The sequence below is a fragment of the Medicago sativa genome, chromosome 6 (assembly GCF_051527215.1).
Source record: "Medicago sativa cultivar Bolivia chromosome 6, Bolivia_mono, whole genome shotgun sequence".
Lineage (NCBI taxonomy): Eukaryota > Viridiplantae > Streptophyta > Magnoliopsida > Fabales > Fabaceae > Medicago > Medicago sativa.
In genome coordinates, this window is record NC_140754.1 from 53,100,451 (window position 1) to 53,166,147 (window position 65,697).

The 65,697-nt window shown below is 36.4% G+C and overlaps 4 protein-coding genes and 2 long non-coding RNA genes across 21 annotated transcripts in view; 1 reads left to right on the top strand and 5 right to left on the bottom strand.

The window, feature by feature from the left end:
• Positions 1 to 1,890, bottom strand: part of LOC146915630 (uncharacterized) — a 2,447-nt gene extending 557 nt beyond the window's left edge. Inside the window, exons 1-2 of the mRNA XM_085721401.1 lie at positions 1,828 to 1,890; positions 1 to 811 (exon numbers count right to left, since the gene is read on the bottom strand). The exon at positions 1 to 811 is cut by the window's left edge and continues 557 nt beyond it. Coding sequence (XP_085577527.1) covers positions 1 to 811; positions 1,828 to 1,890 — 874 coding nt within the window. The remainder of the gene's footprint in view (positions 812 to 1,827) is intronic.
• A 9,719-nt stretch (positions 1,891 to 11,609) lies between these two features.
• Positions 11,610 to 12,348, bottom strand: LOC146915631 (chaperone protein ClpB1-like). The gene is made up of 3 exons (XM_085721402.1): positions 12,252 to 12,348; positions 11,757 to 12,189; positions 11,610 to 11,637 (listed from the first exon to the last, which is right to left on the bottom strand). Exons 1-3 carry the CDS (start codon positions 12,346 to 12,348, stop codon positions 11,610 to 11,612), a joined length of 558 nt encoding a protein of 185 aa, XP_085577528.1.
• Positions 12,349 to 13,961: 1,613 nt separating this feature from the next.
• On the bottom strand, positions 13,962 to 42,359 carry LOC146915632 (uncharacterized). 7 transcript variants are annotated; one of them, XR_015014700.1, is made up of 5 exons: positions 42,266 to 42,359; positions 34,484 to 35,808; positions 18,581 to 18,710; positions 16,616 to 16,817; positions 13,962 to 14,329 (listed from the first exon to the last, which is right to left on the bottom strand). It is a non-coding gene; the product is annotated as an uncharacterized LOC146915632 (long non-coding RNA). The 7 variants fall into 7 exon arrangements; XR_015014697.1 differs by having other exon boundaries at positions 34,484 to 36,112; positions 42,266 to 42,358; XR_015014699.1 differs by lacking the exon at positions 42,266 to 42,359 and having other exon boundaries at positions 34,484 to 34,586; positions 35,722 to 36,415.
• Positions 29,640 to 33,188, bottom strand: LOC146915633 (uncharacterized). The gene is made up of 2 exons (XM_085717775.1): positions 31,085 to 33,188; positions 29,640 to 29,740 (listed from the first exon to the last, which is right to left on the bottom strand). Exons 1-2 carry the CDS (start codon positions 33,144 to 33,146, stop codon positions 29,640 to 29,642), a joined length of 2,163 nt encoding a protein of 720 aa, XP_085573901.1. The 5' UTR covers positions 33,147 to 33,188.
• On the top strand, positions 36,422 to 38,061 carry LOC146915634 (uncharacterized). The gene is made up of 2 exons (XR_015014704.1): positions 36,422 to 36,683; positions 37,244 to 38,061. It is a non-coding gene; the product is annotated as an uncharacterized LOC146915634 (long non-coding RNA).
• A 1,236-nt stretch (positions 42,360 to 43,595) lies between the features above and the next one.
• LOC146915635 (uncharacterized) lies at positions 43,596 to 48,531 on the bottom strand. 10 transcript variants are annotated; one of them, XR_015014695.1, is made up of 4 exons: positions 47,146 to 48,393; positions 46,442 to 46,522; positions 45,253 to 45,330; positions 43,596 to 44,959 (listed from the first exon to the last, which is right to left on the bottom strand). XR_015014695.1 is itself a non-coding variant. In XM_085718011.1 (1 exon), exon 1 carries the CDS (start codon positions 48,232 to 48,234, stop codon positions 46,948 to 46,950), a length of 1,287 nt encoding a protein of 428 aa, XP_085574137.1. In that variant the 5' UTR covers positions 48,235 to 48,531; the 3' UTR covers positions 46,784 to 46,947. The 10 variants fall into 10 exon arrangements, 1 of the variants encoding a protein (XP_085574137.1); XR_015014694.1 differs by having other exon boundaries at positions 45,253 to 45,908; XR_015014688.1 differs by having other exon boundaries at positions 45,253 to 45,908; positions 46,442 to 46,668.
• Positions 48,532 to 65,697: the final 17,166 nt, after the last annotated feature.

Sequence of the window (65,697 nt, forward strand, 5' to 3'; positions counted from 1 at the left end):
TAACAAGTGCAGAATCTCCATAGATGTCAAGATGCTTAATTCTCATATCAATAGCTTCTTCAATGCCCAAGATGCATGCTTCGTATTCAGCCATGTTTTTTGTGCATTCAAAAGTTATTCGTGCAGTGAAGGGAATGTGGTGCCCCTGCGGAGTTACAATAATGGCCCCAATCCCTTTACCATAAGCATTAACAACACCATCAAACACCAATCCCAACTTGCTATTGGGATATGGCCCTTCATTGATCAGTGGTTCTTCACAGTCTTTTGCTTTCAGATACATAATCTCCTCATCAGGGAAATCAAACTTAATCGGCTGGTAATCATCAAGAGGTTGACAAGCAAGATGCTCAGCAAGGATACTTCCTTTGATTGCTTTCTGAGCTTTGTACACAATATCATATTCAGACAACAACATTTGCCAACGTGCAATCTTTCCAGTAACAGCAAGCTTCTCAAAAATGTACTTGATTGGATCCATTCGGGATATCAACCAAGTTGTATGATTCACCATATAATGACGCAGGCGTTTGGCAGCCCAATCTAAAGCACAACAAGTCTTTTCAAGCATTGTATACCGAGTCTCACAGTCGGTGAACTTCTTGCTCAAATAGTAGATAGCATGTTCTTTCTTTCCAGTCTCGTCTTGTTGACCGAGAACACAACCCACAGAATCATCTAACACTGACAGGTACATAATCAAAGGCCTTCCTTCCACTGGCAGGACAAGGATAGGTGGTTCCAACAAGTACTCTTTAATGCTATCAAAAGCTTCCTGGCATTCGTTATTCCATACAACCGGCTGATTCTTTATGAGTAATTTGAAAATTGGTCCACAGGTAGTAGTCATGTGAGATATGAATCTTGAAATATAATTCAGGCATCCGAGGAAACCTCTGACTTGCTTTTCAGTTTGAGGGGCCGGCATCTCTCTGATGGCTCGGACTTTGTCAGGATCAACTTCAATGCCTCTTTGACTGACAATGAAGCCTAGCAACTTTCCAGATCTTACACCAAATGTGCATTTGTTGGGATTCAACCGCAGCTTGTACTTTCTCAATCTTTCAAACATCTTTTTCAAATACACCACATGCTGCTCTTCATCACTTGATTTCACAATCATGTCATCAACATATACTTCAATCTCTTTGTGAATCATATCATGGAACAGAGTAGTCATACCCCTTTGATAGGTAGCACCAGCATTTATCAAGCCAAACGGCATCACTTTATAACAGAACATTCCCCACAAAGTGATGAAAGACGTCTTTTCTTTATCTTCTGGTGACATCCGTATCTGGTTATAGCCAGAGAAACCATCCATAAAAGAGAACACTTTAGACTGAGCAGTAATGTCAACAAGCACATCAATATGAGGCAGTGGGAAGTTATCTTTCGGACTGGCTTTATTTAAATCTCTGTAATCAACACACATTCGAACTTTCCCATCTTTCTTTGGTACTGGTACAATGTTGGCAATCCACTCAGGGTACTCAGCTGTCATGAGGAAGCCCGCATCAATTTGCTTTTGCACCTCAGCCTTGATCTTAAGGGCCATGTCTGGATGGGACCTTCTCAATTTCTGTTTGACAGGAGGACATTCAGGTCTTGTCGGTATCCGATGTTCCACAATCTTGGGATCTAGACCCGGCATATCTTCATAGGACCATGCAAAGACATCTGGATAATCATGGAGAAGCTGAGTAATCTTCTTTTTCACTTCTGGCTCAAGTGCAGCACCAACCTTGATCTCTCGCTTGTTCTCTTCAGTACCCAAGTTGACAAGCTCAATCTCTTCCTGGTGAGGCTGAATGGCTCTTCTTTCTTGCTCAAGCAGTCGAGTGATCTCATACGGTATCTCTTCATCATCATCCTCATCTTCAGCTTCATATACAGGGAATTCAAAATTTGGAGGAACCATAGGGTCACTGTGTTCAACGGGTTTATTATGGTTCAATCTGCATAATATGATTGGGATGATTTTAGAAAAAATGTTTTTCATGCAGATTTTTGAAATTAATAAGAAAATACAGATGTTTTGGTTTTTTCTGGCATTACCATTATTTCCAAGAAAAAGACACTAAAAAGTAAAAAAAACAAATAGTCGTGAGAAAGACGACAACCTTTATTGAGAACGGTAATGCCGAAACAAACATGCCATTACAATGACATCATTTTCGCATTGGGCAGAGCGAAAGGATTGTTATTTTGAAAACAAAGAAAAGCATGAGCAACAAGACACATTACATGGAAGCATCCATGACTAAAGGAACGTCAATGGCTTCCCAATTTCTCACGGTGCCTCCTGGTACAACAAACGTAGGCACATAACTACTTTCAGCAGCATCTTCAGCAATAGCATTAATGAACCCAGCACTATAGAAAGTTCCTGTTGAAATGCCTGAGGTCGGGGAGAACCCAATGCCCTCTTTACGCTTGTTCTCCAAAATCTTGAACAGCTTTCTGGGCGTCTTTCAATGAAGCCATACTAGCACTAGCTCTCCGGGGCTCTGCACCTTCAACAGTCAACCCTTGAAATGACGTCCCTTCAGCGGACCCTGCTTCGACACAAGAGAAAGATGACACTTGGCTAACCAGATACGCTTCTTCACCATGTACAGTGACAAGCTTACCATTCCTCACAAACTTGAGCTTTTGGTGCAGAGTGGAAGTTACTGCCCCAGCATCGTGAATCCACGGTCTTCCAAGGAGACAACTGTAAGAAGCATTGATGTCCATGACCTGAAAAGTGATCTGGAATGTCTCAGGACCAATGGTAATTGGCAAATCTACTTCTCCAAGAACGTCTTTACGAGATCCGTCGAAAGCCTTAACCAAATAGCTACTTCCCCTTAGAGAGAGTCCATGATGACTCAACTGTCTCAGCGTAGACTCTGGCATTACATTTAAGGACGATCCAGTGTCCACTAATACATTGGATATGATGTCAGACTTACAGTGTACTGAGATATGCAAAGCTAAATTGTGGTATTTCCCTGCTTCGGGGAGCTCATCGTCACCAAACCCCAAGTTATTGCAAGTAGTAATGTTACCCACTATCCCATTGAACTGATCTACAGAGACTTCATGATCAACATAGGCCTGCTCCAGTACCTTCATTAACACTTTTCTGTGAGCTTCTGAGCTCAAGAACAGAGACAAGATGGATATTTTTGACGGAGTTTGCAGCAGCTGGTCTACAATCTTATAATCGCTCTTTTTAATAAGCCTCAGAATTTCGTCCAGATTAGATTCTTCAATAGACTGGCCTGATGGGTCGGCGTTCTTGTCAACAGAAGGAGCAACTGGTGGAGTTATTGTAGCAACAGGTGTAACCACCTTCTTTTGGAACAAGGGTGGACGGACTTTTCCGCTTCTTAGAGCTGTAATTTCTTCAGCAACATTATCAACCGTAGCTGGGGATACCAGAGGCACTTCCACCCCATTCTCAATCATAGTTGCATCATACTTGCAAGGGATTGCCTTCGTAGAGGGATAGAATATCGGGCCAGGTAACCTGATTACTAAGGGTTCAACATTCCTTGGCTGTGGCACACCCGTAGCAGGAGAATCATGAAAACCGGCACAATCACACAAACATCACTAGCAATCAAGTGTTTACCATTCATTAGGCTCTGTATATCATCTTGCACCACACAACAACCCATGGGATTTTGAAGACATACTGAACAAGAAGCATGATCGTGATTAAACATAAAAGCCTGGAAAAGTTTGACATGTAGTGGCACCAAAGGAGTAGCAACGTTACGGACATCTAAAATGGGAGCCTCTCTAGGAACACGAACTCCTTCGAGAGCCTCGATCATATTAACGGCAGCATGGTTTGGAAGTGGATTGTCAAGAACGTGAGGAACACTATTTTCAAAAGTCAACCGTCCTATGTCTATCAGATCCTTTACGACGTACTTCAGAGCATAGCAACCTTCCACATCGTGGCCTTGAGCGCCCTGATGGAATTCGAATGTGAGATCCTGTCGGAACCTGGGAGGCAATGGCGTAGGCGGAGGCTTGCCTGGTTTGGTGACGCAGTGGCCTTTAGCGAGTAGAGTTGGGAGCAGATCGGCATACCGCATTGGTATTGGTGGAAAATAAGTCTTAGGCCGAGGACCCTGTTGTTGCTGCTGTTGCTGTTGAGCAGAAGGCTGCTGTTGTACCTGCTGGGCAATGGCATTAACGGGCACTGGTGGTTGACCCGGTGGTAGAGGATATTGCTGGTAGAATGGTGGGAAGAAAGGATGTTGAGAGTACTGCATATATTGGTAGGGCAGAGGTAACTGAGTAGCAGCTGTAGACTGGTTACCAGATACCATCCCTACTTCAGACTCTTTCTTCTTATGGTGGCCATTACCATACTTCTTAGGTGCATTAGCTGAAGATTCCCCCTTTTCAAGAACAATGATACCTTCTCTGACAGCCTCCTCTAGGCGAGTTCCCATAGTAACCATGTCGGAGAAATTATTTGGAGCAGAGACTATCATTCTTTCAACATATTCCTTCTTCAAAGTTTTCAGGAATGTCTGTGTCAGTTCTTCCTCATCAAGCCGAGGAGAAACACGGGCAGCTGCCCCTCTCCATCTCTGAGCATATTCACAGAAGGTTTCATCTGACTTCTGAGACAAAGACTTAAGAGAATCCCTATTCGGCTTCAAGCGGGCGTTGAACTCATAATGATTTTCAAAAGCAGCAGCGAGTTCCCCAAAAGTATGGATATTGTCTTTGCTTAAACCAGTGTACCAATCTGCTGCATCTTCCATCAAGCTATCCTGGAAGCAGTGGATCATCAGCGCATCATTATCTGCGTAGTTGGCCATCTTTCGGACGTATCGAATGATATGGCTATGTGGACAAGAAGTCCCATTGTATTTGTCAAAATTTGGCACTTTGAACTTCTTAGGAACCTCAAATCGGGATACCAAGCATAGATCACGAGCCTTAGCAGAACACCGTTCCCACGGCTAGCTTTGACCTCGCGGAGTTCTCCAGCTAACTCTTTTAACTGTCTTCTCATAGCCTCCATTATAGGGACTTGTCCCCGCGGGGTATCAACATCAGTTACCTGTTGCACAGTATGTACAATAGAATCGGTAACAACAGTAGTCACTTGAGGCATAGAGGTAGGTGTAAAAGCAAAAGTTGTCACAGGAATCTGTCCTTGATTGCCAATACCAGAAATACCAGCCGCAGTATCAGGGGCATAGAAAGCCGAGAGTCCATAAGGGCGTCCATTGGGCATAACAAAACGAGCATCAGAAACCACAGTAGACAGTGGGATAGATGGAATCATTTCAGTAGAAGCTGGAACAGATGTGGCTGGTTGTTCTTGTGCAGCCATCATAGTAGACATAGCGTCATGAACCTTAGCCAAGTCTTCTTTCATAGCAGCCAATTTGGCACGGAGCTGAGCATTTTCTTCTTCAAAGTTAGCCATGTTTCTTCTCTTGTATAATCTTGTTTGATGAACTCTATCTGGTTGGTAAACCTTACGAGCACGAGCCACTTTTCAGACTGCGGCAGAAGAACCAGGAGGTAATGAGCACGAGGGAAGTCTTTTGTGACCAATGAATGCATATGATGCATGAGATGTGTAAATGCATATGCAAAAGAGGACTCTTTTTATGTTATCGAAGGGTTTTAGACGAATTAGAAATTTGTAACATGGCTAAACAAACTGAAACAATCAAACATCACAATGTTTTACAAGATAATTCCCTTCTCAGCTTGATTTATCACCCAATGAGTATAGGCCTCATGAGCAACATCGGACCTCACCCCCATATGCTTCACCTCTTTCTTCCGAAGTTTAGACCAAGCCTCTATGAAATCTTCTCTTATTCCTGTGGGAGCATTAGAGTAATGGAAGAAGTAAGGAGATGTAGCAAGATGGATGGGCTTTTCTTTCATCTGGAAACCAAATTGTCGCAAGGCGAGCTCCGGGTTATAATTGATTCCACCCCGGGTACCAAGAAGAGGTATATTAAGAAACTTTCCACCACCAAGGATGATTTCTTTGACTCTAGCAGCGGGAGTGAGCCAAACCACTTCATTAGGGGTGAGAGCCATGATCCTCTATGAAATAGTCCAATTCTCTGGATTATCATGGAAAGACTTCGGAAGGTGCGAAATAAACCACCTATAGAGGAGAGGTACACAACAAAGAATGTATCCACGACCCTTGCTGGATCGATCGTGAATAGCATGGTATGTGTCAGCTAGCAACGTAGAAACCAGATTCTTGGAGTGGAAGATCATAATAGCATTCATGTCCACGAAGTCATCAAGATTTGGAAAGAGAATAAGCCCATAGACGAGTAGTGCAAGAATAGCCTCAAGAGTGTCCTGATAAGTGGTTTTGAGGTTGGCTTTCTCAAGTAAATACTCCAAAATGAACCCTCGGATGTGAGCCTTAGTGACAAGATTCTTGGAGACATCGGTGGTCTTGAGATGAAGATCACGGGAAATAACCAAAGGAGTAGGAGGATTCTCAAGTCCCGCGAAAGGTACCCCCTTAGCAATAGATAGATCCATCAAGCAAGAATAAGCCTCGAGTGTGGGCACCAACTGAAAGTCGGGAAAAGTGACGCACTGATAGTCCCGATCATAGAATTGCACTAAAGTGTGCACAAGCTTCTCATCCACATTAGTCCGGAGAATAGTAAGTAAATCCCCGTAACGATGTCGGAAACCAGTCGGATCCTTGATCTTGAGTGCCAAATCTCTCAAACTAGCCAAATCCACTTCCTTGAACTTGTAGGATTTAGTCTTCCCCATTCCTACAATGTTTACAAATTCAATTTGTCAAAGCCCTTCGATAAATGCATGGAAAAATTTTATGCATGTATGCATGTATGCATGATCACATTCAAGTACGGAGAAAACATGGTGGGTTGGAATTCAAAGTCAAGAAGTCATGGGTGGACACGGTGTCCGGTGAATCTAGGGCATTGGATAATAGTAGCCGGGTTCTAAAAAGTTCCAAAGTCGCAACCTCTCCGACGTATATCATGGTGTCACGAGACAAACACTCGCTCCATGATTATCCGTAAGAAGGTCTAACTTGAGTGTAGTATCGCGTGACGACTAAAACTCGAGACAACACTCGGTTTAGCCTCCGCACTACATCCTAGAAAATGGCCATGGATGGGTTCGGTTATCTGCGGTTCATAGCGTCATAGAACAATTAGAAGTAAAGTGCCTAAACGCGACAACACGCGCCGACAACATCACCCCCAAAATGCCTCAGCTATGTGGGATTGATCGCATAATCCAATACACGAGGCAACCCTCGGAATGAATTGTCGATTATATCCCCCCTAAATCCTAAGTTCACTCAGCCCGGGTGTAGGACTTTTGATATTCTCACTCCACACGTTTACAAGAAATTTAAACATTTATTCACATAAGAAAGCAAGAGAGAAGCAAGTAAAAACGAAAACGCAAGCGTGGAGATAAAGACTAGGCGTAACTCTCGAATCTCCCCAGTGAAGTCGCCAGCTGTTTTATCTTGGTTTTTCGGGTGTCAAACATTGATTACGTTCGAACCTTTTTAACCTTTGATATCTCATTTTTTCTTGGGAAGGGAAAAACAAGCAAAACCCTTGAGAATCGAGGTCCGGGAAGGTGTTAGGCACCCATAACGACTATAGTATCCTATAGGAACCGTCTTTACTTTCTACGTGCGCGCTTTATTTTTAAATGCTATTTGAAAAGTGATATTTACACTTAAGGTTTACTAAGTCAAGAATTGGAGGGAGAAGAAGATGTTTGAATTTATATTTTATTTGAATTGAAGCAATATTGTTTCCTTGCCTACGTACCCTTTTTAAGGGATCAAATCCACCGTAGTTCTCTTCCAAAAATGTTTTTTGTTTTTGTTGATTGATTTTAATTTTGAAAATGGGATTTTGAAGAATAAGAGAGAGAGGCCTCAAGGGCATAAGATTTGGAAGAATGTGCGGTGGAATTGGTTATTTTGCAAAGAAAAGATCTAAGTATGATTAGAATTCATTAAGATTTTTGTTCAAGAAAATAAAGGGAAAATCAATGGGATTTTGATCCCAAAGTTTATTTAGAAAAATATTTGAGTGAAGTTATTCATATTTTTTGGAAAAGAGAATTTTTCTAAGTGTCGCGATCCCTAAGCATACATCTAAAGCATGCATTCCCTAAGAATACATCTAAAGTAACCATGTGATATGTGTGCATGTGTCGGTGCTTGTGTCGGTGTACATCATTAGAGTCCATTGTCCTTTACACATGCCCTAGTTTACATTCTATGGTCTTGCAAGAAATTAAAAATTGCATAAAAGAAATTACAAAGTCCCTAAGTTTTACATGCTAAGCCTTGGCAAAACTTAAAGTGCAAGAAACAAGGAACTAAGAATATAAGATGGAGGATGAAATGCTCATGGATGAATGAAACATGAAATGAAAGGGTTAGTAGCACAAATGATATAATAGCAAAAGATGAAGCAAGTAAGGTATAGCAAGCAAAAACACATTGAAACTTGACTCTTTTAGACATTTTGAAAGGGTAAAATCATAGGAAAGAAATAAGGCAATGACATAGAAGTAATCAAGGGATTATGAGCATGTATTTTGACATATTTTGAAAACAAGAATTCATCAAGAGCAAAAGAAAGATTAAAATGCAAGAAATTGACATAACAACATGCTTTAAATAATCATTATGGACTTTGTAAAGTGTGAATCCAATGATCTAATATCATAGCCAAATTTTTAGTCATGATACAAGAACCAAAGGGACTAATATCTCACAAAATTCACAATGATTCCTATGAACATAGTTACCACATTTATTTCTACATTTTTTACCAAGATTCAAGTACAAAACTTAACAAGCAAACAAGAATGAGAATCTCATGCACTTTCCATGTTTTGGAGGTAAGATTTAACATGCATAAATTCAAGAAACACACACAAGAAAATACTATGCATGAGATACATGATTAATTGGAGTTTTTTTCAACACTTTAAAAAAAACGAAAAATCAATGGAGTTTTTTTAACAAGAAAAGCCTTGCAATTTTTCTAGAACATTTTAGTATAAAAAATGATCAAACAGGGGGTATAAACAGCAAGATTCATCACAAACGCACTAAAAGGGGGGGTTCATGTAGCAGGGGGCCTGGAAATTGGGCTCAAATGTCAAAAGGGCTGGTTAGGGTTGAAAAACGGGTCGAACCGGTTCACAGGCCTATATAAGACCTTGAACCGGTTCCATATGCCATTTCCAACCCTCGTTTCTCTCTCTAAAGCTCTCTCTCCCTCTCACTCTAGCTCTCTCCAGACACAACACGTCGGAGATGATGAAGCTTGGCCGGAAACTGGAGAGTCCCGCCGGAAACTTCATCGTCTCCGATGAACACAAACGTTCTTCAAACCCTAACCCTACGAATCTAAGCCAAACAGACACCAAAACGCTAGGATTTTGAAGTTAAACATCAATCCGAACCTCACAAACACCAGAAATGAGTAGATCGGCGTAGATCAACGGAGATCTTTACGGCTTTGATGATTTGAGTTTTTTTTTAAAACAAATTTTGGAAATAAACACTCACAAACCTTCGATCTACGCTGATCTGTGAACGGTGAACAAGAACGAACCCTAGATGTTTGAATTTGCGAAGAAAGAACGACGGAAGAAGAGGAACTAAGAACTTACCACGTTGAAAATGGAGGAAAAAAGGGAGAAGACGATGGAACACCTCGATCTTCTTCTTCGTGCTTCTGGTAAGAGATTTCTAGCTTGAAAACCGAAAATAAATCGGTACTCTTCCCTCTTCTTCCTCTTCTCACTTTCGCGAACTTTCTTGAGCTCTTCTGGTGATTTCGGAGTTGTTGAGTGTTCTGTGATGTTAAGCTTTGTAGAAAATGATGAATTCGAAACTGATTTGATGAAATGATTATTGAATCGAATTCGTTTGTGGTGGAATTGATGAGAATTGATGGTTCAGTGTTGAATTGGTGATGATTTGATGTGAATTTTATGTTCTGGAACGGTTAGGGTTTGAAGATTCTTCAAACCTTCATCGTTGTTTTTGAAATTTTTTCTTGGCTTTGATTCATTGATTTGGGAGAGAGAAAAGTAAATGTGTTTTTGTGATGTGGCAATGAATGAATGGACCTTGTGATGACTTGGCCTTTTATAGGCTGACACTTGTGCACTCTGAACCAATAGCTTGCTGCCACGTGGACTGTAAATGTAACAAACTTTGACTGATCTCTAACTGCTTTGACCTTTGGGACTTTTCTGCAAAAAAGGAAAAATACAAGGACTGGACTGCAATTAACAATACTAGACTAAAATGCAATTTTAAGATAAAATTGGAATAAAATTTGGTAAATTGGAAAAAACGTAAAGTGAAACCAATAAAAAACACAAAATGGACTAAAATGAACCAACTACATAAATGAGGTACTTTAAAGTAACCTCTCTCCGTCAAAATTTCATGTGAAAAGACCAAAATGCCCCTAGGGACTAACCTGACTCGAAATGCCTCAAATGCAATTTTAAAATGGTTTTTTAACAGGGAATTAAGGCAAGAGGTTATTCAAACAAATTGAAAAGACTCAGAGACAATTTTTAGGGATTAAAAGAGTTTTATCACTGGAAATGACTAAAATGCCCCCAGGGGCTAAACTGACTCAAAATGACTTTAAATGTAATTTTTGAAATGGATTTTAACATGGAATTGATACATGGACTTATACAAACCAATTGAAAAGACTCAAACAATTTTCAAGGACTAAAATGAGTTTGAATGCAGGAAATGACTAAAATACCCTTTTTCATGAATTTTGCAAATAATATTGAAATAAAATGCAGAGAAATATGCAATTGATTAGAGACATATTCAAATGACTTGAAATGCAAGTAAACATAGACAAACACAGTTGAAAAGATTTTTAAAACTAAATTGGGAGATAAAGCAGAGTAAAATATCAATGCAAAACAATAGCAAATTGGCAATCTTTTAAGAGTAATAGACATATATCAAAGATGAAAAAATATTTTGAGCAAGTATTTTTAGGTCCAAAATTAGGGTATAACAGATGTTTCAAGGGTAAAATCAGAAATTGAAAAGCTTTATCGTAAAGAAAGGAAGAAAGGTGAAAGTGCTTTTGGTGATACAAATTTTCAAGTTTTGAAAAAATATCGTAGCAATTTGGTTGAACGAGCAGGGAAAATAGACCCTATTATTGGACGTGATCAAGAGATAGAAAGGCTTGTCGTGATTTTATCAAAAAGGAATAAGAGCAATCTTATTCTTTTAGGAGAGCCAGGAGTTAGAAAATCTGTTGTTGTTGAAGGGTTGGCTCAAAGGATAGGTAGAGGTAAAAAAGATCTTGAAAATGGTAAAACAGATATCAAAAATCTTGCTAATGCAAGGATATTTGCTTTAGATATCGATGCAATAGTTGCTGGTGCTAAGAGCAGGGGAGATTTTGAAGAGAGTTTGAAGGAAGTTTTGAAAGAAGTGGAAGAAGCTGAATGAAGGGTAATTCTTTTCATCAATGAAATCCATCTTGTTCTTGGGTAGAATTGAAGGATCAATGGATGCGGCTAATCTAAGGACGATTGTCAGGAAGATGAGCCCTAAAAAATACGAAACACAAATATATGTTATCAAAACAATAACTAACCAAAATCAACTAAATTCATTGCATAACTGATTAATATCAAAATAAACAATTGTCAATAGAGTACAAAAGAACATACCAGCTATGTATCGACTAGACAACTGAGCTGCAGCAACAATAACATCGTCTTGAATTATAACACCATAGCGATCCTCGTATATCTCTTTTATTCCATGAAGAATACTAATGTTATTTGGAACATTGGGTTCAGCTACATCAACCTGTACAAACCTTCTCTCAAATGCTGCATCTTTTTCAACATACTTCCTGTTATCTTCGATTGTTGTTGCGCCAATGCATCTAAGATATCCACCACGATCAGGCATTGGTTTGAGAAGATTAGCAGCATCCGTCGATCCTTCAATTCTACCAGCAGCAAGAACAAGACGGATTTCATTGATGAAAAGAATTACCCTTCCTTGAGCTTCTTCCACTTCTTTCAAAACTTCCTTCAACCTCTCTTCAAAATCTCCCCTGCTCTTAGCACTAGCAAATAATGCGCCGATATCTAAAGCAAATATCCTTGCATTAGCAATATTTCCAAGATCTGTTTTACCATTTTCAAGATACCTCTACCTATCCTTTGAGCCTCAACAACAACAGTTTTTCCAACACCTGGCTCTCCTACAAGAATAAGATTGTTCTTATTCCTTTTTGATAAAATCATGACAAGCCTTTCTATCTCATGACACGTCCACTAATAGGGTCAAGCTTCCCTGCTTGTTCAACCAAATTTCTGCCATATTTTTTCAAAAGTTGAAAATTTGTATCACCAAAAGCACTTTCAACTTTCTTCCTTTCTTTACGATAAAGCTTTTCAACTTCTGATTTTACCCTAGAAAGTAGAAACAACAACAGCATCTTCAAAGCTTTTGTACATGTTGGCAGATGTTCTCTTGAAGACTCAAAATGCTGATGTTCGCCTAAATTGTATTGGTTCATTATTGATTTTTTATTTCAAAATTGTTGTTGGTTGAAGAGAATGCTTGTAATTTTATTTTTATTTATCGGTGTTCTTTTATTTTTTCAAAACATGAAAATTTGTATCACCAAAAGACTTTCAACTTTCTTCCGTTCTTTACAGTAAAGCTTTTCAACTTCTGATTTTACCCTAGAAACAGCGACACAAAAAAAAACTTATTGCAGTAAAAACAATCTCCATCATTGAAGTGAGAACATGAAACTTGAAGAGCACAATGTTGTCAATCACCGATTACGGTAAGTAGCGGTTTGTTCAAATTCCTCTATGCCATATCGGAGCTATAGCTGTTGTCTTGCAACACTGAAAGAGGATAACAACAAATACCTGTACTTGCTGCAAACTCGATGACGATGCGAGTATGATGGTTGTGCAACCACGATGGTGCACCGGAAGAGAAAATGCAGTCAAGTGAGAACTAAGAAATTGAGGGTGAAGATGCAACCACCGAATGAAACCCTACTTTGTACATGAGAAATTAATGTGAGTTTTTCCCATCAGTTCCTATATGGAGTGACTATTGATCCTTAATTAACTATCATGGGGTGATTCTTGGAAGGATACATTGCAAATTACTTGATTAAAGTCTTCAGAATGATTTTCAGAATCCAAGTTCAAGTTTGGAGTCATCATTTACATGAATCTTCTATGAATTAACTGATTGAAGGTAATTGGATAGATCAGATGTACTAAGGGTATTAGTGTACGAAGGGTAAATGGATATATGAAGTTGAAACTACCACTAACAAGCACCAAAGCCTACAAATGTGGAACGCAGTGGCGGATCTTGAGTAAATTTGTTGGGGGTGCCAAACCATTTTGAAATATATATTAAACGGTTTCAAGAAGTAGAAAAAATTATTACCTGACCTAGTGGTTTAAATTGTTTGAAAGTTGCAAGGGGGGTGCAGGTTCGAATCCTCACAAACATGTTTTTTTGAATAAAATATGTAAAAATACAAGAGAAATATGTAAAAAGATGGTGTGAGTCTGCAAGGGGGTGCAGGTTCGAATCCCCACAAACATGTATTTTTGAATAAAATATGTAAAAATACAAGAGAAATATGTAAAAAGAAGACGGCGTGAGTGTCGAACTCGCGACCATGGGGTGATTTTTAGACTACCTTTCCAATGCATCAGCTGAAAACTAATAGACATAATACGCCTAATATAGTATATATTGAAAACCTAGGGGATGCCATGGCCCCCATGGGTCTATACTAAGATCCGCCACTGGTGGTACATAAGGTTTTCCTAGTTTCTACTTGAACATACGTAGTTACTAGTTAGTGGGAAATAAGAAGAAAAAAAAATGTTGTAAGATTAACATCAGAAAGTAGAAAATCATGAACATACATAAAATTAAATCAATGTAGGTGAAAATCACATCCTCGTTGAAGGAAGACTAAAATTTGTCAATCATAACCTAAGTTTTACATCAATTTTTAACTCAAAGTTATGAAGTAAACATTAACAATGGCATACCAGAGGGGGTGCGGTGAGATGAGAGCAACAATGACGCGAGGCGATGACGCAACGACGACGTACAAGGGAGGGTGAAACAACGTATTGACCAATATCTAAAGTTGTAATGTAGTAATCTCCCCATTATTCTTAAATCCAACAATGTATGTTTTCTTCATGGGATGCCTTCCACCAATTATTATGACTGATCGTTATAATTTTTGTGTTGCGAGTGCAGAAGATGCAGCAGCGATGCAAATGTCATGACAAAACACACACAAGGGATAGGTTAAAGCATATAATAAATATTTTGAAACATGAAGAAATAAAATGAAAATCCCAACAAACTACATACTGATACTTACAAATTTGACACAAACTTCTATACCCTGTGCTTTTCATTATCAATTAATTATTCACAATAGCCTAATGATTATGATAAAAAAAAGAAAAAAATATCCAGCCTCCATTCGAAAGAAAAAATTGGAAATAAAATTGATATTTTAGAAATATTACATACGGTGAGGTTTAGTATGGGAAAGCAAAGTTGTTTGCCACCATGGGAAAGTTTTTTTGAACCGTTAGATTAAAGAGGAATACACATTTTATGATGGTATGTCTATACTATATAATCCATCCGCATTCTCTCTCCTCCATTCCACCACCACACTATCTTCCATCTCAGTCTTACTTTTCAATCCAAAGAACACAAATTTACTACTCAAATTTGGACAAACTGAGCTGAGTTTTGGAAACAAGGAGGGACTATGTTGTCACCATCAGCAAACTTATAAGCATTTGTACCAATAATATAGAGATGAATCAAACTCCAATAAATCTCCCCAAACATAGAAAACACATCTACAGGAGTCATATGTAATCAAGAAACCAATATTTTTTTATCATTTTTTATGTAAATTCAGCACCATCACATATACAAACACTAGATCTGGTTCGACTTTTCCTTCATCATCACATATTCAAAAATTAGATCTGGTTCAGCATCCATAACTTTACTACCGAAAGAGACCGGAAACTCTCCCGCGGTGGTGTGCCGTGGGTCTCCGGCGAAGGTTCTTTGAACTAGATGTTAATAAATAAATAAATAAATAATTTGTTTTTCTTCAAACTCTACTTATTTTTTATACCCATATTGCCTCTGACAGAGTAATTTTGATTTTGGTTCTTGTTTTTCTTTAAAATTAATGTTGATAAATAAATAAATAAATAAATAATTAGTTTGAATAAGTCTTATTTTAGAAACAATTGGGAGAGAAAAAAATCTAGTATGAATTTGTGTTGTTTCTATCACGGAGGCACTGAGCAGTAAAGAAAATGGTGGACGGGGTTAGTTTCAATCCCATGATGTTGAAGACAATGTAAACAAGATATGGTGTGGGTGGTCTATGATTAAATCAGTGTTCCTATTTAATCAAGTGGTAAAAAAAATAGCTTTCCCATGGTGGGAAACAAGTTCTCTTTCCCATACTAAATGCCATGTATTCTAAGAGAAGTATTTAAAGTTAGAGAAATGCTAAGGACAAACTCTCTAACACACTCCTTTGAACAACACTCCCTCAACTATTGGTCCACATCACCATTTCTTTTAAACATTCTACCTATTAACGGGCTTCACAGGTTGCAAGAAAACACAGAACATATCCTTTAGTTTTTTCACAGTACAGATCTAAAAATTGCTTATCTATTTCTTCTACCTCTTATCTCCCTCGTCTCTTTTAACCCATTTTTCTTCACATCTTATCTCAACAAGATAATAACTAGTTTTATTTTTATTTTTATGCTACATCTCTGGATCTGAGACCCCTTTGTGATTTTGTTAATGACCGATTTATTAAAGAATGGCATACATAATATTCAATTTCTGATCTTGCCATATAGAAACAGTGAACAACTGTTTTGTATAGATAAATATCATATGCCATTCTTATGAAATCACTCGACTTGACAATCATCATTGAGTAATTGGAGGTTGCAATTGGTTTGAACCTTTTGGCGTCATTCAAAAAATTAATGGTGGCCTTTCTTATTCAAGCACAATCTCTGGTAAATGAAATGGAATTGATCATCAAAATTTTAAAAGAAATGTCAAAGAGGTGTTGATAGTGGGGTGGGAACGAAGAAGTTCATTGACTCTGGGGCTGGTGGGGTGGGGAAGTTTATCAGAACAGTTGTCACTTTTCAGATTAAAAGTTTGTTAACCTGCCAAGCCGGTTTCCAGCCAAGTGATTTTTAAAAGGTGGTGACGTGGACCAATGGATGAGAGAGTGGTCAAAGGAGTGTGTTAGAGAGTTTGTCATTAGCATTGCTCTTAAAGTTATATACTAAATCAAATTCAACATTTTTGTAACATTATCACACAACAATTTGAATCAAACATACTCATAACAAATCTATTAATAATGATAATATGGAAATGATCAATATACAAAGAAACAGACAAACGAGAAATCAGAAACTTAATTTAGGTTACCTTGTCTAAGTTCTACAATGCCTCCAAGCCAAAGGTGTAGTTCGCTAAGAAATATGTTCGAGTTTGAAGAGTGCGACAAAAACTAATGATATACAATGTAATTTGTTTCTACTATACTTCAATACTGAGAATGCTTATCCCGCAACAAGTGGCTTGTTCGTTGTACCTCTTGTATATGTCAGCTTTGTAAAACCTTCATTTCCTAGTCACCGAAATAAGTGAAACAATGGCACCAAATAAAAAATGCAGCTGTGATAATAATCAAGCCAGTCACAATTCAATTATAATCAATTATGCAGCAGAAAGCTTAGAAATTAAGCAAGTGATTATTAAAATCATCAATTTCACTAAGTGGGTCTCCTAAGGAATAGCGCAGTAATAAGGATTGGGACATCAAACAGTATTATGTAAGAGTTTTAGGGTCCGAATAATGCTACTAACAAGTCCCTCTCCCCCTAACGTATTAACTATTAACATTTGCCTCTAAAAAAAAATCATCAATTATGCTATTGATTCTTCAGATACTGATGTTATGTTCCATTTACTAAAAAAAGATTAACTGACTTAGACATTATGCAGCTGCAGCATAGATATAGCAGACCAAAATGACGTTATATATATGAAGGAATGCTATTCTTAAAGAGGTTGCATAATATAAATAGTTTAAAGATCGTGACTTTCCCAATTTACATTTTTAGGGCAAGTAACATTTTTAGATAAGTATTATGGATACACAACCTCCAGATTCTTTAGGTTAAAATATGCTGATTCCTATCATATCATTTTTCGGCAAGCTCTTCTTTTCTACTTAATTACATTACCATTATTAGGCCACCCAGAAAACAGATTAGCAAGTTCACCCAAATCAATTGGATTTGCTGCTAAGGGGATTTTTCGTATGGACATTGTTCGAGTCAAGGTTATGAGTGACCTTGATACGGTAACTATCAGTTAAAGTAGGGTGAACAATTGTGCATGTTCTTCTTTAACAAAACGTAATACACATAAAAATCATCATATAGTAATTCGTAATGATATATCCCTCAAAATGTAAAAGAGATGGATCAGGTCCACTGGCTGCATAATCACACCAACAAGCATGATATCACAATCACATGGGCAGTATCCTAGTATTGACACTTCAAATTGAAGGTATGTCCAGTCTCCAATATGTGTCATTGTCCAACAACGTAATGGCACCGACATATGTGGTAAAATTTAATTATTTCATTTTCATAAATTATTACCAGTGACGATGTATCAGTGTCGTCTTCATGTCTGTGTCACTACTTGATTGGTAGTAGCTTATGTAAGGATTAGTTTTAGCCATAAGAAAAAAATCACACCTCAATCAAGGTAACTGACCTCAAACTATGAAGCACTGACAAACATCGATGTTTAACACAACACTGACACATCAACACTGTTAATGATTTGAGAAAATAGAATAATTTAATGTTACTGCAAGTACCGGTGTCAAGAACCAGACACATCTTTAATTGAAGTGTCAGTGCTACATACTTCGAAGCTTTAAGTTCTTGTATGTCATCCTGTATGTCATTTTGCTTGTTATTTGTTTATCCTCTTTGAGAAGAATCAGTCTACCTATTAAATCAAATTTTTTAATATGAGTATTTCTTTAGAGGAGACCTAATAATCAAATCATACATATTGGGCATACAGGAAGAAAAAAATGAGTAACATTAAAATAGAGTAACATAGAATGATTCTCACATAAGACTTAGTCATAATGTAATAGTAAACTTCTATGAGATTTTTAAAATATCAAAATGAAAAACTAATGTACATTTCCATTACTAAAGTGGCTAGGAAGAAACGTATCTTAATAGACACAATGAGTTTTCCAATGAAATTCAGGCATGCTTGACTGATAAAAAAAATGAAGTGTAAATGTAAACACTTCAACAACTCTATAAACATGATTGATACTCCTAACATTATTACCTCTAAGCTTGTTGGCCAGCCAGGGCTGTAATCCGGATATATTGTCTTTCATTACTGCAGAAGATAATGTGTCCTCTTAGGTAGCAAAATCCATATGATATTGATTCTTCAGATACTGATGTTTCATTTACTAAAAAAAAGATTCACTGATTTAGACATTATGCAGCTGCAGCATAGATATAGCAGACCAAAATGACATTATAATTGCAATTAAACTATATTCAAATGACATCATATATGAAGGAATGCTCTAGATAAGTATTAGTATTATGAATAGGTTGCATAATATAAATAGTTTAAAGATCATGACTTTCCCAATTTTCTTTTTAGTGTAAGTAACATTTTTGGACATGTAGAGAGAAGACCCGTAGATGCCGTTGTAAGAAGAGTAGATCAAATGGAGGAGAGTCAGGTTAAAAGAGGTAGAGGAAGACCTAAGAAAATCATTCGAAAAACCATTAGAAAAGATTTAGAAGTCAATGAGTTGGATCCAAATATGGTTTTTGATAGAACACTATGGCGTCATTTGATCCATGTAGCCGACCCCACTTGGTGGGATAAGGCTTGGTGGTTGTTGGTTGTTGTCATTCCATTACCATTATTAGGCCACCCAGAAAACACATTAGCAAGTTCACCCAAATCAATTGGATTGCAGCTAAGGGGATTTTTCGTATGGACATTGTTTGAGTCAAGGTTACGAGTAACCTTGATATGCTAAGTGTCAATTGAAGTAGGGTGAACAATTGTACGTGTTCTTCTATAACAAAACGATAATATACATAAAAATTATCATATAGTAATTTTTAATGATATAAATCCCTCAAAATGTATAAGAGATGTATCAGCTCCACTGGCTGCATAATCACACCAACAAGCATGATATCACAATCACATGGTCAGTATCTTAGTATTGGCACTTCAATTTGAAGGTATGTCCAATGTCCAATATGTGTCATTGTCCAACAACGTAATGGCACCGACATATGTGGTAAAATTTAATTATTTCATTTTCATAAATTATTACCGGTGACGATGTGTCAGTGTCGTGTTCATGTCTGTGTCACTACTTGATTGGTAGTAGTAGCTCATGTAAGGATTAGTTTTAGCCATAAGAAAAAAAATCTCACCTCAATCAAGTAACTGACCTCAAACTATGAAGCACTGACACAGACATCGATGTCTAACACAGCACTGACACATCAACACTGTTAATGATTTGAGAAAATAGAATAATCTAATGTTACTGCAAGTACCGGTGTCAAGAACCGGACACATCTTTAATTGAAGTGTCAGTGCTACATAGTTCTAAGCTTTAAGTTCATGTATATCATCCTGTTGTTTACGTTGGATTTTCGTAAACAACCGCTGGTTTACACATGGTAACTTGCAAGATCAACCAGTAAATCTTAGGACATATTGTGTTTGTTCTTGTTGTTAGAAATTCTGTGTTTTGGTGTCGAAAATATAAGAAATACAATAAAAACAATCGAATTCAATCCACTTGAACTCAATCGAACTTAACAAAGTAAAGTGCAAGAACACTTAAAGAAAAAAGGGTAAATTGCATTGATTAAATAAGAGTTGGTACACAGATTCATACATTGCAACTTGTGACTCGTTTCTCGCTTCCATACGGATACTTTGAGTGTAAGTTTGTATGATGGAATTGTGACCCGTTTTTCCTATGAAAAACTACTATTTATACTAAGTCTAGAAATAACTACACTTCTTCGAAATTCAAACTACAACTGCCACAAGTCGACAGTTTTACTTATTTGAAAACAAACTTAAAATACAAACTGACTTAAAGAATAACCGTTGATAACCACCTTCGAAAACTGCTTTATCGAAGTCTTCTACCATCTTCGAACCCATATTTGCTTTCAATACAACACTCTGTTCGAATCTTCTTTAAATCTAGGTCAACTATACTTTGACCACATTTATTACAGCTAGTAAAATATATTGGCTAACAAATTGCCCCCCAGAAACGCCATTTTCGATTTCACCGAAGAAGAAAAAGACGTTTTTGAAAAAAAATAACTAACATTCTCCATCGAAATGAATGATGTCAGTATTTAATTCAAAACTAATTCAAATTTCCTTTAAATACTGACCCCACAATCTTAGTTAGTGGGCCACGTTCTCTAACATTGGAAAAGACAACACTTTAATGGTAAAACTGTCAAAATAAGATCTTGACATGTGTCATGATCAAAGGTCCATATAAAAACAAACTCACCTTTACTCTTCTCACTTTTCACCATTTCATTTTCACTTTCACTGTTCCTCTTCTCCGCCAAAAATTTTCTCGAAGAAAACACTTTGAATTTTCTGCAACTTCTATCTTTAACCACGAAATCTTCACTATTCATCAAATTCTCACAAAAACACTTAAACAATGACGAACGCAGCAGGAACTTCTCATGTGAATCGCGAAGAACCCATTGATTTTACTAAAGAAATCGCCAGTGCTGCTCCTGCTTTTATGAATGAACCAGAGATCAATGAAGCTGAAAAAGCTATCTGGAAAACCCAGGTAATCATCCCTTGTACTGATACTCCACATGCATTCTTAGGCCCCATTTCTCTAGAACCTGAAACTCCAGAGATTAACTCTCTTTTCCCATGCATCGAAACTCAACCTCCTTTAATTTTCACAAAAGGTCCTTTTGACCTAAGTTTTGTAAAATCCAAAATTAGGACTGAACCAAAAACTTATCCAGAATACATTGCTTGGTTAGACAAAGTTCAAAAACAAAAGGGACAATTCTGGAAGGAGAAAGGGATTTTTGATCTCATCCAAATATCTCGATATGGTCCAAAATACCATAATGAATTGATATTTGCTGCTTTACATTTTTGGAACCCATCGAACAACAGCCTTCACTTGAAATGTGGAATGCTCACTCCTACCCTTTTAGATGTGGCTGGCCTTACTAGCTTAAAACCAACTGGATACACCTTTAATCCAGATGTTACCACCTCTCAATACTCAGTAAATTTCGATAGCCCTGCCTATGGTTTGTTTATAGCTAACAACCATGATACCGAATGTGCTGAAGTATCTGCAGATGAACATGTAGCTTTCTTAACCTACTGGTTATCTATGCATGTTTTTTGCTCAAGGTCAGTACAAGTCCCTAAGAAATTCATGTGTCTAGCTAGTCAATTACATGAAGGAACAGATATCTGTTTAAACAAACTGATTCTAGGTTCTTTGTATGAAACCCTTAACCATACAACTAATAATCTTAGAGATTATCCCCAAACTGGTGGGAATTTAGTTGTATCAGGACCCATATGGTTGTTCCAACTATGGCTTTTAGCCATTTTTGGATCAAAACTTGCTTCGATCCTACCTTCCTCTTACACATCAGCATACTCAGACAAGACCACTGAAGGTATAGGCTTAGCTATGTTTCACCCCGATGGGAACAAGTCTTCACAACAACTTTTTGAGAATGCTTATGAAACCCTGCTTGATTGTCCCATTTTCACCCCTATGATGGCACCATTTACCACTAGGAAATATGGACCTAACTGGTTCAAAGAGGACTTTCCCACTACTTCGAAAGCAGCCAACAAAACAGAAATCAATGTTATATGGGAAGCTTATTTGACCCCTACCTATCTATCTAGCAGACTTACACCTGGTAGTCCTTATGGAGTATATGGTTATCAACCTAACCATGTAGCTAGACAGTTTGGTATGGTTCAATCGAAACCCAGCTCTTTGTTCAAAAGTATAAGTGAATGGAAAATTCCTCTGATCGAACCTGTGTGGAAATCCATAATTCAAGCCAGGAAAACAACTGTGTTCGAGCCTACATATTTCTCAACATCATTTGCATGCTCTGAAGCATTCTTTCGATGGTGGCGAAATTATTACACACGCCAATCCAATCGAGGGAATCCTGATGAATTGCTGCCTCAACTGACCAGTACTTTTCACACTTTGCGGAACAAAGACAAGAAGACTAGAGGTACGCACATTAAAGAAATTCAGCAATTTCAAAGATATTATCAAACAACATATGACCCTTTACATCCAAAGAGGACAGTATATTATGCTGCTCAAACTCTGAGAGATAAAGTTCGAGAAAAAATTCCAGAAACAATTTTTCCCCCTGGAACACCCAATAAATATCTTTATGTTTTAGAAAAGAAAATGAAACTAGCAAAACTTCCATCTTGTAATCTTGCTTTGGCCTTTAGGCCACCATACCCAAAATGGTTACTTTATAATTTCAAATTCCCACAAAATAATTTAGTAACCTATGCTAAATGCCATTTATACCAATATAATGGTGAACTTGGCTATGAATTATCCCAAGTTCGAATCGAAACTCCCAGTATCATGGGTATGATTTTTCTTTTACTAAAATATATTAATACTATTTTTAGAAGAAATAGTACTTATCTGTATAATCACATATTTCAGCTTTGCCTTTAACTCCAGGAGAAGCAAAGCTCGATGATGCCAGCACCCAGAACACTTCGAAAAGCAAGTCTGACAAGAAGAAAAAGAAAGCTTCCCAAACTAAAGAAGTTGAATCGAAGAAATCTGAGACTGCATCAAAGGAACCTTCTAAATCAAAGGAACCCAAAGTGAAAACAACTTCATCAAAAAGATCTTCTAGATCAAAGAACAAGAAAGAACAAGCAACTGTCGATCTCTCTGATGATGATAGCGAGGTGGAGATAACTAAAGAACAGATTGAAGCTTCCAAAGTAACACTTCCCAAAGTCCATACTGAAGGAAGAAGGAAAAGAAAACAAGAACAAATTTCACTTGTCCAAGAAAAGGAAGTCGAAGTGGAAGCTTCTGAAGGTTCTCCCCCCATCTCACCATCTAAACCATTCAAACGTCTTCGAAAGACTTCTCATTCTAGTGCTCATTCACATGTTGGTGATAATGGTTCGAAGGTATTTTATCAAAACCATATTTTATACACAATGTTTCTAAGTATCTTGTTTTAAGCATTGATCTCATTCTTTTTAGGGTATCGAACAAGAACAAACTAATCCATCACAACATGGGCAAGTTCTTCCTTCTTCGAAGACCACTTCACCAATTGCTGAAGACAAAGAAGATGAGCATGATGATGCTAGCAGTCCAGAAGGTCTTAAAGTGGATCCTCCTCAACAACAACAAACAGAAACACCCACTGATGACTTGGTAAATGATGAATCACTCAACAATGATCAATCTTATTCTGCACCCACCCTTGGAGATAATGTATCAAACTTTGCTACTGAAGATACAAACATAACTACTCGACAAAATGCTCCTGGTGATGCAGAAATGATTGCTCAACAAGATACCCCTATGATCGATCTAGAAGAAATCGATCGATTGGCCAAAGATGATCCTTTCAATGCCTTTGCCTTGATAGCTAAGAGTAATACTCTTTTCTCAACTAGCACTGGCCAAACTTCTGATTCATCCAAGGGAAATCCCTCTGAGACTTCAAAGAACAACCTGCTAGCAGAATTTCAAAAGAAGATCATCGAAGCCAACTTGCTAGAGTTGATTGAAAAAGATGCTGGAGCTCTTGCTGAAATCAGGAGTTTATTTGAAAAACTTGGTGCTCTCCCAACTGGTTGGAAATTTCGAAACCTGTTTAATTATCTTGAACCAATGTTGGAGAGTGCTAATCAAAACTTCCAGAAGAGGAAAACTGATCAAGCTCAAATGGCAGAGAAGAAAGCGCATCATGATCAAATTGTAATCGAACTGTCATCCTTCCAAGAGAAATTTAAAACTCTTCAGCAAGAAAGAAACAATGCGAAGCAGCAATTGGTTGACATCGATGCCAAAATTAAAGAACTGGAAGCTCAAAAAGCTGAAATTTTGGCTAAGGATGAAGCCAGAAATCGAGAAGCCAATGAAGCTATTAACAAATTCAAGCTCTCCAAGGAACTAGAGTCTACCATTGCTCAACTTGCAAGTGACAACCATGCTCTCGATACTCAACTGGCTGAATACAAGAGCCAAATCGAGAAACTCATCTCATCATTTGAGATTTAGTTCTGTTTCTATTTTATTCTCTAAGACTTTTATTTTATTTCAGCCTTATCGAATATCTTGGTCTGTAATGTCTTTATAACAATTCGTGGACCATTTTCTATTTCGAACGACAATTTCTTTTCAATCATCGAAATTCCTTTCTTATTTTCTTATATCGAATTTAAATTTTATTTAAATCCAAATAAGATTGGAACAATTTCCAAGACATTTTAATGATGAGGAAACAAAAAAAATAACTTTTTTGTTTAACCCAACAAGTTAAACTTGCCTAGGAAGTTGAAAAGAAATAAAACAAATAAATGACCTTTTAACACAGATTAATCCTTTTTTTTTTTTAAAAAAAAAAAACCTTTAAAACTTCCCTCAGGTTACGAAGTTAAGTAACCATTGGCCATCGGAATAACTGTTCCCACGTGTCATCATCTTCAAAGCAAGAAGAACCGTTTGATTGAGCCACTTCTTTCAACTTCCCTCCACTATAAATATGATTTTCCTTTTTATAAAAATCACTCTTTTCTTTGTTTTGTCTTCGTCTGAAAAATCCTTCTTACTCAAAGCTTTTTCTTTCTTAAATCATCATGACCACCATTGATAATCTGAGTGATGATCTTTTAGTCAAGATTGCTGCAAAGATTGCTGCTCAAAGCAGGAAAGATCTTTTCGCTTTTCGCCATACCAATAGCAGGCATTGGCGCGTCAGTGAGGATTCTGAAGTTTCTAGGGCTTTTGGAAATGATGTCCTCTACTTCCTCTACGACCCCAATGAATGGTACAACAATGCTATGGTGGCTCATTCTAAGTTTGCTTTTAAACTTAGACTCTGGAATCATGGCAACGCCATGTTCTGTATTCTTCGAAGCACTCAACACATGTTGGATGCTAATCCAAACATTGAAGAAATAAAACGCCTCCTTACTACTGCTATCAACGCCACTGGCTCTCTGAGTGCAAGGTACTACCTTCTTCTCATCAATGCGCTCTCCATGCCTATGCCAGAAAACATCCTCGAAAACTTCGAAGATCTTGCATGGACACATCGATTGGCAGAATTTCGAAGCGACATTTTGGGAGGAACTTCAACTTATCGATTTCGCTGTCCTTGGTGGAATAGGCCCATGCCTATTTGGCTTACTAGGCGTCGTTTTTGCAACAACTACCACAACTGTGCAGGAGATGGGAGAATTGGAGGTTGGTATTTACTTCTACCTGGGCCAGATCATGAATACTACTTGGTCAATGCTTGCTTCAAGTGTCGTCTCGATACAGAAATTCGCTGGTTTCTCGATCGTTTTGGGATTGTAACTGAATGGTGAAAACCATCTTTAAATGCTTTTAGTCTTTAAGTACTTTGTGTTTTCTTTTGTAATGGTTTTTCCATTTTAAGCATTTCGATGTAACCAGCCCATCAGTTGGCATTTTTAAATTAATGCCAAGTTTTTATTTCGAATCAAATTACTCTTGTGTAATTTTAATTTCTTGTAATATCGGTTTATATTTTTTCAAATATTTACCGTTTATGCGTATAATTCTCTGATCTTCTTGTAATTCTTCGATCTCATACGCATTATTCGAAAAAACTCTTAGAATTTTCCATGGTCCTTCCCAACTAGGAGACCATTTTCCTAAACATCGATCCTTTTTATCCATCGGCAAGATAACTTTCCAAACTAAGTCCCCTTGCAGGAATAATTTCGATTTAACTCTTTTGTTATAGGCTTTTGCTATTCTTTCTTTTTGCTTTGTAAGCACTTCTAAAGCCATTAATCTTTCTTCATCAATATCTACTAATTCATCCAACATCATATCCAAATATTGATTTGTTGGAATTTCGATTTGTCTTTGAATTCGAGTAGATTGAAGTAAGATTTCTGTTGGCAATACAGCATCATGGCCAAATGTTAATCGAAAAGGAGTAGTATTTATAGATTCTTTAGGAGAAGTTCGAACTGCCCATAAAGCTTCATAAAGAAACTCATGCCATTCTTTGGGTTTTTTCTTTTGGCTAGCTTTTCTTTTGATTATAGTAATCAAATTCTTATTTGCTGCTTCTACCTGACCATTTGCCTGAGCATAATATGGTGTTGAAGTCAACAACTTATATCCTATTTCTTCAGCAAATTTTACCATCTTTCGACCAGTAAATACAGATCCTTGATCCGTAGTAATAGTTTCTGGTATGCCAAATCTATAAATAATAAATTTTTGAATGAAGTTTATAACTTCATCTTGAGTAACATCTTTTAGTGGAACAGCATCTATCCATTTAGTGAAATAATCTATTCCAACCAAAATATATTTGTAGCCTTTGGATGACTTAGGTTTGATTTCCCCAATTACATCTAAAGCCCATCCTCTGAATGGCCAAGGCTTCACTATTGAATGTAATTCACTAGCTGGTACTTTTTGAATTCCAGCATGTTCTTGACATTCTTTACAACCTTTAGCAAAATTTATGCAATCTTTTAACATGGTTGGCCAATAAACACCTTGTCGAAACAAAAGCCATTTTATTTTATGGCCTGCTTGATGTGTACCACAAGCACCACTATGAGTATTCGATACAGCCAAATATGCTTCTGCTTCACTAAGGCATTTAAGTAAAACTCCTTCTGGAGTCTTTTTAAATAATTCATTGCCTATTATCACATAACTCAAGGCTCTATACTTGACTTTCCTACAAGTTGTGCCATCTGGATCTTCCAAAAAATTGACTATGGGTTTTCGCCAATCATTATCATCCAAATTGTTAATGACCAAAATTTCAGAAAATTTTTCACTCTGAAGGTATCCTTGAGATGCTTCCATGCCCCCAAGTTTTGGTCTTAACAATTTGTTAGGCACAATATCTATCGAATTACGCTTTGTTTTAATTTCAATAACCTCTTGCTCTTGTTCCTTCGAAAGTTTGTACCCAGAAGCCAATTGAGCTAAATCATTAGCTTCTTGATTTTCTGCTCTAGGAACATGTTGAACTTCAATTTGAGCAAAATGTTTAAGTAATGCATTAACTATAGTGTAATACATTATCAAAGTTTCTTTGAGGCATTTATATTCTTTTGTTATTTGCTTTATTACTAATTCAGAATCACCTCTAATAATTAAACATTTCGCCCCCAGTTCGAGCAAAATCTCTAAACCATTTATTAAGGCTTCATATTCTGCCTCATTATTCGAACAATATTGGCTAATTCGAAATTTATATTTGGTTACCTCATTTGTTGGTGAAACAATAACTATACCTATTCCAGAACCATTTTTATGACTAGACCCGTCGAAATATAATGTCCATGGAAATGTTTCGATGCCCCCAGTCACAGGTTCTTCAATGGAATGATCAGCAATAAAGTCAGCCACTATTTGGCCTTTCACAGTTTTCAAAGATTGATAAGTTAAAGAATATTCTGTGAGTGCCAAAGCCCATTTACCAACTCTACTATGCAGAATAGGTTTAGATAACATGTGCTTAATAATATCGAAATGGGAATAAACATAAACATCAAAAGGCTTTATATAATGCTTAAGTTTCATACATGAAAAATATAAACAAAGACATAATTTCTCACTAGGATGATATCTTGTTTCAACATCACTTAAAACTCTACTAAGATAATAAATGGCTCTTTCTACACCATTTTCATCCTCTTGTGCTAACATACTCCCTATAGTTCTTTCAGATGATGCTATGTATAACTTCATCTTTTTGTCTTTCAACAAAGGTGAAAGAATAGGAGGATTAGATAAATATGACTTTATGTCTTCAAATGCCTTTTGGTGTTCAGGCTCCCATCTAAAAATTTCCTCTTTCTTTAATAGAAGTAATGACGAGAATGCTTGCGCTCTGCCACTTAGATTAGATATAAATCTTCTGAGGAAATTTATTTTGCCTAATAAAGACTGCAACTCTTTTTTGGTAGAGGGTGCTTTAGCCTCCATTATAGCTTTAGTCTTATTTTGATTGATTTCGATGCCCTTTTTATGGACAACAAATCCTAAAAAATCACCTGCACAAACACCAAACGCACATTTTAATGGATTCATTTTTAATCCATATTGTCTCATCCTTTCGAATGATAAACGTAAATGTTCTAAGTGTTTGTTTTCAGAAGATGATTTCACAACAATATCATCAATGTAAATTTGCATAAAATCTTCAATAAAATCATGAAACATTGAATTCATTGCTCTTTGATATATAGCACCAGCATTTTTAAGACCAAATGGCATTACTATCCACTCATAACATCCTAATGCCCCTGGGCATCGAAATGCTGTTTTAGAAACATCTTCTTCAGCAATAAATATTTGATTATAACCTGAATAACCATCAAGCATACTCAAATATTCGAAACCTGCTGCAGAATCTACCAACATTTCTGCTACTGGCATAGGATATTCATCTTTAGGAGTGGCGAGATTTAAATCTCTAAAATCAATACAAACTCTTATACTTCCATTTTTCTTTTTAACAGGAACTACATTAGCTAACCAATCAACATACCTTGCAGGTCTGATGAAGCCACATTTGAGGAGTCTTTCGATCTCTTCTTTTATTTTTGGTAGAATCTCTGGTGCAAACCTTCTTGGAATTTGCTTCACTGGTTTCTTGTCTGTCCTGATTGGCAATTGCAACTCTACTACCTTTCTACTCAAACCAGGCATTTCATGATAATCCCAAGCAAAGCAATCCTTGTAATTTTTCAACAGCGCCACAATTCGATCTCTGAAGCTCTTAGGAATCTTTGAACTTATGTATGTTGGTCTTTTTACAGAACCATCTCCTATATCCACTTCTTCAAGAGGATCTTGGGCCTTCATTTTTATTGTAGATCCTATTGGATCTTCTTCAAAACCCAAAGGTTCATCATCATAAATACAGTCTAATTTTTTATCATCAATGAGGTCATCAGAATTATTTTCTACTGAAGCATCGAAGACCTCTTCTTCTTTGGCTGTTTCAGCCAAATCGAAGTTTTTCTCGGCTGCATAAGCCGTAATCTTTTCCCATATGCTGGGCTCAACCATCGATCAATTATTGATATCCCACCCAGTTGGTGAGATTCCATTTGCTGAATATTCTTGGTCATCAGTAACCCTCTTGTACGAAGTACTTCTTGTCTTCAGCAAATCTTTTTCCTTTACAGGTATCTTCTCATGGCAATCTTCATTGTTCACCACTACGAAGTCATCATCGAATGCAGTTTTCCAACGAAAACCCCATTCTGGTGCAAGTTTTACAAAGAATTTTTCTTCTTTAGTCATAGAACTTGATGCATCATTTTCCATGAATGGTGCAATATATTGAAGCTGTTTGTCAAAGTTCTTTTTGTGGATATCTTGATTATCAACTTCAGCTTTGAAATAATAACTCTGATCAGCCTCAATATTCTCTACCAAACCATCTTTCCTCCAAATCACAATCCTTTGATGCATTGTAGAAGGAACTGCACCTACAGCATGGATCCATTCCCTTCCTAATAATGCATTGAAATTGGCTTTAGAAGGAACTACCAAAAACACAGTTGCTCTGGTTATGCTTCCTACTACCAATTCTAGTTCGATAGCACCAAGAGATTGTCCAGTAGAGCCCTCATAATTAGTGAGCACTACATTATGTGGTTTCAAATCACATTCAGAAATACCAAGTTTCCTTAGAAAAGATTGTGGTAGGAGATTAACAGTAGCACCACCATCTACTAACACTTTGTTAATTCCAACACCATTTAACTTAGCTTGAATAAACAAAGGCTTTAAATGAAGCTTCATGCTATCATCAGGTTTCTCGAACACTGCATGTTGATCTTCGATGCAGCCATTATTCATAACATAATAACACAGAGGCCTATGACGAGCCATTTCCTCAGTGAAATCACATTCATCATCATGATTGGTCTTCGAAGATACATCATACGCATATTCAATTGGTAGTACAGAAACCACACATATAATGTCAAGACTTGGTTCAGAATCTGAAAAAGTAGAAGTTAGAATATCATCATCCCCTTTGGGGATGTTTAAAGCAGAAGATAATGGCGGGAAAATTCTTTCAGTAGCTGGTTTTTTAACCATTTCGAAAACTATCGGTTGTTTTCCCTTACTTTTGTCATCATTAGTGACATCTTTCAAAACTCCTTCCTTTTTCTGGCGTTGAAAACGGCGCCATTGAGTTCTAGTCATAGGATTCTTACCTTTATAGTTATTTTTGTAAGCATACTTGTTAGGATTAGAACTCTCCGGTTGGTCCGGAACTTTGACAGCTCTTTTTACCCATTTTGTTGGTGGTGCTGGAGGCGCAGAATGACCAGTTTTCTTGCCCCCAGAGAAAACCCAAGTATCAATAGGAGACTTCGATGAAGGAACGAACGTCTTCTTATGATTCTTCACTTGATACTTCTCTGAAGTTTTCATCTTGTAAGGAACACCTCTTTTGTTAAAGCCAAATTTAGAACGGTTCTCGAACCACCCTCCTTTACGTTTTGTTTGAGGTTGATATCCTTCAACTGCTTTTGCAGCTTCTTTATCGAACACTGCACTGCATCGAGGACAAAGCATAGCATTGGTGTTAGATATTTTACATTGGTTTAAAAAATCAACCAAATCTTCTTCAGCCTTTGGATATGCTTTCTCCATTTCCTTGGCCAATTGATCTTCAGTAACCACTGGCTCTTCAATTTGATGGTCCTCAGTAACCATTTCTGTATCAATATTATCTGAAATTTCCACCATATTGATAGAAATACCAGCAAACATGGATTCTGCCACATTGGCAGAAACATCAGCAAACATGGACTCTGCCTTTTTCATAGGATCTCCATCCACTTGCTGTTTTGATTTCTCTCCAAATTTCAGCCTCCCTTCGTCAAGAGCTTTTTGTACAGAATCCCTGAAACGAGTACATCGAGATAAGTTATGACCTAAAAAACCATGGAATTTACAAAATCCTCTTTTCTTCCTTTGTTCCAAAGGAGGCAACTTCATATTAGGTGGCACTAATATTATGCCATCATTAACTAAAAGATCAAAGATTTCATCACTTTTAGTAATATCAAAAGTATAAGTTTTAGAAGGATATTTGTCACTCTTGGGATCTTCAGGATTTTTTCCATTGGATGGCCTCAACATTTTACAAGCATATGGAGGTCCATCTTTTAATTCTGCTAGGTTTATATCATTGTCTTCAATGATATCTAAACCCCAATCGAATTCGGATTCACTATCTCCTGTTTCTATATAGGCAATTTTTTCCTTTTTAGGAAATTTGTTATGAGTTCTAGTTTTTTCAGCTTTAAGTCTTTCAACTTGTCGAACTCTGTCTGCCAATTGGGCCATGTCTCTTAGGTACTGGGTATCTAATTTCTTTCGAACAGAATAATCGAGGCCACCAGCAGCCATTTCGACCAATTCATATTCTGGAACAGAAGTAAAACATCTAGCCTTAAGGAGACGAAACCTATTGAGATAATCATCGATTGTCTCATGACTTTTACGTCGAACACTGGCCAATTCTTTCAAACTAATCTTAGATTGACCCATGTAAAATTGTTCATGAAAGGCTTTTTCTAATTGGTTCCAACTATAAATTGAGTGAGGAGGTAAAGTTGTAAACCAAGTAAAAGCATTTTTTGTCAAAGAACTTGGGAAATATTTCATTCTCAAATTTTCATTTTCTGCAATATTTCCTGCTTCCATGAGAAACCTAGCAATGTGTTCGACAGTAGATTCATTAGTTTCTCCAGCAAATTTGGTAAACTTCGGAATTTTCCAATTTCTAGGCAATTCAGCGTCTAAAACATACTCAGACAAAGGAGACACAAAATTTGGTCTATGTAAACCCATATTCAAACCATTTTGGGCTAACAAAGCCTCGACAATACCCGCTATATTATTCTGACCATCGAAATTGTTTCGACGGGCTTGTAAAACCACTTGATCGGCATCTTGGTTTCTGTTAACCAAAATGGGTTGTCTTTCAGGTTCTGCCTGAACTTGTGGTTGTACTACTTGTGGTTGGACAATATTTTCATGATTTCGAACCACTGGTTCATCAGCAATTATTTCAATTGCCCTCAAATTTCGATTTTGAGGCAATTGGGTATTTTGGATTGGTGGAGCGCCAAAGAAATTAGCAATTCTTTCCATTTGATCAGACAACCGTTGATAACTAGTATTGGTGTCTCGAATTAAAGGATTTATGACAGTACCAATTTGTTGGGTCATCATATTAACCATATCATGATTAGTTTCTTCCATAGTTTGCCTAATGGCAGCCATAGAAGCGTTGGTTAAATTTTGTTGGGAACTTCTATATGTTGTAGATATCCCAGGACCAAAAAGTTGTGGTAATGATACATTTAAATTCTCTGAAAACATATTACCACTAGTTTGTAAGCCTTGCATCAATGATGATGGCATACCATATGGCATTGATCTATGATCCCAAACTCCTTGAATAGAAGTATTATTTGGATAATCATGGGAAGTTTGGGTAACCATCGAAGGTATGGCTTGAGAAATTACTGTGGCCATCGAAGGCATGGCCTGAGACGATGTTTGAGTGACTGTATTACTAATCGGAACAGCCTGTGCTGTTCTAACATTCCCTGGGGATGAAACATCATCTTCAACCGTCACTTGATCCACATCTTCATTTGAAGATGTTGGATTTCTTTTCTTTTGGTTGTTAGCGCGTGTCATATTAAGAAGCAATTTCTTGTTTCTTAATTGCATACACAACAAAACAAACCAGAATTAAAAGAAACTCTAACAAAAACTATAAACAAAAAAAAAAAAACACAAACAGTCCCACTGGGCGTGCCAATTTGTTTACGTTGGATTTTCGTAAACAACCGCTGGTTTACACATGGTAACTTGCAAGATCAACCAGTAAATCTTAGGATATATTGTGTTTGTTCTTGTTGTTAGAAATTCTGTGTTTTGGTGTCGAAAATATAAGAAATACAATAAAAACAATCGAATTCAATCCACTTGAACTCAATCGAACTTAACAAAGTAAAGTGCAAGAACACTTAAAGACAAAAGGGTAAATTGCATTGATTAAATAAGAGTTGGTACACAGATTCATACATTGCAACTTGTGACTCGTTTCTCGCTTCCATACGGATACTTTGAGTGTAAGTTTGTATGATGGAATTGTGACCCGTTTTTCCTATGAAAAACTACTATTTATACTAAGTCTAGAAATAACTACACTTCTTTGAAATTCAAACTACAACTGCCACAAGTCGACAGTTTTACTTATTTGAAAACAAACTTAAAATACAAACTGACTTAAAGAATAACCGTTGATAACCACCTTCGAAAACTGCTTTATCGAAGTCTTCTACCATCTTCGAACCCATATTTGCTTTCAATACAACACTCTGTTCGAATCTTCTTTAAATCTAGGTCAACTATACTTTGACCACATTTATTACAGCTAGTAAAATATATTGGCTAACACCTGTATATCATTCTTCTTGTTATTTGTCTATCATCTTTGTGAAGAATTAGTCTACCTGTTAAATCAAATTTTTTAATATGAGTATTTCTTTAGAGGAGACCTAATAATCAAATCATACATATTGTGAATACAGGAAGAAAAAAATTAGTAACATTAAAAATAGAGTAACATAGAATGATTCTCACATAAGAAATAGAGTAACATAGAATGATTCTCACATAAGAAATGCATAATCATCATGTAATAGGAACTTCTATGAGATTTTTAAAAGATCAAAATGAAAAACTAATATACATTTCCATTACTAAAGTGGCTCGGAAGACACGTATCTTAATAGACACAAAAATGAAGTGAAAATGTAAACTCCTCAACAACTCTCTATAAACACGATTGATTCTCGTAATGTTATTACCTCTAAGCTTGTTGGCCAGCCAGGGCTGTAATCCAGAAATTGTCTTTGATTACTGCTGAAGATAATGTGTCCTCTTAGGTAGAAAAATCCTTAAATTCAGAATCTGAATTGTTAATGATCAAATTTTCAAATTATATGAACAACGGTACAAAACAATGTTCAAAGTGAAGTGCAAAGCCGTTGGAGTAATACAACTGAAAAATCTTCTCTCCACTATTCAGCGACTATGAAAATATCAAGAACATAATGAAACTAAAATCTAACATTGCAATAATAATATAACGCTTCACTGCGTATGAAAAGTTGAAAACTAGATTTTCTATTCTTTTGAGAGCAATAATGCTCCCACCAAGTGTGATCTGGAAAGCTTCAATTAAAGTCATCTTTGTGACAACATCAACAAACCATACTTAACACAATATAATAGATAGATCATCAATCAAGCGAATTTATATCAATTTAAAATGTTAAAATTGCAGTTGTTAGTTAGTAATAGGAAAATGTGGTACATACTTCTTCAGTGAACTTCCATCAATATAAATATATCTTTGTCGTTAAAAAAAAAAAAACTTGTTCAATGATAACATTGTGACAAGGGAAAGAACCAAAAAATAAAAATATAACAGAATATGATGATATAACGATGGCAAAATATTCTCCAAAAGATGATTTCCTACACTATTACATAATTTAAAAAGAAAAGGAATAAGCTTAGATACAATGCTTCCATCATGTCTTTGTTTTTCATCGTATAATAAGGAAGGGTGATTATTAAAAACATATTCACGGAAAACTTGTGAGCAACCTATTTTGCAAAGATACAAGAGTTGTATAGACTTATTGCATCATTTCAACACTCAATAAACCATATACAACACTGCATAACAGGAACATTACATTCAAAGATCCTACCTTCTCATATTAGTTTGTGATTTGACTCACTTAAAATGAGCAACGAGTGAAAATATCATTAAAGTGATAAAGCTCATTGACAGTACGTTGCAAAGATAACAGATAACTATGTCACGAAAAAAAAAATCAGTCATTAACACCATTATAATATCGAAATGAGCATATCAACAAAACATGAGTTTTATTAACATTAAAGTGATAGTGAGACCATTGAGTAGTCCACCTTTTACTAAAAAAATAAAATAAAAAAAATCAATAAATCATAATGATTGCATAGTTGTCATCAAAATAAAAAATAACCAATTATATAATGAGAAATATCTTACCTAGAGTAACTCTTACAATAGTCCTCTAGCAATCATTTCACGAAGAAGTTTCTCCGCCTTTTCATTCTCATCTCTATGAAAGAGAGCCTGGATAATAGTTTCATAAGTCATAGCATTAGGAATGACACCATTGTTCTCCATTTTAGACAACAAGACCTCTACTTCTTCAAACAATCCCTCTTTACAAATGGTCATGATAGTGAGAAGAACAAAACAACCACCAAAGTGTATAAAAATCCATGAGCAAGCAAATGGTCATGAAAGTGCAAAGCTTCATTGACCTTACCATTAAGACACAAGCCTTCGATGAGTGTATTCAAGGTAATGGTATCTGGCTGATAACCAATCTTAAGAATCTTTGCGAAAATAGAAAAAGAGAAATTCATTTGACCTAAGTGGCAACAACAATTAATCAAGATGCTAAAAGTAAACAAATCAGGCTTAATTCCTTTAAATTCCATATGTCTGGAAAGGGAAAGAACAATAGGGTAGTGGTTTTTGGTCTTAACAAGGGAAGTTAATATCTTATTGAATTCAACAGTGGATGGAGTACGACGCATTTGGAGCATGTGATGGAACGACGAAACAACATTATCAACATTAAAATCATTGGTAACGATTAATCTAGAGTGAGAGTAATGATAAAAACTTAACCCTAAGGGTGAAAGTGAATTTGAATGATTTAATAAAGAATGAAAATTGCTCTTGACACATTAGAGAAGGCTGAGACACACATGTAAAATACGCTTTTGCCCCCTCGGCAGTTAACTGCCGAGGAATTAAAAATCCGGCTGCAGTTAACTGCCGAGGAATTCATCGGTAGTTAACTGCCGAAGTTTTCTGCTACAAGTCTGGCAGAAGCTCTCTCATCTCCATTATTCATCACATCTTCAAAAAAAATTTCTCAAATCTCTCTAAAAAACCCAACCAAATCCAACCAAATTTATTCAACAAAATCACAAGTAAGTAATTATAATGCTATTAACTTAAATTTTAGTTGTTATAAATGTTTTTATTTTTTAGTTTTTGAGTAGATTTATTTTATTTTAGTTTTTGAGTAGATTTACATAGTATAATTCATTTTTAGAGTAAAATGTTTGTATGATGTTTGTATGATGTTTATGTTATAGTTTAAAGTTTATTGGTTATATTTTAATTTGGTGTTTTAAATTAATTTTTTATTTTAGTTTTTAATTAGATTTACATGTTATAAATCATTTTTAGATTAGATGTTAGTTGATTAATTTTGTTAAAATGTTTGCATGATGATTATGTTATAATTTAAAAATTTTAGGGTTATTTTTTAATTTGGTGTTTTATATTTTTAATTTTATTTTAGTAAGACTATATGATTTATTTTAAGAGTAAATATAATTTGAATAATTTTGCTATATTTTACGTTAAATTTTTTTTTTTAGACAATTACATTTTAGGGTTATTTTTATGATTTTTAGAGTCTATGTATAATTTGCAATGTTTGAATGAGTTTTTCATTGATTCTTTTAAATTTCTATGTGTGTAGATTTGAAACAATGGCCGGATGGATCGACGTTCATGCAACATTCAACGGCGGAGAAACTCATAGGTTGAAGGTTCGGTGCCTTGATGTAGCGTTAAGAGGTATCAAGGATCAACTGAATGAATTCTACCAAGGAGTCAACCCCAGAGACACAAGGAGGGTGCAAAATATTCTGTATAAACGTCCAAAGCTCGACGAGGGGAGCGTATCATTCACTTGGGTGGAGTTAAAGAACGACGAAAACGTGACGAACATGTTTTGGGAGCACACCAAGTTCCAGTGGATCGATATGCGAGTGACGTTGCTGAGATCAACTGAAGATATCATCAACAACTTGATTCCACCAGAAGATCGTCATTAGTTAGGGTAAGGTGCATTCAAACTACAACATTTGTCTCACCTCTGAAATGGGGTAATTCAAACTTGCCAAACTGCGAGGACTCAAGCATTTCGCTCGCTATTCATGTTTTTCCTTTGAAAAGATTAAATTCTTGTTAGGCTGGTTTAGATGAAGGTATTAGGTGTCAAGGAATGGACCTCATTTCGGTGGCACTTGAATACCTTCATCTAAATCAAGGCTGACAAAAATTTATTCTTTTCAAAGGAAAGCATGAATAGCGAGCGAAATGCTTGAGTCCTCGCCGTTTGGCAAGTTTGAATTTACCCCATTTCAGAGGTAAGATAATTGTTGCAGTTGGAAGGTATATTCAGGCATGTAATGTAATTGTTTTTTTTTTAAATACGTCGTTTATGTAATGTAACGAAACCTGTATCGCAATATTTATTCGAATGAATTCATGCTATTGTAATATTTATTCGAATTCACGCTATCGCAATATTTATTGGAATTCACTCTATCGCAATATTTTAAATAACATAAAATAATTTTTAAAGAATTTCTAATAATTTTCTAACACAATTCTATTGTAAACAAAATAAAACAAAAAAATAAAAAAAATAAACTTCGGCAGTTGAGTACCGAGGAAAACCTCGGTAGTTTAGTACCGAGGAAAACCTCGGCACTTTACTACCGCCGGTTTCATCTTTTCCTCGGCAGTTAACTGCCGAGTAGTCCTGAAGCCAGAATTTGCAGAACCTGTTGAAGGCAGAACCTGTTACATGTGTTTTTACACATTGTAAACACATTTTTTCGATGCCAAACTATAAAGCTAATCAAATAAAATTACAAACATAATTGAAATTGAAAATATAATACGGAAACGAGCAATTGTCATAAAAAAATGTCATCCAAACAAAGTAACAACAAATGTACTGGAAGTACTAACAAAACGGCCAAATGTCATGAAAATACACCAAGTCCTAAAAATAAATCCTAAAAATACTAGCAGTCATAATCCTACTGCTTGTCCTGGTCATGCTGGTGCTGCTGGAGTCTCCTCCTCGGTCTCTGGGCTCTCCTCCTGGTAATGATCGGCGCGATCTGCTGCCTAACATCCTGCAAGGCCGCATACAACTGCTAAGGGGTCATGCTCATCACCTCCTGACCCAAAAACTCATCAGCATGGGCAACAGCGCCGCTAACCATGTCATAGGTGTCAGGGGAGCTTCTCGCCTCGTACCGCTGCCACTGCTCTGCAACGATCTGCTCCTCGTTTGGAGGCCTCGGAACATCTCCCGGAAGAAGTGGCAAAATCTGAGGGTGAGACACAATCGTGTACCATCGTACATAGCCCTCTGCCATACGCCATGGTTGCTCTCCTGCCTGCTCACCCCAATCAGCCTCCTTAAGTGTGTGAGTGCGGAAGTCCAAGAAGGCCTGCACAATCTCAGCCGATGTCAGCGCTGGAACATCCGTCGGAGGTCTAGGTACCGACTGGACGTATCCGTACTGCCTCAATACCCCCTCCGGCAGGTGACGGTACACCCTACGATCGCCGCACATGATCCAGCCAGAATACCAAAATACCTCCTCGAAAGGCTGGAACTCCCTGTGCCCTTCGTACGGCCTCCAGCATATGTCATCAAACGTAATGCGATCAAGCAATGACCCATATGTGGCCCCCTCTCCATGACCCTTCTGAAGAGTCCACCTCGCCGCAACCGGTAAATTTTCAATGTAGTCCGGGTTTGGATCAACAGTGTAAAACTTAGGGAAGTGCGACAAAAACCATGCCTGCATAAACCATACAAATCACATATAAATAAATTAAAGTTAACTAAAAAAATAAAATTTACAATTAACAAAAAAATATAACAAAATATAACAAAATAATAATAGTTAACAAAAAAAATTAAAGTTAACGAAAAAATATAACAAAATATAACAAAATAATAATAGTTAACAAAAAAAATTAAATTTAAATTTAATTTTTACTTACAGTGAGCAGTGTCACGCTTCCCCCAAGCTGTCTGTCTCCGGGCAAACAAGCCTGAGCTAACTCATCGTACAGGTATGCATGTGTCATCCCTCCCCATGAATAAGCACGCATCCCCGCGTAGCCGTCCACCATAGTCGTCAAATAAATCAACTGGATGCGCTTGTTGCTTCTATCCCCAAACAACAGGCATCCAACCAAGTATAGAAGGTAGGACTTCACACAATAAGTCCTAACCCTCTCCAACTCCTCCAGCTCCTCTGGATCCTGTGTATCCGCCAAAAGGTTGGCTCTACCAAGGTGCGTCGTATAAAACTTCCTCAGCTTTGGATAACTAATGTATCCACCATACTCAGTATTGCATATTTTCTCTGCCTGCGTCCTCGACGCACCCAAGTGAGTCATCAGTAGTGCCTCTCCCTCATGTCTCAGCATCTTCTTCCGGTGGCCCAACATCCGCCCTTCAATCGGGACATGCATAAGACATGCGACATCATCCAAAGTCACAGTCATCTCCCCCATAGGCATGTGAAAAGTGCTGGTCTCGGAATGCCACCTCTCGCATAGAGTCATCAGCAAAGCGTGAGGCACAGTGGCGTAGCCCAAGTATACCAAATCATGTAAGCCACTCTGCATAAGCGGATCCCAAAACCATCTCTGATTGGGGTTTGGACGTCCGAGACTCAAAATCTTGGGGCCATGATTAATTGGTTTTACAAAACGCTTCTTGCGGCACTGAAAAAATAGAAAAATAAACATAGTTTAAACAATGTAAACATTTAACTAATAAATATTAAACTTAACAAATGCTAAAATAAAAATAAAGAAAACATATAAAGAAAATCACATATAAAGAAAACATATAAATAAAACATAAAGAAAACATATAAATAAAACATATAAAGAAAACATATAAATAAAACGATTTAAAGAAAATCACATATAAATAAAACATATAAATAAAACATATTTAAAGAAAGTCACATATAAATAAAACATATAAATAAAACATATAATCTAAACATATAAATAAAACAATTTAAATCAAGAAAGGAAAAATAAAGAAAATAATTAAACATAAAGAAAGGAATTAAAAAAAACATATATAAAAGTTAACTAAAAGAAAGAACACATAATTGTTTTTACTTACGTCATCCATATAAAAAAACACATATAAAAACACATATAAAAAAACACATATAAAAAACACGTAATTAAACATAAAGAAAGAACATTTAAAAAAAAAAAAAATACTTACGTCATCGTTATTATACCAAAGCGGCAATGCCACATGATTGGCATAAGAGTGAAGCAAAGATATGTCCTGCGGTCCTCCAGGAAAGGGAGCGTCCGTAGGCAACACCTCCGGGGCAGCCGCCATAGCAATGTCATCCTCGTCTGGCTCCCCTGGTATATGCGGCTACTCTGGCATATGCTGCTCGTCGTACCCACCATCAGTCACATCATGGTGATCCTGATAGTTCAGGTACTCCACCTCCTGGGTCGGGTCAACCACCTGCGACTGTTCAGGATGCGCCTGAGAAGCCTCAGATGCCTGAGAAGTCCCTGAACCATCCGCCCTCCGACCTATTCCCCTCTTTGGGATGTGCCCCCTTTGCCTCTCCCTCCGGTGGCTTTGAGTCATCGCACGCCTACCACCAATCATCCTAGATGGATCAATGGGCTCCTGATCGGCCATATCTACACATCATAAAATCAGTCATACAATCATCATTATGTCCATCATTCATAACCTAAACTAAAATCATCATTACAATCATCATTATGTCCATCATCCATAACCTAAAATCATTCATACACTAAAAAATCAATATACACTTAATATCATTCATTTCCATAACCTAATATCATTCATATAAACCTAACTAAACCTAAAACCATTCAATATAACCATCATTTCAATATAATCATTATTATCATCATTTCAACATCATTCACATTTCCATAAACATAAACATAACTAAACCTAAAACCATCCAATATAATCATCATTTCAATATAATTTGTGTGCAACATTTCCATCATAACCTAAACATCATTCAATATAATTCTCATAACATAAACTAACTAAATAATCAATAAAATTGTCATTGAGGCATTTTATCAAACACTATGTGTGCAAAGTATAAAACATATTCAAATTGTGTTCATTTGCCACCATTCAAAGCCACATTGTCATTTAAACAGCATAGGCAACAACTACATTCGTTTATCAATTCAAAAACTACACATGCAATCATTAAATTGTCAATTTTAAAATCAACCCTAACCACATGCAAACTACTCTAATTTTTTTAAAAAATAAACCTAACCAAACTAACATTAACATTGCAATGATTAAGGGTACTTACTTGTGATAATGTGGTGATGATTGGCTTGCAATTCGTGAAAATGTGCTTTTGGAGAGAATTTGGATGTGTTTGAAGTGAAAACAATGAAACTGGAACTGCTTCTGTTCGTGTTGATTATGTTCAAAAAACTTCGGCAGTTAACTGCCGAGGAATTCCTCGGCAGTTAACTGCAGCCGGATTTTTAATTCCTCGGCAGTTAACTGCCGAGGGGGCAAAAACGTATTTTACATGTGTGTCCCAGCCTTCTCTAATGTGTCAACAGCAATTTTCATAAAGAATAACAATAAAGGAAAGTGAAATTAAAGGAAGAACGAAACCTGATACTTGAAAACAACATTGGAGCGCCGGTTGAGAGAGGGAATGCTGGAATGAAAAAGTTGGGTCTCGTGGAAAGAAACAAGTGAATTTGGAAGGGTAATCTTTTGCTGCACGTACAAATTATTTACACTTTTGTTTTATTATATTTTTTCTTAAAATTACACAATTATTCTTTAATTTTAGATAATTCTTTCACTGCGGTTAGCTCAATTGGTATGGACAATGCATAAAACATGCAAGGTCCGAAGTTCAAACCCCGGCCACCACAAAAAAAAAAAAGATAATACTTTAACTCTTTTATCTTTTTTTTCTGCTGATTTAATCATTTATGTTATAAAATATCAACATAGGTATCTTTTTATATAAAAAAAATAAAATTTAAAAAATTCATCAAACTCATAAACAAACAGAAATTTTCATCTTATCTTTTTATATAAAAAAAATTAATAAAAAATTTAAAAAATTCATCAAACTCATAGACAAACAGAAATTTTCATCATACAAATCTAGAAAATCATATTTCATTAAAAAAATTCATCAAAAATCATAAGATTTTGTTATTTTATAATATAAAAGATTAAATCAGGACAAAAAAAATAAAAGACGAAAGTATCAAATAAAATAAGGCAAGTTTTACATCGAAGAAAACATTTTCTACGGTTTCCCTCCTAAAACATTTTCGACACTATATTTGATTAGGTACATGGTATGACTTTTAGTTCTTAAAAAAATTAATTCACACTTTTGATCTATGCTATTATATCAATTTGATCGCAACTTTTAAGTCAGTCATGTGTACCTTTCAAAAATTTCAAAGGGATTTGTATTGTATTCTTGACAAAAGCTGATCATAGTTTTGTGCCAAAACACAACTGGGTTTAGAATGGTTATTCCAGCACATTAAAGAGTGGATTTCCATTAATGGAAAGTTTCTAATTGCTTGTGTAGTAGGCTACTAGTGAGTAATCATGCACACCACTTTTGTACTTCAGGATTTTCGAGTCACCTCTCATTTTCAGATTTGCATATGGCTTGCCTACTATTAGACATTGTGATGATGAATTTTGAAGTCACTATCCAATGGCAGTAAGTGGCAAAATATAGTATTTCATGACTTATGGAGATATTTAAATACAATTTAATTACATAAATATATGCCCTGGGAAGTGTTTATTGGTATAGCTTAACATTTTTCAGATCTATTTTTCTCACATTCACTACACATGACAAATGCTATAACTTCAGCCTGTCTCTCGATCTAACTAGCCAAACAATGTTTCAATTTCAAGTGCAACAAAGAAAACTAACAAAATATAATTAAACGGGGCATAATCCATGAGAATGCAATGCTATCATATATTTTGTTGAATTATAATATTTAAGTAGAAAGAGCATATTGCATACTATTTGTTTAGTAATTAGTGAGCAAGAGCTTGGCTAAGATTAAGATCCAAATGCAGCAAATAGTTTCAGCACATTAATTTGCTTTATAATATTGTTTCCAAGCCTAAACACCATCCCCCATATGAAAACTACCCAAAGGCAAACAAGCTTTCGCTGTCGAGCCAATTCAACATCAAACAAAAAAAATACAAGCAGTTATCTTAACTTTCTTCAATGATATGACTGAACCCTGTCTCCAGAGCCATTTCATAACTACATTGTGCTCCTTGACTGCCACAGATTTGATTCCAATGTACTCCGAAAATTGGACTGATAATTGCTACCTGAATATGGAACCAAAATCAACATTTAATTGAATTCCAATAAATCAACCCAACTACAAGACATTACCACTAGATAACTATGCAGATGGTCGCACCCAATTCCACCAACAATGTGCACTAGTCTTGACCATAATGCACTATGAAGCTCCCAAAAAATACTGGATTTGCTCCATCTCACCGACCATCATATATACTTGATTTTCTTACTAATCACCATTTTTTTTTCTTCGTGTTTTGACACAAAATGTTATTCTTAATGTATGGAATCGGCTATATCTCCTAATTCTGGGGTTCATTTCCAACCAGAGATAAAGAGGGCTTCTTGGTTCCATCAACAAACAGCGGTTGACAGTGCATCTAGTTGCCATCGGATCTGAAACAGTAAAGGTAGTGAACCTTGATCGACAGACTGAGACGGTGTAGCTGTTGAAGACAGAAGAAGCTCCTCGAAGGGGACGGTGCACCTGCAAACACTAAAAATCCTCCAAAAATCAGCCATAGCACCTATGCCCATTATGAACATGACAAAACCAGAAGTTACCAAGCATATCATCAGCAACAACCGCAATTGCATTGAACCTCAAAAAAGTCTTATTATTGTTGGCAAATTCCATCTCAACCAATGAAACGATGCAAAATCCAATAGAACACTCAAATTGGCTTTATAGAGATCAACTGCAAACGAAACACTATATCAATTTTACTCCAAATTTGAAACCATTTCCTAGTAATTATCTCAGCAGTTTGAACAGGAATCCCTCAAGAAAACAGTCCCTTGGATCCAACTGTTTGAGGTGTAAAAAACCTTTTATACATGAAAAATAGTAATCATCACCAAATCTCTGATTCGAGTACCATATTCACTAATATAGAAACTTCTTCAAGCAATGAGCATATACTCGTTCAATAGTTGATAACCAAGGATCATGCTACCAGAAATAATGTCAGCAACATAAGCTTCTTGGCCTACATAGAAGTTTTTTTTTCATCTTTAAAATAATTGACAAAAAATTCATTAATTGAGCTATGTAAGATTACTTTAGAATTCATATACTTCTACAAGTAAACCACCATCCTCTTAGAGACGTTAACAAAAACACATGTAGTTAATATTCTTGATACAATCTAAATATAAATAGGGGAACCTATTAACTGAAACAACCCCTGAAAGCATGTATAAACCTATTGTGAAAACATCTATCTTAAAGTCTTTATTTTGTCATAATTGTTTTAATTAACTAATATGTAATAGAACATACCTTTTCCCTTTTTGAATAATCAATCACTGTAAAGCGATTAATGTGTTCAACAGGTGGCAGATGATGTACATACCAGTTCTACACATCCGAAAATTGCATTAGAATTTGAATATGAAGAATTAGAGCAACAAAAGGAGAAGGGTAACATGAGAAACCTAGAACCTCAACAACCATCCATTTCCAAGTTCTGACTTCGGCTTCTTTAATTACTTAGCCCAACTGAATATTTTTTTACTACATATTGCATCTAGTTTCTATGGTCACATTGTGCATATTACATAAAACCACAAAATCAATCAAACCTTCCTACTTTCAATTTTGCAGTAAGCTAGTCCCATAAACTGATAAGTATGATATGCATTTGTTATGCAAAACTGACAAAAAGTCTAACAGACATTCATAGAACAGATTAGTCATACTCTTCTAGTTACCAATTTTTTTAACCTAGTCTCTCAGCCTATTTCAAACTGATATCATAGCATATACACATTCTTGAACTCAATCTCACCCTCACAATTCTAACTCTGCCTCATTCAGAACTGTCAAACCTTAATTATACCTCTGCATCACTTTCAACTTCATCAGAGAAAAGTCCCACCGACCACATCTTTCTCTTCTCAGCCTTCCACAACCTTTTTGATTCCACCCCATGAAAACTGAACCAGATATTACTATTCAAGACACTATAATCAAATCTAATGACCAGCATATACCAAATATACCATAAAAAGAAAAATTACGGGAATATAACCAAATTACTTAATAAATAAGGAGTTCATGCTAGTTTTAAATATGGCAACGAAAAGGGAAATTGTGACAATGTGATTAAGTTCCTAGGTACCTACAAATATCTACAAAAAATAAAAAAAAAATAAAAAAAAAAAAAAGAGTTCACAGCTAGTTTTTACGTGTCGTTGGACTGAAAATCTAACAACCTCATTTGACTTGTAACTGCACGTCTTTTTTTCTTATTTCTAATATCACACGAATGAAACACCCAATTATGTCAAAAAAAGGAGTTGATTAACTTAGCTAACAGGAAACTATGTCCAAAACCGACAATAAGTATAGTGAGGATGAGTCAAATGTTAACCCAAAAATGATTTGTCTAAATGATCTAATTCCTTATATACGTTTTCTTCATTCTTCTATAAAAGTATATTCAAGGTTATCAATAGAACACACATACCTGAAATGATTTCCAGCCTTTCAAAAAGCTCCAATTATTTGGCCAACAATGACTTCAAAGAATATATCAACAATTGTAGCCCTGTAGAAAACTCATATGGTACAGACAAAAAGTTGAATCCTAACCTTTTCCCTTTATGTGAAAACAATGGACGAAAATGTAATTAAAAACAAATGCTTCTTCCATCTAAATGGGGTCGACTACATGAACCGTTTAAAACTCTGGATCTGCATTTAGTTTTTTATTAAAAACACAAAGAATGACTGGTGAAGGAAAAAATCCATACAACTATATGAAGAAAATTGACTGCACATTGGAAATAAAATAGAACTACGTCAAAAATCAAAACAATTAACCATTTGTAACATTATAATAACAAAATGAACATAACAATGCATGATTTTTAGCTAAAACTACATCATTCTCATCACAAAATGAACATAACTAAATCATGATTGTTAACAAAAAGAAATCATATTAACTCTACTTTCTCTTATAATAGACCTCTAACAATCATCGCGTAGAAGTTTCTCTGCCTTATCATTCTCATCATTTTTAAAAAGTGCGCGAATAATAGTTTCATAAGTTACAACATCAGGAGTGCAACCATTGTCTTCCATTTTTACCAATAGGGTCATAGCTTCATCAAACAATCCCTCCAAACAAAGACCATTAATCATAATATTATATGTCCAGACTGTTACCTTATAGCCTTTAATCAAAAGATCCTGAAAAATCACTTGTGCATTCTCAAGTCTTCCTTCTTTGCACAGTCCATCCATAAGTATATTGTATGTGTGAATATTTAGTTGAATGCATTGGTCTTTAATTTTCTTCACCAATGCAATTGCCTTGTCAACTTGATGGTTTTTACATAACGCATGTAAGAAGGAATTGTAAGTGATTACATCTGCAGGTTGACCTCTATCATGCATCTGATCAAGAAGCTCCCATGCATGAGAGATTCTCCCTGATTTGCACAATCCATCAATAAGAGAGTTGTAAGTTATTGTATTGGGTTTGCAATGCATTTCTTTAAAGAGATTGAAGGCTTCATCGACCATTTTAATCTTACATAATCCCTTAATAATGATATTGAAGCTGAGAACATCAGGTGTCACGCTCCTTTTTCCCATGATGTTGATTACATGTTTGGCCTTGTTCACTTGATTAACTAAGCAATACCCGTCTATTAGAGAGTTATATGTAACAACATCAAGTTCCACACCTTTTATCATCACAGCTATCACATTTTTAGCTTCTTTCAACTTTCCTTCCTTACATGAAGCATCAACCAATATGCTAAAAGAATAAACATCAGGGTTGATGTTTTTCAATACCATTTCACGGAACAAACCAAATGCTTCTTTCAATTGACCAACAACGCAAAATCCGTAGATTAGAGCATTGAAAGTGACAACATCAGGAGAGATTTTCTTTGCAATCATTTCAGAATATAACCCATAGGCATCAGTGACAAATTTATCTTTGCACAGACCATCAATGATTGTGCTATACATTACAACATTGGTGTTGACCAACTTCCCATCAATTCGTCTTAACAACTGTAAGGCGGCTCTTGTTTCTCCAATTTTACACAACCCATTGATCAAGGTACCATAAGTAACTTGGTCCAAGTGAAATCCAAGTAAAAGCACATGGTCGTGAAAGTGAAGAGCTTCCTTGACTTTACCATTAAGACACAAACCTTTGATAAGAGTAGTCAAGGTTATGGTATTTGGGTGATAACCCATCTTGAGAATCTTTGCCAATACAGAAAAGGCAAAAGTCATTTGACCTAAGTGGCAGTTAAAATCTTATTGAATTTAAGAATGGATGGAGTATGACGCATTTGGAGCATGCGATGGAAGGACGAAACAACATTATGAACATCAAAATCATTGGGAATGGATCTAAAGTGAGAGTAAAACCTCAACCCTAAGAGTGAACGTGAATTTGAGTGATTTAACAAAGAAGAATAAAGGAACCTGAAATTTGAAAACAACATTGGAACGTGAAGTTGGAGAGCGGCGACGGTGGTTGAACTGAAGTTGTAGAGAATAATGGGTTCAGGTTGCAGTGTTGTTACGCTTCTCTCTCTTTTCCGTTCTTACAACCCAATTTTTATTTTATTTTTTATATTTTTAATAAAGCAATGACACATGGCAGATTTTGATTGGGTCAACACTCCACATGGCAGATTTTTTAAGACCATTTATAATGTTTGAACCTAAGAAGCCCGGATACGAGATACGATACGGATACGATACTGCACCGATACGTCGATACGGGAAAATTTTAAAAATCAAGATACGATACGACTGAGACACGTTAATAAAAAAATTATATAATTAAATGTACAATATAATTATAACCATTTTTTTAAATATATTAACAAACAAAAGAAACCAGTCATAAGAGAGTGATGATTAGTCAATTATTACATACACAATATATCTCAAAAAGAGCACCATAAGTGTTATACTATATCCAAGAGAACATTTTTAGTGTTATACTATATCGATTCAAAAAAGAAGCAATGTACTCAAGAGTTAAGTTATTTTAGTTAACATTAATTGGGAAGTATTGGGGCAGGTATCGGTGCAAGATAATTATCAGATACTTTCCTGATACGTATCGGGAAGTATCGGATAATTATTTTCAAAAAAAAAAAAATTTAATCTTCGGATACTCTCCTGATACGTATCGGAAAGTATCAGGCAGGTATCGGTGCAGGATACGCAGGGGATACGATACGTCATCCATTTTGAAGTATCGGGGCTTCACAAGTTTCAACACTCCACATCATTTTCTTTTTCGTCTACCTAATAATTTTACACTCATTCAACTTTTACACTCTCCAATGGTTTTTTTTTAAAAAAAAACATTCAACACGCTACCCAACCACTTTTTATTTCATATTCTTATTTAATTTTATATTTTTGTTTTTATGATTACATAAAATTACAATTATCGATTATAATTAAATTAAAATAATAAACACTTAACAATTTATCTTTTACATTTTTGTAAAAACAAAATTTATGTAAATAATTTATTTTTATTTTCTTATCTTATATTATTAATAAAAAGGTTCATCTTTCAATTAAAATTACTCTAGAAATAACAATAGTCATTATGAAAACAAACAAACATTATAAATAACTTAAAATGCAATACAATAAACTAAGCACGCAACACACAAATAACTTAAAATGCAAAACAACAAACTAAGCACACAACACACAAGTAACTTAATTAGTACAATACAAATCATCTTCAATCATGAAAGATTCCCTGCCTCCACACGTTTGACAGCATCCTTGTCTTCTCTATCATCTGGTGTTTCCGATACCATTTCTAATTCACCACCAATGACAAGTCGAATGCCTGATGATTGAGAGCAAGGCCTCGCCTGCCTTTGCGCTTCTACAGACCCCGCGCGGTCCGGCCGTCCCTTTGCTAGAATTCGCTGCCGACACAACCTTATCTCCCTCCACTTATTCTTGGGTACCTCCATCTCTTCTTATTAAAATCGGACCTCCCTGTTGATAGCTTGAAGAAGCAACTCCATTTTTGTCTCTCCTCCTATTTTTGGTCATCTATGCCACACACAAATTTAGGAGCACCTATACGATTAAGGTTCCTTTTCCCCTATTTACTTTTGTGTCTTTGCTTCAGACAGTGTTTGAGCAACATGTGGTCATTTGGAACCTCATCCACAGAGTCACTAAAATCAGATAGATCTGAATCCTGATAAGCAAATCTAATGTGTTGACTAACAATCAACTTCCCTTCTTTCCTGCTAAGGCTCTCCCCTTCCAAATGGGTCGAAAATCGCAGGTCTGGCCTGGTACCCGAATTTTCCCCATCTGAAACATTTAACCCGTCCACATTTTGACCTAGATCTGAATCTAGCCCAAGCACTGCCCGCCCCAACTGACGCGCTTCACTCCCAAGTTGACTTTCTCCCGCCACATCAGCCCTTATCAAAGTGGTCCCACCTGTCCCTTGCACTTCTGTATTTGATACAACCAGGAAAGGTTCAGACAACCCTTTCCCATGCTCTCCAATCAAAACGTCCATATCCTCCCCTATCTCCGCCACATGTCCACCCCCACTAGAGCATTTGAAACAACACCCCCAAAGCGGTCACTCCATCCTGCTCTCGCTACAAAGACGCCCCCACTCCTTTCTTTTGTCTAGTCCCCGTTAAATTTGATTTGGCCAATGAGACTCTATGGCATATAGGTATCTCCCCCAACCCTATTGACCTAATAGAATTAGGGCTTGCATCACTCTCCCCGACCAAACTATCCTCCAAACTTCCACCCATCACCCACACATCGACGCCGCTGAAGATTCACCTTCGGAAAACCTTTCAACCTCCACTTTACCCCTTTCTTCCAGCCAACTTTCCTCCACCACCCACAAATGCAAAACCGCTCCCATAACTGAAATGTTAACCTGCTCGTTGATCACATCCATATGTTGAGTCTTGACCAAAATTCTTGCAAGTCTAAGCGCCGCATCGCCGCCGTATCTTCATCAAAATCCAAGAACACCCCAAATCTAGAGGCCAGAAACTTGAAAAATGGCTCATCCCATACATGTAACGGAATACCCGCAATCCTCAACAACATTCTTCTCCCCATCGCAACCCTCTGTGTGGCAACCATTTATGGACGTCCTTGAAGGTAGCCTTCCACAACTTTTTATGCTCTTCCATTTTATTCTCAAACACACCTGGAACCTCAGCTTGAAGGAGAACAAGTTCATCTCCCATGGAAGTAACCCTGACATTGTTGATTCCTTCCATGAGCAGGCTATGTTGAACCTCCCTGGATTTTCTAATAAAGGAAAGAACACCAAAAAACACGTCTCCAACTCCTCCAGCCGCGCTGCACTAGGGTGGACAACCATACAATTTTCCAGCCTAACCATTATTTTCCGAACCGGAGACACTGCATTCCTATAGGATGTACTTTCTGCACCTTCGCTCCTCCCCTCTCCCGTAGCTTTGATCCCCCCAGCTACCATCACCACCTCGCGGCACCGGCGGACTTTAAAGCGGATTTTCTCCTCTCGGTCGAACCTGGCTCGATTCACTTTCAACTTAACATCACCCAGCCAAACATCCTCAAACTTCCTCTCCATAGCCTCCATGTTAAGTACATCCTTGAATTTTACAAAACTGAATTGCCGGCCCCAACGATCAACTTTCCGGGGAATGAAAATTTCCCCAACCCATCCGAACCTAGCAAAGACCTTCCAAAGTTCAGAATGAGGAGTGTCCTCAGGGAACTTTGTGAAGAAGAATGAAGTTGTGCCCTTATCTAGGTTTCGAAAATAGTTAGGATTCCGATTGGGATTCTGGTGAGCGACCACAACCCTTTCCTGCACCTTACCCTTTCGCTGCCTCACATCTTCAACCATGACCTCATGTGTTCCTCGTTAGTTACATAACCTCTCCCTCTCACTTTAGCCCAAGTGGACCCATCCCCTCCCAGAGTTTCTCTCTCTAGGTTCTCTCTCATCTCACTTTTAAAATGTTTGTTGTTAGGTGGTTATGTATTTTCTGATTTTAGTTAAGCTATTTAGCTGATCGATAATTAGGTCGTTAAGGAAGTATCTTCCTCCATGTATCTTTTGTTTTTGCATCAATAAAACTATATATAGGGATGGCTAACATCCATTTCTCGATCTGTTGTTCTTTCTAAAAGAATTCTTACAATTTGGCACGACCTGTCAGATCATCATCAACCATGGTGAGTACCATGGTAAGTCATACCAATCATTGTTGTCAATATCCCGACTTAAATCCTAAAATCCAGGATTTTGCGACTTTCTTCACCTTCAACAACTTAAATCCATAGTAGAATCCCAAAATAGACAAAATCCATCAATTTTGATTGCGATTTTACGATTTCTTATAAACTAAGTCATTTATGACTATATACCATTTATAACATATATTTAGTATTAAATTTTTTGGGTAAAATCCATCGATTTCGATTGCGATTTTACAATTTCCTATATCGATTCTACAAAAGTCCTTAAGTAAAATCTTTCGATTTTGATTGCGATTTTACGAGTTCCGATTTTGCCATTCCCTTTCGACCTGAAGTAAAGTCCCGCTTTTGACAACCTTGATACCAATGCAATTGAAAAATGGGACAACAATCAAGACAATGTAATGCATATGTTTGAAGAAATTGACAAGAATTTTGAGTGAGATTAAAAGTAGTGATGTATTTGCTATTTTTTGTGTATAGGTGCTACACTTGATGGCATAGTAATGCTAGATTGGTTCAACCTTTTAATCTTCAAGTGAAACTTATGTCACAATTTTCACTCTTGTAAAGTCATATACTGAATATATACAAATGGAATGAAAAAGATTTATTGTGATTTTCTTTTTATATATTTATCATGATTTTTCAGGTTCTAAATACTCAATTCTCTGAACATTCATTATAAAACATTCATTTACATATATATATATATATATATATATATATATATATATATATATATATATATATATATATATATATATATATATATATGACATTTTAAATGAGAGGCCTTTTTAATTGAGAGGGTGAGAGGATTGATTGGTAACCATTAGATATTAATTAACGGTTGAGATCAAGGTGGTCATTAAAATCTACAGTGTACTGGATCCTCCTTTGCATTACACTGACTTTCTTCTTCGTCGTCTTTTCCGTTCTTCAGAAAGAAAGAAAAACCTCTATTTCTTCCCTCGTTTGCTGTGACCTTTTTTTATCTTTTGCTACTCTCTTACCTTTTTCTTTTGCTACTATCCTTTTGAGTCCTCTGGAGGATCTTCATTATGGACAAAGACGCTGATCTTCAAATTTTAGTAAGAAAGAGTTTTCTGGAAAATTTGACGAAAGAAGCAGAGATTAGACTTTAGCTTTCCAATCTCATTCGAAAAAGAAAAGGGGAGGATCCCTTTAGGAAGCCATTGTCGCCGCCGTAATGGCACCATGTCATTAAAACGTCTTTTGGTTTTACCAACTTTTTGCAGTTCGAATCTTTCAACTATTGTTTTTGATTATTTAGTAGTTGAATTGATTTTCACGAGCCATTTTTTTCTGGTAAATGTAACCATGGTGGGAAGTGACATTTAGGGATTGAATTGGAATTTTTCGATTAGAATGAAAAGGATGATTTTTTATTCTAATAAGAAAGACGATTTAGTTTTATTTTGCCAATTTAACGGCAGAACAATTAAATTGTGGGGTCTAAGAATTGATGTGTGTTTGATGCATAGAAAGATTGGTAAATTCCCAACAAATAACAAGTAGAAAATTGCAGTGACGGAAGAAAAAAGTCTAGGGAGGGAGGAAGATGAAAGTGCTTCTGATGCAAAAAGGAAGATCCACTACACTATAGTTTTTAATGACCAACTTGATCTCATCCGTTAATTAATATCTAATGGTTACTAATCAATCCTCTCACCCTCTCATTTAAAAAGTCCTCTTATTTGAAATGCCCTATATATATATATATATGGAGTTTGCTAGAACACACCCACTAGTTTTTATGTGGGAGTGTTTTAGCAAAGCTACACCTTAGGGTGTAATTAACCACTTTTTAGTTATTTACTTGCTAAAACACTCCCACATAAAAACTAGTGGGTGTGTTCTAGCAAATGCCTATAGGATTTGCTAGAACACACCCACTTGTTTTTGTTAGAAGGTGTGTTATAGCAACATACACCTTAGGGTGTATTTAACCACTTTTTAGTTATTTACTTGCTAAAACACTCCCACATGAAAACTAGTGGGTGTGTTCTAGCAAACCCCTATATATATATATATATAAAATTCTTTTTAAGGGAATATATAAAAAATTTATGAATTATTTTTAATATGGAAATAAGAAATGAAAATGAAAATAAACATATTTTCTAAATCTTAAAAACTGAAAATGACAACAGATTTCAAAAAATGAAAATAGAAAATGAAAATGCAAACCAAACAGCTAGTAACACACCTATACCAAATCAAATTAATCACAGTTAATATTTAATTCCATATTAATTGTAGTTAGTTTTTTGTTGCTGAGTCAAGGAATTTGTTTGATAGCTATTTTGTTGCCTTGGCTTTTACTGAATATGTTGAACCGTACGTGTACATTTTATTGGCTTCATATATGCCTTATTTTTCTCAACTGCCTATTGGCTTGGCTTGACCATGGGATAATATTATATATACGAAACAGTCTGCTTAATTGTCAGGAAGTACGTACATGTTCTATGGAACGTACAGAAGAAATCAGTATATATGAACGTAGTATTACAAAATTTTAAGATAAGTATTGTTCTTTTGTTCCAATAATTTTCTCATGTATGGATAGCCTCGGCATGATTATGAAAAAACTGTTCTATTATTGTTTTATGGTTTGGTGTTTTGATTTTGCAGGTTTATTTTCCTCTGTTATCGGCACCAACAATCTATTGAAGAGTCAGAGCTTGCAAAAGGAAGGGGTTTTGATGTATGAAATTATGCAACGGGAATACAATGGACCATGTCTTGGTCTCCTCAATAAGATCATCATATTTCAATTTACTCTTGTGTTTCTATGAAAACAGGTTAGGTTTTTTTTTTTTTCAATGATTAACTCTTCGGTCGTTTTGAACTGTGTTTGGTAATTGGAGATAATGTAATTGGAATATGCATATTCATGTTTTGCTTATTTTATTGATTGATGAGAAGAAGATTATTGCCTGAAATTAGTGCATTACATTTGTTTATTTTGAAGAGAAGAGAAGCTCAAAATTAGTTGGGCCAATTGATTGGCAACATCGCTCCAACACATTACATTTTTTTTTTTTTTTAAGTATTACATACATCTACCATCAGTGGTGGATCTTGCCCAAAATGTTAGGGAGAGCCGCAAATACCACTAAAATGTGATCATTGAAATTCATCAGAGATATGTATATTTAATAAAAATTCAATATTAAATTAATACAATAAAAAATAATAAAAATATGTATACAAGGAGAAATAACACAAAATAAAACACAAACACACGCTGAGAACCCACAACCACCCACAACACTACATTTGTGCTTTATGCAGATAAATATATAGAAGCTTGATGGATAAGCTTTTATCGTAACCCATCTCCATTGTCATATTCTACCCCCGTATCTGCTTCTTACTTCCAACTCAATAATTTTCCAGCCCTTTCATCTTCTTCAATGAGTTTCATTCAACAACTTCGTTCTCTTACTCAAGTTACAATTGTGATTGTGAATTTCCAGAAACCAAATCACAATCCCGCACTGTCGTTGATAGGATAACAAAAGAAAGAAGGCACAAGAGCTTTAGGGGAAGGAAAGGAATTGAATTTGAAATCTGCGGCGACCGGGAATTCGAGAGCGGCGACAGAAAGAGTTGTTGTGGTCGGTTTAGAAAGTGAACTTGGGGGTGCCGTGAGGGAGAAGATGATCACAATCACATAGGGTGAGCACTGCAGTAGTAGTATATAAAGAAAATATGGAAAAATTTGGGGGGAGCCATGGCTACCTTCCGCTCCCGAGAAGGTCCGCCACTGTCTACCATGTTCATCATTGTAATTAAAAATTTTAAATTACCTTATTATTGTTTTAAGTATTACGATAGTTTGTCTTTTATTAAAATTTTGAAATAAGTGGGAGATCATTGTATTTTTAGAGATATTATGTTTTTATTTCAAAATTTCATTAAAACTTAATCCAACCGCGTTTCCATAATTACTTCATGTTTATTTTGGGTGCAACTGCGTTTTTGCATTTGCCTTTGTACCATTTTATACTTTATACAATACTATTCATGCTTGTAAAAAAAATCAATTGTAATTGTAATGCTTCAAAGTTTCTTCAACACGACCCCAAAATTTAAGGTTTTATATTTTTTGGTGAACGTTAAGGATGCATGAGAGCTAGAAAGACATATGCATACGTACGTATTCTAATAGGTAATTCTCTCCAAGATTCAAGTTCTTAAAACCAAGGCTATTGAAACAAAGTGTGACAGTGGGGTGAAAAGAAGAATACAGCCAAAACTAACCTTGCTTTATTAAAGTAAAATATTATTTCTTGTGCTCTTCTCTACTCATGATTCAGTTAGTTAATTATATTCGTACTCTTCTTGCAGTCACATGGCAAATCGAATGGGTTAAACCAAAGAGGACCAACACAAAAACCTGAATTAGCTTTAACTGCTTTAAACTTTGAATGAGACCCATAAGATTTTGATTTTAGTTTCTCTTCTTAATTGTTGCCTCCATTTGAAATACTTGCATTTTGCAGCATTGAAGACACCGGAGGATGAACGAGTCCAAATTCTTTTGCTTTGTAAGTAACTATATAAATAATTGGATGTAACTACATTTGTCAGTGTGAAATACTAAGCTATTAAACACTGGCACTAACACCAGACACAAGAGACACGACATTGACGCTAGTAATAATTTAAGGAATATAGGTAATTGGGTGTAACTATATGAGCTAGTGTCAATTACGTGTGTGTTTGGTTCTACGGTGACAAAAATTGATTATGAATGGATTGATTACTTAAAATTGATTTTGGTTGAAAGTGAAGTGATTTATGTTTCGATGTGTTTGTGTAAAAGTGAGTTGAATGATAATTTTGAGTGTAAAATTAGTTTTACTCGAGAGGAATCAAACATGTCAAAAATTGAGTCTATATCTCTAGAATCAATTTTTGCTCATCTGAAAGTGAAACGAAACATACACTACATATGTTTATGTCATTCCACCTACACATGTCATGTTGGAACAAAATGTGCTTAACAATGAACCTTAAAAAGTTTTGATGATAACAAGGTATTAAAAATTGTAAATTGGACTAGCTAATATTTGTTCAAGTGTACAGGACCATAATTATAAAGTCACATCATCATTGGTTCTGAATGAGCAAATAAAGAGCAAAAGAAAATGAAGCTTAGATGATTCTGAAGGCAAAGCGCTCCTGAAGTCAAGCTGCTCCTGAAGAAATAGCGCTCCTGAAGTAAGCCACTCCTGAAGAATAGTGCTTCTGAAGACAAGAGGTCCAGAAGCCACATCATCAGAAGCTGCGTCATCAGAAGCTGCAGAAGTCATATCATCAGAAGCTGCATCATCAGAAGCTGCCTCATCAGAAGCTATTTCACCAGAAGCTGAATCTCAACTGGATTTGCAAAAGATTCAAGAATTGAAGAATTATCAATGCAAAAGCTGTCCATTGGATTCGAAAACACAAACAAAGGATTAGTGGAATTTTGCAACGGTCATTTCAAAGGTGTTTGAAGGCTTGTGCTTGCATTTTGGACGAAAGCGTTGACATTGTACTTTGTACGAATTGTACAACCACGTTCTCCACTACTCTGTTTTGTGTCCACGCTACAAGACAAGAAAACAGCTCCAGAATACAGCTTCGCCTGCATAGATGTTCCTTTGGATAAGGAATGGATTTCAAATTGGTTCTTCATAGGACAACAACCAAATCAGGCAAAAGATCATTGGTGAAAGATCAAGCTTCAACAACGACTCTTTGGAGTGCTGGCAATTTCATAACGTCTCTTTCACACCTCTATATAAAGGAGTGAAGACCTAGAGAATTGGTAATGCAAGAACGCTAAACGATAGACTCACAAGATTTTCACAAGTACCAAACCTCTGCTGAAATTGTTCTGCATTCACTTAGAATTTCTGTGTCTCAAAGTCATATCTTAGAAATTCTTAAGTTCATTGAGTCTGTATCTGATTTGTATTGTGAGCACCTCTGATTGTATATCAAGTGTTCAACCTTAAACAATTTTCTGTGTAATTTTGTTTAGTTAGGAAGTCTCTTGCAGTTGTGCTTGAGCAGGAAGTCTCTTGATTGTGTTCTTGAGCAAAGGAAGTCTCTAGCTTGTGTGCTTGAGCAAAGGAAGTCTCTTGCTTGTGTGCTTGAGCATTTGTAATCAGATATTACTCATAGTGAAATCTCCTTGGAAGTGCAAGGGGGACTGGACTACTTCCGGATTGTGGAAGGAACCAGTATAATTGCTTTGTGTCGTTCTTCTTCTCTCTCTCTGTTTTATTCCGCTGCATTTAGATTCTGATTATCACTTCAGAAGCTGTCTCACCTAGCTTCTGATCAGTGTGTTCAGTTTTTAGGAGAAACGAAGAATTTTTCAAAACACAATTCAACCCCCCTTCTTGTGTTTTTCTCACCTTCAATTGGTATCTAAAGCCTTGGTCTGTTGTGTAACACTTAACCGTGCAACAGTCAAAGATCTGAGAAAAACATGTCTACTCCTCCTCCTACTGGTTCTAGTGATACTAGCTATAAACATGTCTCACATGATTATAGTGATAGTAAGAAAACCAGTGTTGGAAAAGTTCCAAAGTTCAATGGAGATGCTGAAGAGTTCTCTTGGTGGAAGACCAACTTTTACAGTTACATCATGAGCCTGGATGAAGAATTATGGGATATTCTGGAAGATGGTGTTGGTGATTTAGTCCTTGATGAAGAAGGAGCTGCTGTGGATAGAAAGAAACATACTCCAGAACTGAGGAAACTTTACAAGAAGCATCATATTATCAGAGGAGCCCTTGTCACTGCCATACCCAAAGCAGAGTATATGAAGATGAGTGACAAATCCACTGCTAAAGCTATGTTTGCTTCTCTCTGTTCAAATTATGAAGGGAGCAAGAAGGTCAAAGAAGCAAAGGCTCTCCTGCTTGTACATCAGTATGAGTTATTCAAGATGAAGGATGATGAAACTATTGAGGAGATGTACTCAAGGTTTCAAACCTTAGTTTCTGGGCTACAGATTCTAAAGAAGAGCTATGTTGCTTCTGATCATGTAAGCAAGATACTCAGAAGCTTACCTGCCAGATGGAGACCAAAAGTGACTGCCATTGAGGAAGCTAAAGATTTAAACACTTTAAGTGTCGAAGATCTTGTTAGTTCTCTCAAAGTTCATGAGTTAAGTCTTAATGAACATGAGTCTACTAAGAAGAGTAAATCAATAGCTCTTCCATCCAAAGGCAAGTCATCAAAAGCTCTCAAAGTAGTTGAATCTGAAGAGGAAGAACAGTCAAGTTCAGATTCTGAACCAGATGCTGCTGAAATGGCCATGCTCTCAAACAGACTTCAATATCTGGCCAAGAAGAACAGAAAGTTTCTCTCCAGAAGGGGTAACTCCAGAAGCTCAAAGAAAGAAGATCAGAAGGGATGCTTCAACTGTAAGAAGCCTGGACACTTCATTGCTGAATGCCCTGATCTTCAAAGAGAAAAGTCAAAGGACAAGTCAAAGAGGTCTACATTTAAACCAAGCAAACTCAAGAAGCAGATTAAGAAGAGTTTAATGGCAACCTGGGATGATTTGGGTAGTGAATCTGGATCTGATAAAGAGGAAGCTGATGAAGATGCAAAAGTAGCTGTTGGGTTGGTAGCAACAGCAACTTCAGAAGCTAGATCAGATTCAGACTCAGAAGATGAAAACGAGGTATATTCCAAAATTCCCAGAGATGAACTTGTTGAGTCACTTAAAGAACTTCTTACACATTTTGAAGTAAGAACCAATGAGTTGAAGGATTTAAAAGAAAAATATGCTGATTTGGTACAACAGCAAAAATCAACTCTATTGGATCTGAAAGCTTCTGAACAAGGACTTAGGGGCTTTGACTTCATGTGTAAAACATATGAAGATCAGCTCAGGTTCTTATGTCAGAAGCTACAAGAAAAGTGTAATGAAAAACCTTTAAGTAACCATGAAATTGCTCTTGAAGATTTTATTATATCTGGCATTGACAGAAGCAGAGTAGCTTCTATGATTTATAGAATTTACAAGAACAATGGCAGAGGAATTGGTTTTCCAGAAGTGAAACTTGAGAAAACCAATCTAAAATCTTGTTGTGAATGCATCAAGGAAGGTCTGAAAACATTCTTTGTACCAGAAGGGGCTGAGTTGGAAACTGTTGTTCAATCAGAACCTGAAGTTTCTAGTCCTAAGGCTAAGATTACTTCAACGCCAAAGAACTCTAAGTCAAAGGCTATGATCAAATCTGATTCCAAGACTTCAAAGGTCAGGATCCTGAAAAGATCAGAACCTATTCCTCAGAGTCTGGTGAAACCAAAATCTGGGGTTCTGAAGTCTAAGTTTCAGAAGAAGATAGTTACTGCTTCTGAAGTACCAAAACCTAAGGTGATGGTTAATCAGAAGCAACCCAACTCACAGCACAAGGTACAAGAAGTGAAGAGTAAAGCCTTAAGTACTAACCTTCCAGGACCCATAAAACAATGGGTACCTAAATCTAAAAATGTCAATGATGCAGGTATGTCTAAGAGCAGTGCCAAAGCAAAGATCATGGTACCTAGACAGCGGTTGCTCAAGACACATGACAGGAGACAAGTCCATGTTTCTCAGCCTAACAATGAAAGAGGGAGGAAATGTGAAATTTGGGGGCAACCAGTCAGGCAAGATCATAGGTACAGGAACTATTGGTAATTCCTCTACCTCAATTAATAATGTATGGTTGGTAGATGGTCTTGAACATAACCTTTTGAGCATTAGTCAATTTTGTGATAATGGTTATGATGTGCTTTTTGAAAAACCCAACTGTACAGTAATCAACAAGAAAGACAAATCCATTGTGTTCAAGGGAAAGAGAGTTGACAATGTCTATAAAATCAATTTTTCTGAACTGGCTGATCAGAAGGTGGTTTGCCTACTATCAGTGAATGATAAGAAATGGATGTGGCACAGAAGGTTGGGACATGCTAACTGGAGGTTAATCTCTAAGCTTAGTAAGTTACAACTTGTGAAAGGGCTACCAGACATTGACTATCATTCAGATGCACTCTGTGGTGCATGTCAGAGAGGGAAAATTGTGAAATCATCTTTTAAAACCAAAGACATTGTTTCAACCTCAAGACCTTTAGAATTACTCCATATTGATTTATTTGGACCAGTGAGTACTGCATCCCTATATGGAAGTAGATATGGATTAGTCATTGTTGATGATTACAGCAGATGGACTTGGGTGAAATTCATAAAGAGTAAAGATGTTGCGTGTGATGTATTCAGTAGCTTCTGCATTCAAATTCAATCTGAAAAAGAATCAAAAATTTTGAAAGTCAGAAGTGATCATGGTGGAGAATTTGAAAATGAGCCATTTGAAGCTTTTTGTGAAAAACATGGAATTTTCCACGAGTTCTCTTCTCCTAGAACACCACAACAAAATGGGGTTGTAGAGAGAAAGAATAGAACTTTACAAGAAATGGCCAGAACCATGATTCATGAAAACAATTTACCAAAACATTTTTGGGCAGAAGCAGTGAATACAGCATGCTATGTTCAGAACAGGATCTATATTAGACCTATTTTGGAGAAAACAGCATATGAACTCTTTAAAGGAAGAAAACCCAATATCTCTTACTTTCATCAATTTGGATGTACATGTTACATTCTGAACAACAAGCTCTACCTAAAGAAATTTGATGCCAAGGCCCAAAGGGGAATCTTTTTAGGTTACTCTGAAAGGTCAAAGGCATACAGAGTGTATAATTCAGAAACACTTTGTGTTGAAGAATCTATGCACGTTAAATTTGATGACAAGGAGCTTGAAGATAAAACTTCAAAGCAAGGTGAAAGTTCTGCAGAGATACAGGTTCCTGAAGCTACTCCAGAACCTGATCAGATAGCTGAGTCTGAAGATAGTCCAGAAGCTGAACCCACATCAGAAGCACAAGATGAAGCTGCTTCTGATGAAGCACAAGATGGCTCACATCAAGCAGATCCTCCCAGAAACACATTCAAACACAAGTCTTCACATCCTGAGGAGCTAATCATTGGAAACAAGGATAGTCCAAGAAGAACAAGATCACATTTCAGACAAGAAGAGTCAATGATTAGACTAATCTCAATGATTGAACCTACAACAGTTGATGAAGCACTTTCAGATGATGGATGGATCCTAGCTATGCAAGAAGAGTTGAATCAATTTCAAAGAAATGATGTGTGGGATCTGGTACCCAAACCTCAGCACAAGAACATTATTGGAACAAAATGGGTATTCAGAAACAAGCTGAATGAGCAAGGTGAAGTAACAAGAAACAAAGCCAGGCTTGTTGCACAAGGGTATAGTCAACAAGAAGGCATTGATTACACTGAAACGGTTGCTCCAGTTGCAAGATTGGAAGCAATCAGGTTACTTCTTTCCTATGCAGTTAATCATGGCATAATATTATATCAAATGGATGTCAAGAGTGCTTTTCTAAATGGTGTCATAGAAGAAGAAGTGTATGTCAAGCAACCTCCTGGATTTGAGGATATTAAATATCCTGACCATGTTTTTAAACTGAAGAAATCACTATATGGCTTGAAACAAGCTCCCAGAGCTTGGTATGATAGACTAAGTAATTTCTTAATCAAAAATGACTTTAAAAGAGGACAGGTTGATACTACACTCTTCAGAAGGACCCTTGGGAAAGATATTCTTGTTGTGCAAATATATGTTGATGATATAATATTTGGTTCTACTAATGCATCTCTTTGCAAGGAATTTTCTGAGTTGATGCAGGATGAATTTGAAATGAGCATGATGGGAGAGCTGAAGTTCTTCCTTGGCATTCAAATCAATCAATGCAAAGATGGAGTCTATGTTCATCAATCAAAGTACACAAAGGAGCTTCTGAAGAAGTTCAAACTTGAAGATTGTAAAGTGATGAACACTCCAATGCACCCTACGTGCACCTTAAGCAAAGAAGATGAAGGAGCTAAAGTAGATCAGAAGCTGTATAGAGGTATGATTGGTTCTTTGTTATACCTCACTGCATCTAGGCCAGATATTTTATTCAGTGTATGCTTGTGTGCAAGATTCCAATCAGATCCCAGAGAATCTCATATGACTTCTGTCAAGAGAATCTTCAGGTATTTGAAAGGAACAACTAATCTTGGACTCCTTTATAGGAAATCCTTAGATTATAAGCTAATTGGATTCTGTGATGCTGATTATGCTGGTGATAGGATTGAAAGAAAGTCAACCAGTGGCAACTGTCAATTTCTGGGTGATAATCTTATATCCTGGGCTAGCAAAAGACAAACAACTATTGCTATGTCTACAGCAGAAGCAGAATACATTTCAGCTGCAAGTTGTTGTACACAACTACTCTGGATGAAACATCAGTTGGAAGATTATCAGATGACTGCTAACAGTATTCCCATTTATTGTGATAAAACTGCTGCTATTTGTTTGTCTAAAAATCCAATTTTGCATTCAAGAGCGAAGCACATTGAAATCAAACACCATTTTATCAGAGATTATGTTCAAAAAGGAATTTTAGATATACAATTCATTGATACTGAAAATCAATGGGCTGATATATTTACTAAGCCTTTAACTGTTGAAAGATTTAATTTTATAAAGAAAAATTTGAACATGCACTTTGTATCTGATTAAATGCTTGCTTGCTCCTGAATAGGATTTTAGGTTCTGAAGTTAGTTCAGAAGCGGTAGTCCATCAGAAGCTCTTTATTGAGGTTCTGAGGAAAACTCGCTTCTGATGATGACGTCAGCATCAGAAGTCCAGAAGCTGGATTTGTTGCTTCTGAATAGTTGAATTAGTGGAAACGTTGGAAGTTACCTTTTAAAAAGTAACTTCTGGCCCACTAACTTGGTAGTCACTCTGTGAACTTCTTACGTGGCCTGTATGTGTTGGTGTATAACTAAAACGGTAATGATGATTTAATAGCTTTGAAAGTACTTTTCACGCGCCCCCAATTTTGTCATTAATGTTATGTTTGTTTGTCTCTTTTGAATTGCAATCGTTTTACTTTTAACACTTTGACAATTCACACACTACTCACTCACAACAAACACATTTGCTCTCAAACCTCTTGCGAAGTAAGCGCATTCTCTCAACCTTAGAACCCTAAAATCTTCATCTTCTTCAAATCTTCGTCAATCATCAAATGGCATCATCAAGCTCAAAAGTTTCAGAATCTACATCAAACAAGCAAAGCGTATCAGTATCTGGGTCAATCTACAAAGAGAAGACTATGGATATTCCATGGGAATCCTTAATAGTTCAAGTAGAGTCACCGGTGGATTTTGCTTCACTCAAGAAGTATGAAGTAAACATGGAAGGATTGATAGAGACTCAGATGCTGTCTGAGTATTTCAAGATGCTAAATGGACCAACATATGTGAACTTGGTCAAGGACTTTTGGTTAAAAGCTGAAGTGTACAATGAAAAGCCTGCAAAAGTCGTAAGCAAACAAGCTGGGTCAAAGAAAGGGAAAATGATCATGGATATGAATCCTACATCATTTGATAGCTTAGAAATAAGGTCTGAAGTGATGGGCATTCCTATAACCATCACTGAGGACGTTATAGCTAAAGCTTGTAGGATGAATGCAGAGGGAAGATTCCAAGAAATAGTCAGGAAGGAAGATGTCCTGCTACAAGGTTACTACAACACTCTTGTGGGTGGGAAGAAAGATGCAAAGCCTTCTGAAATGGAGATTCACAACAGGATGTTGGTGAAATTCAGTAATGATTGCTTCTTTCAAAGAGCAGGAGGATCTGACCAACCCAACAATCAACAGAAGCTAGCAATTTACTTCATGGCTATTCTGGAAAAGATAAACTTCCCAAGATATGTAATGGATCATTTCTGCTGGGCCATAAATGAAAGCACTATCAGAGGAAGAAAACAAGTACCCTATGGAAGATTGCTGTCTGAAATCTTTTATCAAGGAAGGGTACTGGAGTTCTTAAGAAGGACAAGGAGTGCTTCTGATAGATGTTTCGAAGTCTCTACTGCTAAAAGGACTATCAGTAGCAGGAGCTTATGCTCTATGAAGTTCATCAAAGAAGCCCCTAAAGATGAAAAGTGGTTAGAGATGACAACTGCTGAAACTGAGATAATCAGGGACTTTCCTCCCATCTTTAAGGAAAGTGACTCTGATTTCCTAGTTCAATCAGTAGCTGAGTACGTCTTGGAGGATGATGCGAGGTCTCAGGAGGAAGCTGCTCTTGCTAAAGGGAAAGGCAAGAAGGCCAAAGCAGTTGTTGTGTCAGAAGCTGCTGTTTCTGATGCACCTAAAGGAAAAAGGGCCAGAACTAGTTCTGAATCTGATGCTGCTCCTACTAAAGGAAAGAAGGCCAGAACTAGTACTGAGTCAGAAGCTGCTAAACCTGTTTCTATCAAGGAAAAAGGAAAGATGCAGAAGGTTGGTGC

Coding starts and splice junctions, on each gene's coding strand:
- LOC146915631 (XM_085721402.1), bottom strand. CDS start 12,348: ATGATTTTATCAAAAAGGAATAAGAACAATCTTATTCTTGTAGGAGAG. Junction 12,190..12,251: donor GGCTCAAAGGATAGGTAGAG/GTATCTTGAAAA, acceptor TATTTGCTTTAG/ATATCGGCGCATTATTTGCT. Junction 11,638..11,756: donor AGTCGATACATAGCTGGTAT/GTTCTTTTGTAC, acceptor CGTATTTTTTAG/GGCTCATCTTCCTGACAATC.
- LOC146915633 (XM_085717775.1), bottom strand. CDS start 33,146: ATGCCTTCGATGGCCACAGTAATTTCTCAAGCCATACCTTCGATGGTT. Junction 29,741..31,084: donor ATATCAACCTCAAACAAAAC/GTAAAGGAGGGT, acceptor TAAAGGAAAAAG/ATTTGCTGAAGACAAGAAGT.
- LOC146915635 (XM_085718011.1), bottom strand. CDS start 48,234: ATGACTTTTGCCTTTTCTGTATTGGCAAAGATTCTCAAGATGGGTTAT.